The 72,089-nt window shown below is 41.8% G+C and overlaps 1 protein-coding gene and 1 long non-coding RNA gene across 3 annotated transcripts; both read left to right on the top strand.

The window, feature by feature from the left end:
• Positions 1-22,783: 22,783 nt before the first annotated feature.
• Positions 22,784-23,707, top strand: LOC147896830 (uncharacterized). Of its 2 annotated transcripts, XR_015541827.1 has the most exons (4): positions 22,784-22,841; positions 22,890-22,983; positions 23,134-23,197; positions 23,330-23,707. It is a non-coding gene; the product is annotated as an uncharacterized LOC147896830 (long non-coding RNA). The 2 variants fall into 2 exon arrangements; XR_015541826.1 differs by having other exon boundaries at positions 22,817-22,983.
• A 285-nt stretch (positions 23,708-23,992) lies between these two features.
• On the top strand, positions 23,993-43,462 carry PM-ANT (Mitochondrial substrate carrier family protein). Its single transcript, XM_087381803.1, has 2 exons — positions 23,993-24,458; positions 42,346-43,462. The coding sequence occupies exons 1-2, from the start codon at positions 24,081-24,083 to the stop codon at positions 43,030-43,032; spliced, it is 1,065 nt and encodes a 354-aa protein (XP_087237929.1). The 5' UTR covers positions 23,993-24,080; the 3' UTR covers positions 43,033-43,462.
• Positions 43,463-72,089: the final 28,627 nt, after the last annotated feature.

Below are 72,089 nucleotides of genomic sequence, written 5' to 3'. Positions count from 1 at the left end.
GCCTAATGTTGAGATGATGGTCTGCTTCCAATGCACAAAGTGGATCTCTTGCAACCTCTTTCATTACTCTTAAGCCACAACCAATTATGAGAGCACATAAGAAACTAATTGAATGATGCGAGTGTGACTCCTTGAAGCAAATGATTTCTACTGGCTAGCTGCAGGAACATCCACCTTCAGGTGGGGAGTGATTGAGGATGGTTGTGTATCTTTACCCATGCAAAGCATGGGTTTAGTACTCATAAATATTATGTACCTACCTGTTAACGTGCATGGACGGAGCTCTCCTATGTACCCTAATCTACTCTAATGACAACACTAATCTAAGGTGGATGAATCCTAAGAGTGATCATGATCTATAACTCAAGTCAATTAGGTTCCAAGATAGATTAGCTTGGACTCATAAAGAGAATCTTGAGATAGTGCAAAGTGCTTGATTGATATTACTTCAAATGAACCTCCCTTTTATAGGTGAGGGTACTTACATCCATATGCTTGCTCACATGTGGGATATCTCCTCCATGCCATGTGGCAGCTTGCCCTTTACTCATACCTTTGCTCTACATGTGCTCATGGCACCACAACTCTCAACACCTCCCCTTGGTGCCATGATCGTTTGGCTACTAGAAGGTGGTCAGATGTGAGTTACAAGATCAAATCCTCCCTTGGATGCTTATATGGCTACTCTCAGGTGGTCAAGCTTGACTTATAAAATATAGGCAAGGTTGGCAAGGTTTTTGTTTCTCAATACATTCCATTGATGTCACCTTTTGGCTCATGGCTTGATGACGATGCTGTGTAGTTGACCTGCTGGTTCTTCAATCTACAATCTTCTTCCTTATGTGCCAGCTTCTTGCAATGGTGACACTTTGGTTTGTTCTTCAGTCTGCAGTCACTTTGATAGTGACCCATCCTTCCGCAATGGTAGCACTTCATTGATGTTTTACTGAATAGTGTGTGTTCTTCATTATAGTTGTTGCATGTTGATGTTGATGCCTTTAACTCTCTTTCTTTTTCAAGAAGAGAGGATACAAATTCCTCAAACTTTGGATGTGGCAAATTCTTCAAAGTGGTTGTCAGTGCACTGTACTCTGTAGGCATGCTTTTAAGGAGAATTGCAAGTGCATCTTTCTCCCCTACTTTTTCATTTATGCCTTCTATTTGGGTCATAATGCTTTTGATTTTGTTGATAAATTGTGCCATGGATTCATTGAAGCCCATGTGCATACCATAGAATTCAATCTTAAGATGGATTTCTTGGTTTTTGGCTTTTGCACCAAACACTGTGTTCAACTCATCCCATGCATCCTTAGCATGATCCTTGGAGTTTATATGATGAATTATGTTTGGACCCAAGTGCAATACAATGAGTGATAGTGCTGCTTTGTCTTTTTCCTTCCACGCATCATTTTGTGTTGTGGGTCTGTCTTCTTTTACAGTCTTCCAAAGCTTTTGATGCATCAAGAGATACCTCATTTGTGTAGACCAGGTATGAAATCCTTCCCCGGTGAATTTCTCAACAGTTGGGGTGCGTATTGCCATTGCAAAGTTCTTACCAGTTGACGATACTTTCAAATTTGGCAGTGTCTAATTGCATACAAAAAATTTGAGTTGATAGGCATGTAGAGCTCAAAAAACCGATTATTTTTCCTTTTTGGAGCATGTGCAAATTCCTCCTAGATTGCAAGTTACGCCGTGTCGAAGATTCTATGGAGAAGAGGGGGCATGATAAGGTGGCACAGGGAGCATTCACATGTTGCAGATACACTGTGCTTAGCAGGGGCTATGTGCTTAGGTAGCACTATGCCACATGGCAATCTCTTAACTGAACTGAATTAACCCATGTCAAAGCAAACTTAACCATGCTGAATCTTTACCACAATTACTTGACCCTAACCATGGTGAACCTGAACCTTTACCACAGTGGTAAATCTAACCATCTTATCTGCCACGTGGCATTTCCACATGGTTTAAGGTTTGGAACCTGTGGAAATGTGCAATGCAACTACGACGGGATGTTTGTGGAGTCGCCATCGTGCAGAAGGAATCGATGAAGATAGGGATGATTGGAGGAGGGAATGTGGAATGAGAGAGTGAGGTAGTTGCAAAGAAGACAGATGTCATCCCATGGTCTGCTCCCTATCACGCCTCTGGTTTATTGAAGAGCCTTCCTTCATCCACAGCGCAACAAGGTTTGGATTTTGCAGAGTTGCTGGCCGTAGGTGAGTCGTGGGAGCACAAGTGTTATGGCTCTGTGGAGCTGCCCTTGATTGAACGCTGGAGAGTAGCCTTGGAGCCACTTATCCACAGAGAGCTATGGAACTTGGAGCTGCGTTGTGCCACTATGTAGAGCTCATAGCCGGTTGATAGAGTGGTGGAAGGTCGGTTGTGGAGCCTTTGTTGGTGATGGCATAGTAGACGTTGAAGGTGGAGAGCCAGCCACTACAGAGTTGCTTGTAGACTTCGTAGATGAGCCTCGATGCTTAGTCGTTGCTAAAGGGTCAATGGTGGAGGCACATAGGATCTCATAAGCTTGTAGAAGCTTTTGTTGAAGCTCTCTCACACCTCTCAATGTAGAACATAGTGGAAGAGTGACAGAGGCTAGCAAGCCAACATGAATGGAAATCACTCAAGAACTCTCACAAAGTATTCTCAACTACATCTAAAGCTAATCTAGACTTAGCTAAACCTGCTCTGATACCATGTTAACGCGCATGGACTGAGCTCTCCTATGGACCCTAATCTACTCTAATGACAACACTAATCTAAGGTGGATGAATCCTAAGAGTGATCATGATCTATAACTCAAGTCAATTAGGTTCCAAGATAGATTAGCTTGGACTCATAAAGAGAATCTTGAGATAGTGCAAAGTGCTTGATTGATATTACTTCAAATGAACCTCCCTTTTATAGGTGAGGGTATTGACATCCATATGCTTGCTCACATGTGGGATATCTCCTCCATGCCATGCAGCAGCTTGCCCTTTACTCATACCTTTGCTCTACATGTGCTCATGGCACCACAACTCTCAACACTACCTTGGCTTCTTTTGCTATTACCATTGATCCTTTAGTGACCTTCCACAAATTTCCTATAATTGTGGTTGTGCAACCTTCATAATCCAATGGTCTTGTCGAAATTAAGTGTCTTCTTAAATCAGGAACATGCCTTACCTCATTTAGTGACCATTGGTTTCCATTCTACAACCTTATCAACAACTTGCCCTTTGTAACAACCTTACAAAGCAATGTCGCCCCTACTACTATTGTCAAGGGTTCCAAGGGGGGCCCACCCCTCGAAGCCAAAAATACATGCCACACTGGGTGAAGCGTGTATATTGGTGTCTCTCTCCCTCTTCCTTTGTGCATTTTCTCAATTGTGTATTTTATGCATTCCACTTCTCACATTGTTGCTTAGTTATCACATTGCTCCTAACAATTGGTATTAGAGCATTTGTTAAGCAACACCCATTGACTCATTTGGAAGAAGGCAAGTTCAAAATCGAGACGGTCAATGGCATCTCCTATGTTAACAAAGACAAGCCTCTCAAGCTATTACAAGCTGTTGCAAATCTCCATGATAGCTCATGTGGTTTGATGCACTTGAGGCCCAAATACCATACATCTTTAACTCTTTCCTTATGCAAAATGGCATTCAATAGCATTACAAATAAACTTTCTCCTCTCTCTTCATTTTGCCTATTGGACGATACATAATTGCCCTGCTGCAATCTAGCATTGTTACTTCTTTTTTCTTATAGCAAAACTTTTAATGTGAGCAAAATACCTATATACAGAAAATTCCCTGAACCTCACAAAAAATAGCTACACCCAAGCAAACAATGACCCAAAAGAGAAAGATATTCACTCTCTCAACCTTGTCTCTCTTTTAAAGCCTACATTATTTCCTAAACCATATGACCTTTCTCACCCTTGAATCCCTGATGAAGGTGAAATCCACCACTAATCTCAATGAGCAACATTTGTCCTTCACTTGAGATTATGAAATAATTGATTCCAACTTCAACCCATATCTTTTAATGGAATAAAACCCAAGGCCTTATGCTATATAGTAGAAATATAGTAGAAACATAAGATACAATGAGCCACACAATAACTTGCACTCAGGTTATATATAAATGAAAATAAGAGACAACAATGTATTTCTTTTCCTCCAATGTTCTTTTCTAATGAAAATAAGTGAAAATATATATTTTCTTGCAATCTTCGTACTTGTATACTTCAATATTTGCAACGAATACGATACCCATTTAAGGCATTATATGCTCTCTTAAATGACATATAGCACTTCACTATGTGCAAACAAGGGAAGGAGGAGGGAAGGAGGATAGAGATCATAATGAGAATTTAATACTAGTAGCTTTTTCTACTTGTACCTCAAGATCAACCATATGTTTTGGGGATCTCGTCACAGAAAGAATTTCAAGATACTGCCAAGTTTGCTATCAAGCATAGAGCAATTTCTTAAGATAAAAGAGAAGGTGACATATATTTTCCCATATCCTCAAAAGATCAAGTGAGACTCCTTCCCTCTCTCCCACTATCTTCACATGGTATCAATACCTTGTTCGTGGTAAGGAGCTCAAGAAAGCAAACCAAGTTCGCAGTGTCCTGGTAAGAGGACAAGTGTTGCTTTCCTTTTTCGAGTTTGGGAGCAAATCTCTGCAGGTAGCACAGCCGGAAGTGCAAGAGTGCACTGTCTCAGATTGAGACACCCTTCGCGGTGTGGCGAGAGGGCATTATATGCTACCGTTTTGGAGGCAGAAGTTCTCCACAGGCACTCAGAAAAAGGCCCTGTTTTTGCTGTGCGACCACTACTCGGCTAGTCGGTGAAAAGTTGCCGCAGAAATTGCATCGTATGCCTGTGTGCAGAGATTTTGGGAGTTGCAGATTCATGCTTGTTGCCTGTTGATGCAAAATCGTCACTAGGAAGTGACTGTGTGGTAAAATACCACTTTCGTCAGTTTTGCAGATCTGCCCGTGTGAGGCAAAAGCTGTGTTTTTGCAGTGACAGAATATTTTGCAGTGTTTTGTAATGGCATCTGATTTCCTTTCACAGATTGTCACTGAAAAGCTTGACAAGAATAACTTCCAGGCATGGAAGTTTAGAATGACGAATTTCTTGATGGGAAAAGGCTACTAGGAGTTCATTACAGGAAATGAAGAAGAACCAGTTCTTCCTAATGTTCCCAATCAACAGGAAATGCAGGCATTTAAAGGATGGCATGAGAGAGCCAGAAAAGTTATGTACTGGCTGTCTATCAGTATTTCAGATTCAATGATTGTGCATATTCAGGATGCAAGTACGCCAAAGGTGGCATGGGATACTTTGGCTAAAATGTACAGCACAAATACGCACGCCAGGAAAATGCAACTCAAGCAGGAGCTACATAAAGAGAGAAAATATGAGCATCAATGACTACCACATGAAGGTGAAGAAAATTGCGGATGCACTTGCTTCCATTGGGTCGCCAGTGGATGATGACGATTTAGTTTCTGTGACCTTGAATGGTCTAGGAAAAGATTATGCACAGTTCCGGACATCCATTGCCGTCCGTGAAAAATTTTCTGATTTTGAGGAGTTGATTGCTCTTCTAATTTCTGAAGAGCAGAGAAATGGTAGTGCATCTTCTTTAGCAGGAACTTCAAAAGAAGCTGTCTTCTACTCAAATGCTGGCAGAGGTAGAGGCAGAGGTAGAGGAGGCCGATCTGCAGGCCGTGGTAGAAATCAGAATATACAGCAAATGCAAGAAAACTAGTCCTATGCAGGAGGACCTGGTAACTCTAGAGGCAGGGGGAGCCAAAGAGGTCGTGGTGGATGGCAGAGAGGCCAAAATGCAAACAGCAATGTTGAATGCTACTACTGTGGCAAAATGGGGCATATGGCTAAAGACTGCTACAAAAAGCAGAATGACATTATGAATGGAAAATTGCAGCAAGGCAATTATGCATCCTCTAGTAGGCAGGGTGATGATAGAAATGAGCACTTGTTTATGGTGCAGCATATGACAAATTCTGTGACAAGTGCAGAAGAAAGCAATGATGTGTGGTATGTTGACTCAAGTGCATCAAACCACATGACAGGTCATGCTGAATGGATGCAGGATGCAAGGAAAATGGAAAAACCAGGATTTGTGGAGACTGGTGATGATACTGCACATCCTATTGTGCAGATTGGCAAAATTCCTTTGTCTATGCAGGATGGGAAAAAGAAATACTTGTCTGATGTATTTCATGTCCCGAACATCACCAAGAACCTGGTTTCTGTTGGTCAGATGGTTGAGCAGGGCTTGCAGGTCAGATTTAATCCTCATGGATGCTTTGTTGAGGATATGAAAAATAATGGTCGCTTGATAGCAAAAGGAAAGAAGAAGGGTAGGATGTTTACGTTGGATGCGGACATGCCTGAATTGAGTGCAGCAATGTTTGCACATGGGACCGGTGTAGTTGCAGATATTGATATCTGGCACAAACGCATTGGTCATGTTAATATACAGCGACTTAAATCAATGCAAGCCCAAAATATTGTTGCAGGATTGCCTAAATTCAAGGTTGCAGAAATGCACAAGGTTTGTGAAGCCTGTCAATTTGGGAAACAGGCAAGGAAACCTTTTCCTAGGCATGCTCAAGAGAGTAAAAAGCCATTGGAATTAATCCACTCTGATGTGTGGACTACTAAAGCTGCATCTATTGGTGGCTGTCACTATTTTGTCACATTTATTGATGACTTCAGCAGAAAACTTTGGATGTATTTTATGAAAAAGAAAAGTGAAGTGTTTGGGCACTTCAAAGCTTTCAAAGCTATGGTTGAAAAAGAAACAGGCCTGCAAATAAAATGCCTAAGGTCAGATGGAGAGGGAGAGTACCTCTCAAATGAGTTTGCAAGGTTCTTGCAGGAGCAAGGTATAAAGCAGCAATATTCATGCAGTCATACCCCACAGCAAAATGGAATTGCAGAAAGGAAAAACAGGCATATTGGAGAGGTATCTCGGGCTATGCTAAATGAAAAAGATCTACCAGATTATTATTGGGCTGAAGCAGTTGCTACAGCAGTATATATAATGAACAGGACTCCCACTGCAGCAATACATGGCATGACGCCAGAAGAGATGTATACTGGTAGGAAACCAGATATTTCTCATTTGAAAATTTTTGGTTGCATTGCCTATGTCCATGTGCCAGATGAGTTGAGGTCCAAGTTGGATCCAAAAGCTGAGAAGTGCATCTTTATTGGTTATTCTCCGCAGCAGAAAGGGTATAGATGCTATAACCCTTCTACTCGTAAGTTTACAGTGAGCAGAGATGTGTTTGATGAGATGAGCAACTGGTATAAACCAGTAAATGTGATGATTGATGTAGATGCACAACATGGTAATGCTGCACAGAATTCACAGCAGCAATCACAAAATATCAGTGGACCTGCAGTGTCGTCTAGCAGTGGTTCACATACTTCGCCATGGACAGGCAGATTGAGATCAGGAGAATCTCCTCAAAGCAATGCAGATAGTGGTACACAGGTATCACGAAAAGGAAAAGAGAAGGTAGATCAGCCCATGTTTGATGTGAATGCAGGTCACTCTTATGTGGATGGTGAATCCAGTGGCTCAGAGCAGAGCATTGATGATGAGTTGGGTATTCCTTCTGTTGTTACACCTGGAGTAAGGAAGACCAGGGATGTTTTGAGAGCACCTGGAAGTGAGCCTATTTTGCGCAGGTCTACCAGGGTTAGGTATCCTGTGGATAGGCTGAAATATGATGGATTTACAACCATTCACTATGCCTATATGGTCAAAGTGATACAGGAACCAGAACCCACTTCTTTTGAGCAAGCCATGGGAAATGAAAAATGGGAGAAAGCCATGGATGAAGAAATGGATGCCTTGGATGCTAATGCTACATGGGAATTGGTGCCTTTGCCTAAAGGCAAGAATGCAATTGGCTGTAAGTGGGTTTATAAGATCAAGCACAATGCAGATGGTTCTGTGAATAGATACAAGGCAAGATTAGTTGTCAAGGGGTATGCACAGACATATGGCATTGATTATGAAGAAACTTTCAGCTCGGTTGCAAGGATGGCAACCGTAAGAGCAGTCATTGCTATGGCTGCATCAAAGGGATGGTCTTTACATCAGATGGATGTAAAGAATGCCTTCTTGCATGGTGATTTGCAAGAAGAGGTCTTTATGGAGCAGCCAACAGGTTATGTTCATGCTATTCATCCTGAGTTTGTTTGCAGGTTGAAGAAAGCCTTGTATGGCTTGAAGCAAGCACCTAGAGCATGGTCTGACAAGATAGGATAGTATTTGTCACTATTGGCTTTCAGATTTCCAAGGCAAATTTCTCACTCTATGTGAGAAAAACAGAGAAAGGGATTATGCTGCTTGTCATTTATGTTGATGATTTGATCATCACAGGTGATAGTGATGAAGATATCCTTCATGTGAAAATGCTATTGAAGCAGAAGTTTGAGATGAAGGATTTGGGAGAGCTGCGTTATTTCTTGGGCATTGAGGTGATTAGATCACCAAGTGGGATACAACTCTTACAGAGGCAGTATGGATTGGACATGCTGTCTAAATATGGGATGACAGGCTGTAAGCCTATTTCAGTTCCTTTGGAGCAGAATGTGAAGCTGAGCGCAGATGCAGGTGAGCTTCTAGAAGACCCTACTATGTACAGACGCATAGTAGGAAGTTTGATTTACATGACTATTACTAGGCCAGATTTGAGCTATGCTGTTGGGTTGGTAAGTCAGTTTATGCAGGCTCCAAGGAAACCGCATTTGGATGCGGCTAGACGCATGCTCAGGTATGTGAAGTCCACATTGCAGTATGGACTATTTTATGAGGCTGGGGTTCAGATACAGTTGCATGGATACACTGATGCTGATTGGGCTGGTAGTATTTCTGATAGACGATGTACCAGTGGATATGTGTTCTCTTTTGGGAGTGCTGCAGTCACTTGGAGCAGCAAGAAATAGCCTACAGTTGCCTTGTCGAGCACAGAGGCTGAGTACAGGGGTGCAGCAATGGCTGCATGTGAGGTAGCATGGTTGCATAAGCTACTCTATGATATGCATCAGTCATTTATTGTGACAACATGAGCAGCATACACTTGGCAAAGAACCCAGTCTTTCATGCTAGAACAAAGCACATTGAGGTGCATTATCACTATGTGCGGGAGAAGGTTTTACTAGGTCTTATTGATCTAGTTTATGTCAGCACAGAGGATCAGGTAGCTGACATATTCACGAAAGCATTGGGCGTAGAGAAGCTGCGCAAGTTGAGAGACCTGCTTGGTGTGCAGGAATTGGGATTGAGCTCGAGGGGGAGTGTTGAGATATCGAGCTCCACTCGCGATATGCCAGGGTGACCGTTGTGTATTTATGTCACCAACTTGTTAGCTGGAGATGCGGTTGATACACCGCCCACGAATAATAGCTGGATGACAGCTATCCTTATCTACTCTAGTTTGTGGCTCAGTTAGTATGCCACCTTAGTTAGTTGAGTTTGGTTTGAGACCCACATATAGGGTTCTTCTATTTTCTTTGTACTAGAGTTCTTTTGGCTTTTACAACTAAGAAGAGGAAAATTGTTTTCAGCCTCCACCTTTGTGTGTATTCCCCCATTGTGATTGTGAGAAAGCCTCAAGTGAGGCTCCTTCCCTCTCTCCCACTATCTTCACAATGTATCTATTTTAGGATAACACCAACGCGATGGTTTGCTTCTATTATTACGTGGGTCAATGTTTGCTTGGGTACAGCTAATCGCTACACCAAAAATTAATAGCCACCAATGCGGTGGTTTGCTTTGATTATTACGAGGATATTAACTTAACTGCCACCAGCGCGGTGGTTGGTCGCCAACACGGTGGTTGGTTGCACACTAGGAGTATAACTACCACCAGTGCGGTGGTTTTCTTCTATTATTATTATTACAAGACAAGATGAATGAATTGTACATTCATTTAGGAATTGTGAATTAGTTATGGGATTTCATATTTCTCAATGTATGCGCAGTTGTTTATATATATATATACACACATACATATACATATAATAATATATGTATATGTATATTTATGCAATATTATAATATTTCCAAAGTGATTGATGTTGCCTCAGCTATGTGACTAGATAGTGTCCTTCGAGAGGCCAAGACCATAATGTGAGATGAAAGATTTCAATTAGAAAACTATTGTGAGCTAAAAGATTTCAATTAACAGTCAAATGATGAGAGGTGGACATGTCAGGTTGTATGAAAGAAGAATGAGAAGGCCAGGCTCAATGAACTCTCTCCCTATTTAAGTGCAGTATAGACACAACTAAGAGCCCATTATAGAATCGAGCCTCAAAACCCTGTACACCGATCCACCTACTTTAAATCTATGGCATACCCAAAAGACTTTGGAATGCTCATGTTCTATCTAAGAACAATGTTGGATGACCTCCTCACAGAAACAGACCTAGAGAGGAGGGAGAAAAATAGCTACAAGGAGGACATGCTTTGCAATTGGCTGCATGACTTGGAGTCTCGGCAAAGATGGTGAATATTAATTTCCCTAGCTATCATTTTTCCTACTTTGTTAAGGTACTTGTTAAGCTCATGATGTAGGTTTCTTATTGCAGGACATGATGGTGGCGCGAAGTTGTATAGAGCACCAATACCAGGATGAAGAGGACCCCAAGTGAAAGGAGGAGTTAGTATGGATGTACAAGTTGGTATAGGCAAGAAAGACATTGGTGGTCTGAGTATGGAATGAGGTCTGTGATATTTCATTAAATTGGCCTAGGAGTGGCCTAAAGAGCTATGAGATGCTTCCTATAAGAGGTTGATAAGATAGTTGGGAGTCTGGAATTTCCTTGAGCCACAAAATGTCATGGTATTTTTGAAGTATTTTTGAAAAAGAAAAAATCTTGCAGGCATTTCTTGGACTTATGGACTTTCTTCAACTGCCATCATCCATGATCTATGGTACTTGATTTTGTGTCGACCTTCTTCCATGTTAATACTTAAATGTTTTAAGTAGCTTGGTGGCTGATATCTCACAGCTAACGATAACAAGTCTAAAGGGGACTATTTTTGTATAGCACTGTGCAATGAATTTTAGGATAGCATAGCAGTAGTGCATGATTAGTGGTTGCCAACGTGGTGGTTGGTTGCACACTAGGATATTAACAGCCGTCAGCATAGTGTTTTGCTTCTATTATTACAATATGAATGGATTTGTGGATTTGTGGATTCATTATGCGATTTAATAAAACCAGTGCAGTGGTTGTTTGGGATATACTAAAAACAAGCATGGGATTTATCTTGGGATTTACAAAAACAAGTGGCGTGGTTAGTTTGGGATTTACTAAAAGAAGCGTAGTCTCAAATACATTTTCCATTTTCTAAGATAACTGAAATATTGTTTCCTTGCAATGAGACTACATTTTCTTAGTACTATCTTAGTCATCCTTGTCCACTGCTCCAAGATACGCCAAGGTCTACTCATGCATGTCTAAATCCAACTTGAAGACACTCTTGCCCTTCTTTCATTGTGGCATAGGTTACATCTCGAACTTAATAGCTCTTACTAGATGAGAGCGCACAAATATTTGTGGACTCTTATGTATCAGCTCATAATTGCGGCCTCTCTTGGATGTTTTTTTGTACCAAAAAGCTCTGACTACTAGATCCCACTTCTCATAGGTTGTCCCCCTATTATCCTTAAATGCTTCCTCAACCTTGTCTTTAGGTTTTGTGCACTGCAACAGAAAGTATGGGTCATCTTCCTCATTCTCCCCAGAGGCAGCGACAAGTGCAAAGTTATCCCCCTCTTCTAGATAGTCAGTGAGGTCATCGAAACTCTCCTCAAAGTGTGGCGAGTCATTGTTTATCACTCCATCTAAATGTAGAGGGAAAACTTGCACTTGCTCCCATGTCTTAACAGTTGCAATGTTCCCACAATCGTCATGATCCCCTATGATGCACACACTGCAAAAATAAGAAAGTTTTCTTATTTTAATCAGTTGGTTGTTTGAAAATTCCCATATGTTGTGCAGACCACGAACTCCTTTAATTTTCTCACAATCATACTAGCTTCTCCTTTGCACTTTATCCACTTTCACTTCATGGAACACTCAATGTACTACATTATTCTTAAGGCTTTGTGTACTATATGTTGAATGCCTGCCTATGGAGAGGTTGGTTGTTGTAAGCCATGTTATAGCATCATAGGCATCATTGAGTTTTTCTTGAGGGCATGTTAATTGGTGTTTAAATAGAGCTTGCTTAATAACAACACCACATCCATCATGTTCACCCTTCCCATGACTAGACCCAAAGAAATTCCATATCATGTCTAGACCAGTCAAGGCTTTGAATATTGAGACAAAGTCGAAGCCATGAGCTGATTTAAATTGAGAGGCAGTACCATCTGACCACACCCAATGTTGTTTTATATTTTTTGCATGGGGATTTTCCTTTTTCAGCCATTCCCAATGCAGTAGAAAAGCATGCTACACAAGGTGCCATGTTCCCTATCATCTGAAATATAGAAATGGTATGTTCGTTGCATTAATCTCAACTCCTGTGAGTCAGCAAAAGTAGATTGGCATCAGTCATCGTAGAAGAATCAAGCAAATGACTATATGTGATATGCACAAGAATTGTTATCTGCTTGTTGTACCAATGAGCACTTTGTATCTCATCTTGTTCTTGAAATCAATAATTTTCAACAAAATCTATGATAGAGACACTAGTGTCATGGGGAAAATTGATAAGGCACGTCTTGAACTACTTATCTTGCCAGCTAGCCATGAAATTGTCAAGCACATATTTTGGGATGGATTGAACCATGTGACCTATAAGCTCCCTCGGCTAAGTGCTCTTATGCAATAGTGGCAATCTCTTTTTATCGGATCCTTCAACATTGACATATGTGGCCTCTCTTATATTATTGGAACACATGGACATGAGCCCACCTCTTTATATGACTCACTCTTCCTATTTTCTAAAAACCCCATAATATCCCATACACAAATAACTCTCACCCCATACCAAGGTATTTATCATTCATACACATGGTATTTACAATGATCCATTCCACTCATCCTCTCAATCCCATACAATATCTTAGAAAATAGAAATAAGTGAGAGCCGCTAGGCTATCACTTGATACTCAAACTCTTATCAAACATAGAGAAAACAATACCCATGCCAAATAAAAAATATCAATTTTTGGCATCACAGTAGTCCCCAAGGAAGTGTCCCATGGGGGGACTCCTGGATATTTGGCACTCGGCTTTGCACTGATAGGTTTGGCACTCAAGGGGTGAAATATATCAATTGGCAAGACTGTTAGGTTGCTTCCCATGCATCAATCCATACACGCACCAATTGGCCAATGCATCCATGCTTGGGATTCAAACATGGTATTATATTGATACACAACCCTGCTATTGAGTTTGATTCACTTTTTATAGGGGGCTGTCAAAGATTCTTAATATAATTAACATATGTCTCTACCTCCATAAAAGCATTCCCAAGAAATTGTTCCACGAATTAGAGAGGTTGGGTGCAGTATGAGGCAATTGCGAAATGGTCAGGGGCAGATTATTGATTAAGTGATGTGCAATAACACCTCTTTTTCTATAAAAGCGCACTATTGTTTAAATCCATACTCAAATTTTTTTCATCAAAGGCACCGGTGGCCCATCCAAATGCCATCACTTCGCAAAGGGGTTCACAATTGTCATTCGAAAAGTCCTACTGGAACAATATTGCATGGGCGGGCATATCAACCCAACTCCTACCAGAGCTTTGATTTATTCCAAAGGTACCTAAGTGTAACCATCATGAAGATCTACTCTAGTCCCAAAATGTGACCTCTCTCTGATCAAAGCTTCGAGCGGACTACGTTTCTCTGTTATGATTTGGAGTGGGGATGTATGTGTGCTAACATCAAAGAGCCTCATGTGTACATCCACAACTAAGACACGAGATCCAATAGGAGCAATGCTTGGGCAGTAGACTGGTCTTATTTTTTAGCATCTGCCTCGCCCAAGTGCGAGTGACCTTCACTTCATTGAGCTCTGTTGCAATTATATGGGAACTTTTGTGGCATGCTTAAATTGTGAGTTGTAGGTGGCACTTACACTTGGAGGCTGGAGCCAAAGCTTGTCCGCTGAGACCCATACCATCCCCTTCATTGTCTGGATCTTTTCTCCTAGAGGGTGGATTCAAATTTTATAGAGGGCTTAAATCCGCTTCAACTTGGAGACCCTTTGCATAGCACTTCATTTTCTACTTGGTTTTATTACAACTAAGTTTGTACTCCACTTAGCACCTTAATGCACTTCCTAGTGCGCCCTTAGCTTACTTTGAGAGGCTATGGTGCCCAATGCCCATGGCCTCATTATACTAGTGCAACACTAGAATGGGGCCAGGTTAGAGTTGTTCATGCTCATTCCATAAACTAGATGACCTTAATGTTTGTCTCCTTCTCTATATATGTTACGACTGTAACTAGGTGACGTTACTATTTGTCTCCTCTCTATCTTTTACAACCTCAAATTTTTCATTATACCAATTCTTCATCTCCCTTATGTAGTGTGCATGCTATGGGTGCTAGAGCCTATGGAGGTACCAATGTGAGCGCCACATGATGTGAGGAGGTGGAGGTTATGAGTAGGATTCTACAATAATTTCGTCCGAGTCATCTATTGTAGAGCCTACTCCAATCATTGTACTCGAACCACCTATTTCTCGTATGGACATTTCTCTCTCTACTCCTATCTAGGACTCAGTTGATCCAATTGGCATGTTGGTGAGCAGTAGCTCCGCAGCTGTTGGACCTTTTAGAGGCGAGGGGGGGCTGGCCAACCCACTACTCCTAACTCGAGCCAGTGTCAAATTATACACAAGTGTGGCCCAAGCTTGTAATGAACTTAGTGAGCCACTCAAACACCTTTGAGCTGCTTATCAAAGTTATCTCTAAAGATTTCCATCCATCCAATCTACACTTTGTCCTCATAAGCTGTCAGGACTTTAGCTCCTCATAAGCTGTCAGGACTTTAGCTACAACTTCCTTGGAACATACCCAAGATTCTTCTTCAATCCAAAGAATTTTATTAGGAACGTGAAGAAGGGCTATTTATCTATGTCCCTTTCTTTGTTGATGAGATATCCCTATGACTAGTGAAAGGAATTCTCCTCAAACTACTTGTCACAATGGGCTGTGGTCATTGGGCTGTGGTCACCTATTGCTCCTTTTTAGAGTGGTCGATGGGCATCAATGCTAGCATAAAATCATTAGCATATAGCCATGTATCCAGGTGAATCTGTTGACCTTGAACACTAATGCTTTGTGTGACATCCTCATTAAAGTTGAGGAGCTCTTATGCCACCTTGAGACTCCACATGTTGAACGATGGCAAATTTGCCATGTCCATCTTCACTGTTGGTATTTCCAAGCGCTTAATAGGGAAGGGACCTTGCAGTTTTGTAAAGCCACTTTTTACTCTTTTGTGGCTGTGTCCCCTCTCCTAAAGCAAAAGAATCCATAACTCTGACGGAGGTTATAAAGGCAATGATAACAAAGATGAAAGGATAGGTGAGTTTGCAAGGATGGCAACGAGAAAGAAAGTGAGATTACACAGAGACAAAGTAGTGTGAAGTGTTGCATGAGCTAGTGGCTAGTTGTGCTAATGATTCACTGCAAGTTCTAGTGTCCCATGTATGCCTCATCCGAAACCCACTCACTATAGTTCTCATGATTAGAGTTTAAGAGTCTCAATGCCATGTGGCACTCTAAGCCATTGTGGACTATCTACTGTGAACAAACTCGATGTGGCACTTTGGTATGGCTTGAGTCAGTTGGCTTTGCTCCCATTGTATGGCTTCACTCAGCTTGACTTTTGTATGGCTTGACTCGGCTCCCATTGATCACCTTGACAATCACCTTTCCTTCCAGCATCATCTAGTTCAACAGTCGATTATCATGAACCTTCATCAATTTGTATGGACCATCCCATACAAATTTGAAACTAGGCTTCAACCTACCATCCCTTGCATTGTATATCTAGGCTTCAAATTTTTGGGCACAATATATCTATCATGCCAAGTTTCCCCCTCCTTTGAATTACTTTGCTATGTCCACAGAGCTCATAAGCGTAACTGATTCAATTTATTGAGATGCTCGAATTAGTGATGAACTACCTTAGGTTCACGAAGGTAATGTTCTGCAGCCACATGTAGACTCAGAATGAGGAATTCCATTAGCATATTAGATAACAATCCAAAGGCCATGTGAAAGGGAGTGAGATTGTAAGTGACTTTATGAAGAGTCCTATAAGCTCATAATGCTGCATGTAATTTGGTATCCCAATTAATGCAATCATAACTGTGCTAATTTTGTAAGAAACCAACTTGAGGGTTTTATTTGTGGACTCAGCATGTCCATTACATTGTGGATACTAAGTAGTAGCCACCCAATGTACAATCATGAATTCTTTGGTCAAGATTTCAAAGCCTTCATTCATAAAATGTGTGCCTTGATCATTGGCAAACTCTATAGGACAGCCATATCTACGGATAATATTTTCAAAAATGAATTTTGCTATAGTTCAGGCTAAAGCTTCTGCATCATCCTATTTAGCAGCATAATTAGTAGCTACAATGACGTGTTCTAATTTTTTATTATTATGAAAGGACCAAATGAAATTGAGGCCCCATCACTAAAGAGCTTCCCAAGGCTCACTCAGTTGTTGCAAAGGCATATGCTCAAGGGGAAGCATCCTCCCAGTGCACTAACAAGTGTCACACTTAATAGTATGGACATGTGCATCCCAAAATAGAGTGCTCCACCATAACCCTACTTGCAACACTTTGCTGGCTATGAGGTCACCTAGAAAATGACCTCTTGTAAGACATTTATGAGCTTTGGAATTGTTGCATATGTGTTATGAGTACTTTCTGTGTTACAATTCAATTCCACTTTTGAAGTCTTTTCCTTATGAACATGGTGGCCATTTGTGAATTGTTATCTTAAGGAGGAAATGGTGATGATGTTTCAATTGATATGCACATGAGGCCATTGCCATATGCATACATACATCATGAAACACTACTCATTCATATCACTAAGAAAATATGTGTGATTATGTCTATGAGTGCTTAGTCAAGCAAAGGGCTTATAAAATAATTCGATTTTTGCATGTTCATATAATCCCACGGGATAAGTTGAATAATTACTAGCAAGATTTGGATCACATGCACCTCTAACCCTAGCTAGTAACAAGTTCTTGCTATGATTGATTGAACTAATATTTTGGATTCGTTTTATAAAGATGCAAGCTATTTGTTAGAAAAGGTATATCACACAAGGACACTTGTGCATGCATATTCAAAGAGACAAATACCATGCAACTCATGTTTACATAGATCACATTAAACTCTACAAATTTTAATATATTTAAGCGCTCAATTTTTCAAACATGTTTAGAGAAAATAATGATTACCAATAGAACAAAGAGAGAGTTCTTAAAGGGGTCCATGACGTGGTTTGGGGACATGTTTGATTAGGTGGGAATGGATCCATGATGCGGTTGGACTAAGAGAGGTTAACATTTAGCACATCGAGTCAAGGGCATACATTGAATATTAGGTTAACATTTAACACATCGAGTCAAGGGCATACATTGAGAGGAGCTTGAGAGGGGTTTGTAACTTAGATGAGAGTGAGGCTAGAGTGAGCTAGCTTGTGGGATAGGTACAAATGTTGAATCGCATGAAGGGGTCAATGATGGGGTTTGGACTAAGAAACAGAGACTTCTAAAATATGAGGTTAACATTTAACACATTGAGATAAAGGCATACATCGAGAGGATTTTGATAGAGGGGGTTTGGAACTTAGATGAGAGTGAGTGAGTGGACTTGTGGTATGGGCATGAATTTTGAATGGTTCTACATCATAATTATTGGTGATGCATTGGCCATTAACATACGGTGTTGGGCATGCCTTCCTATGTTTGGGACCTTGAATTGAATTGTATGGCTTCAAGGGCTTCTATTTGATATCCTCACTTGCATTTAATTTGTGAAATAAATTTCAAATTGTTTAAATAAGTTTAATAAAATCTGAAGGAACTTAATGCATGGGTCTTTCAATCAGATGCTACACAAGTTATGCTTATAACTAACAACCTATATTGCTTTTTCATGGACATGATTCTATTTTGAGCTATTAACTTTTTCTTTAGATAAATTTTACTATATATGCATATGTAATCTGAATTCCTCCATCCAAAGGGCCTTAATATATACCTCTTTCTAAATAGACAACTTTAAGTATACCACTTTTTGCAAAATTTACACTCAAGTTGCTTGTCAATATCTTGAAGTTATCTTTATTCTAATCCTAGCAATGATCCCAACATGTGACTTGATTATTCTTGAGATTTTAGAATAAAGATTTTGGATGGAGATTTAGCACCTGGGAGGCATTCAATTACGTATCGCATTTCCATGAAAGGAATAAAAAATAGTACAACTTGCCATTTTGCAAAAGTATAGTGCTCAAAATGAGGCACTCATGAGTGCTTTCTCTATGTGCCCATAAAGACTTGTACAAATTACTAAAAACTCACTTGTTCCAAAAAAAAGAAGAAGTGAAGATCACGAGCTTAGACCTATGTGTGGAACTATTTAATGAATAACATTAGGATCACATTGTCTACATGTTGTGGATGTCTAGTCATGATGCTAGCTATCATTTTCATAATACATACATTGATATCTCCTGTAAAACTCTCTCTCTCTCTCTCTCTCTCTCTCTCTCTCACACACACACACACACACAAACACACACACACACACACACACACACATAGTGTGTGTGTGTGTGTGTGTGAGCGCATGTATGCGTGTGCGTGTGCATGCATGCATGCGTGTGTGTGTGTATGTGTGTGTGTGTGTGTGTGTGTGTGTGTGAGTGTGTGTGTGTGAGAGAGAGAGAGAGCGCACGTGCATGTGTGTGTGAGTGTGTGTGCATGTGCATGTGCACGTGTGTGTGTGTGTGTTTACATATATACCCCTTCCCCAGGTTTCTTCTAATCACATGATACACATGAGGATTTTTTAATTTTTTGGAAATACTTAATATACTTAACGTATTTATTACTAATTATTGTTTTGAAAACTATAGTTTTCAATATTCTTTTGACATGATGTAGGCTTTTAATGTGTAATGTTGTATAAGGAAAAGATGTCATCGCCCTTGTTAAATATTTAAAATAAGCTCTCTTTGGGAAAGGACAATGGGGGTCTATCAAGGGAAGGGAAAAGCAAGTGGGGCATGCTCATAAAGATATGCTCATGCACTTGAATCTTATATAGAAAAAGGTTTCCATTTTTCCATATTATAAGAAAAGAGCCCTTCTAAAAAATGCCTTCCTTTAGTCTAAGGGAGCATGCAAACCATTTGAAATACTCTTGTGGAATACCAAATGTATTAATGATGAAAGTGAATTTTCTCCCTCTCATGGTAGTAACTCCTTGGAGTATTCCGAAAGAGGAAACACTAAAGGAGGAAGAAATCATTTTGATTACTAGATACATGAACTAGGTCTCTTTTTAAAGGAAGTTACATAAACATATGAGAATATTCTTATGGGCACTCAATATTTGGCATTTGTAGTGTGTGGGTGTGTGTATGTGTGTGTGTCATAGCTTTTTATAAACTATTAGGATAGCATAAGGTTATCCATATTACGAGGGCTCATCGAGGTTGGTGGATGTGAAGATTGATAGAATCAATTGCATTGCATAGAACAATTAAGGATCCATTAGAAAACTTCTACATATGCCATGGTAAAAGGCTAAGTTTTCTCAACTAGCACTTAGATATTAGCCAACTTCTACATATGCCACGATAAAAGGCTAAGTAGTACTATATGTGCCATGAGGAAAGGGAAAAAGTCACATGGAGGAATAAAAGATCTCTTAGCCAACTTCTACATATGCCATGATAAAAGGCTAAGGTTTCTCAAGTAGTACTAAATATGCCATGATAAAAGGCTAAGGTTTCTCAAGCAGTACTATATGTGCCATGAGGAAAGGGAAAAAGTCACATGGAGGAATAAAAGATCTCTTAGCCAAAAATGCCATGGGACTAAAAGGAGAAAAACAAGATCTCTCAATCACTTCTATATGTGCCATGAGGAAGATGTAAAATATGAAATTATATTCCCAATCTATTGCCCCATCACACTCTATTTACCATAAAAAGGATAGTTGTTCCAATCCTATCACACACAATTGCAATGCATTGATATTAGTGTTGTTTGCTTAGAACACTTGCGTAATACCTCACTTTGACCCATTACAATGCTACATCAATTATGAATAAAACTTCTCAGTCTTTCTACAAATTGTCAACATCAAACACAAAAGCAAGGAGATATGGTTGTAATAATAGAAAGAACATGCACCCGTTGCTTTTATTTGAAAATGTGAAAGGCACTTTGTAAGCATAGGCATTTAGTCACAACCTTTAAAAGAACAAATCCATGTATGTATTTATGTTTCCTAGGAGGACACAAGGTAAATCTCTTGAGTATTCTCTAAAATAATTTCTTGTTCAATTAACATACCCTTTCTTTCTCACAATGGTCTTCATTCATGGTTTACTTTAGTGGAATTCTAGTGATAAAGGTTCATTTCCCCTCCTCAACCTAGAGAACATGCTAACGTACAATGGTAAAAGGTTGTAGACAGCCCCATATTTCATGACCTCACGTTCAACCACTAGGGTTTAAAGGCCCTAGTGCAAGATGGAAAAAGTGTGTCTTGCCTGACTTTATTTCCATTTAACTAGCTTTCTCATTCTAAACTAGTTGATTTAGAATGGGTTCACAAAGGGAATTTCGAACCCATCCTATTCTTATTCTAAACTAGACCATGTGCTATGGCCTAGGTCCTAACCTTATGTTAGTATTAGAGTCTGGTAGGGGGGATGTTTTGCTCAATTGCTATGGTATATGTTTTGCTCAATTGCTGTGGTATATGTATGCACATGAGGTAGGCTTAGCTTGTTTTCCCAATGCGGTAATGACTTGGCCATTGATGGGTTTGTCCTTGAAACATGATAATTTAAATGCAACATTTACACATATTCTTGTGCCCATGATGAGCTTGTGAATTATGGTCTTACATGGTATTTTAGAAGACACAAAATGTCCATTATTCAAGGGGATTGGGTGGAATATGTGTGTGGCGTAGGGATTATCACCCCTATGTGATTAAACTTAGTGAACATTTGGGAGTGGGCCAAAGCAAAGGGCTAGAAGCAAAGGACTAGAGCCCAATAACTTTTGTAGCAACGGGTTAGAGCTCGGGTTAGAGCTTGCATGGCGATGTGGGAAATAAGTCTAAACCTATTGGTAGTGGAGTTGGACATCAAATGCAATTTCGAGTGCACTTGCACTTGGAAGTTTAAAACATCTGCTTGTTATTGTGCTTGCTCTTGCATTTTGCAATTGGGATTGGATAGTTATATATATATATATATATATATATATATACATACATATACATATAGATCTGGAAGACAATAGGGAGAGATCCTACGAAGCAATGCCTTGGAAACCTTTGGCTTCTTTATTGAATGATGAAGGCTACTGGGATATCGACCACCAAAGACCAAATGATTTCTTGGTTAACTAAAGGGAGAGCATAACTTGAGCATGGATGACGTAAACCTAGTTGTATACCCCAAGAGACAATCCTTAAAGTTGTTTGGAACCCCACATAGAAGCTTGCTTGATGGATGGCTGATTGGGTTCTACAAGAGTCGAGATCTCACAAAACAGGACAGGACTAGAGAGGATGGCACAATCCCATACTTGAAGAAGGGAGAGAGGAGGCTAAATTTGCTCTACAAGGTCATATGGGGTAAAAATTCTTATTCTTGCTCCTCCTAGAAGGACATTCCCGCGGTGATAAACACAACGATGTAGATTTTTCAGCCTTCAAAGTCGGCACCTGTGTAACGTTTTGTAAGCTCCGTGAAATTTCTGACGATTGGAGCTACATTCGAGGACGGATTGTGAATTGCGATTGGATGAAAATTAAGGAATGCAATCTTCACGCTTATTTCTTTCCCATTTCGCGATGTTAGCGGGACGTTCTATCCTCACGGCGAAAACCATGCAAAGACTAAAAATAGGGTGAGAAGAAAAGTTGGGAGGTACATGGGAATGCCCTCTTAAGGACACTAGCTTTCGAGGGAGGCTCTGCATTAAAGGGGGCAGTCCCGCCAATGGCTCTGCAACCAACCACACTAGCTTCAGAAGAGGATTCGGGGAGTTCTTAGGGGAATCCCCTTGGATGGACCCAGTTTTCAAAGGGGGCAGAGTATTTGTTGCTTGCAGTGTGGAGGGGCGTAGAGGGACCAGTTGTATCTACACCTGCTAGGAACCGGTTCCAGCAATGGGTGGAAGCTTTGTAAGGGATGATCTTTAAGGTTTGGAGGCCGTCTGACAAGCTTCCTGCAAAGAGGCTCCTGCATGCATGGTAGAATTGTTGTGCATTTGTTAGCACTGCCTTGTAGGCAGCGCTCTAGTTACACTTTTGTTAAAAAGTGTCCCACACACTTTGTTGCCAAGTGGCCCCCATCTCTCTCTCTTACACACTTTCTTTTTTTAAGAACACACACACACACACACTCTCTCTCTCTCTCTCTCTCTCTCTCTTTGACTCTCACACACACACACACATAACTCTCTCTCTCACACACACACACATATAGACTTTGCAAATTTTGCAAGCGGTTGCATGGTCCATTCATCTTGACAATCATTTGCATTTGGAAGAACTTAAAGGGAGTGCTCACGAGTACTCGTACTCGTACTCACTTGTTATTGTTAGTGCAACAATTTGTGGGTGGACAAATTGGAGTGCTCTTGATTACCCATGAAGGGTATAAACTTCTTGGGTTTGATGTGGTTCTTGTAGGAATGAGTATGGAATTTGTAAGGATTCTTGGGATCAAAGAGACAAATTTGCAGGCTTGTTAGATCTGTGTATGTGAAGCTCTTGTAATTCTTCTTGGCCTTGTGTTTGTGTGCAGAAATTTGGAAGGCCTCCATCTTCTTCTTGCTTTGCAGATGTGATTGAAAGGGGAAGAGAATCGTGTAAGGTGTGCTTGCTTTGCTTGTGTTGCAGATTTTCATTGCTTTTGCTTGTGTTGCAGATTTGAAAAGGAAAGAGAAGAGAACCTTTGTAAGCTCTGCAATTTGTTCTGATGGTAAACTCTTGCTTTACAGATTTGAAGCAGAGGTAGAGGCGAAAGAGAAATCTGTGTAAAAGTTCTACGATTCTGTGCAGAAGTAGAGGCGAAAGAGATTTCTGTGTAAAAGTTCTACGATTTTTTGTTCTGTGAATTCCCGTCTTCTTGCTGTTTTCGAAGCTTTGGAAGCCCTCAATCTTCATCGGGAGACGTGCACCAGACTCTCTCTCCAAAGCTCGAGCTCCATCGCACCACAGCCTGCCATTTTTCTTCCTCACAGATTGTACAGAACCGCAAGCAATCCCTGCTTTCGGTTGCTCTTTAGCGGTTCCGCATTTCCTTTCTTCTGTAAATTCCGAGTCGCCTTTCAACTGGATCTCTCTTAGGTGCTGTCGCCTGCAGATCGGCACACCAAACCTTCAGGTAGAGCTCTTGCTGACGCTTCCAAAGCTCCTCTTACGTTGTCCCCTCTTCTTCCCTGCGTGTAAAGTCGGTTCCCTGCGTGTAAAGTCGGTTTACTTCCTTAGTTCCGTATCGCCGCCTTTTGAGTCTATTTTCCGCATGCTCAGCCGAGCTCCGCGCTTTTAAAACCGCTTCCGCTTGATGCCTTTTTCTCTCGCGTCTCTGAATTTTGTTGAGGGCTGATCTCCTAGACGGCGCTATAGAGAGAGAGAGAGAGAGCATTCTGACGCACGTTTCTGCGATCTTCCCCGCAGGAAAATTTCACCTGTGAGAAAGATGGACGAACAGATTTTTAGTCGCTGTTATGACGCTGAACTTGTGTATTGATGGTCAAACCCATGCCTGCCCCTCCTCCTGACTATCCTGCGGAGGACCCGAGGTTCAAACGAGATCCAAAAGCTGGTGGAGAGTCTCCAAGTTGGCGAAAAGAAGCATGGACAAACTTTCCCAGGGATCTGCTTGCAGGGGCGGTGATGGGCGGAGTTGCTCATACCATTGTTGCACCTATAGAGAGGGCCAAGCTGCTCCTCCAAACGCAAGAAAGCAATATCGCAATAACAGGCGGTTACCAGAAGCGCTACAAAGGAATGCTAGACTGCATAATAAGAATTGGAAGAGAAGAGGGGGTTCTTTCTCTCTGGAGAGGCAATGGCAGCAGCGTTCTGCGGTATTATCCGTCTGTAGCTCTTAATTTTTCGTGCAAGGTCAGTTTCTAAATCCTTTTGTTAAGGTGCCTCAAAAACTTTTTTAAGTTTGTGCAGTAAGGACAGCTCAATCATTTGCCGATCTTGGCTTTCATTTCAAAAATTAAAAGGGCAGAAGTGCACATATTTCGTTGTCCTCGGATCGTTTTGTCTATGCGTCAGGGCCTGTAGATATATCTCCAGGCTTTGATGAAACGTGCGGAGAACCTTTGTCGATTGCTTTTTCTTTATGCATTCATTCAAACGTTTTGCAACATTTAGAAGCTTTGCACTTAATACTAGACCCTGTGACTTCGCCATTATAAGCCCCCCATCCCACACCTCCTGACCAAAACAATGAGCACCTGTGTTCGCTTCTGCTTCAGCTTTTTCGCGTGCAGCTTTTTCACCTGTGACTTCGCCATTATATGCCCCCCATCCCACACCTCCTGACCAAAACAATGAGCACCTGTGTACGCTTCTGCTTCAGCTTTTCCGCGTGCAGCTTTTCACCTGTAAAAGCACTATTGAGCCAATCGTGCTTTTACAGGTGCACGGTGTTTAAATTCTTTAAAATTCATGTCTTGGCATGCACACACACATAAATACTCTGATGTGCCTTAAAGAAGATACATGTGAACTTCTGAGAGTAGTAGGAACATGGCAAGGAAAGTTTCACATGTTGGAAATGAGGTGCTTGGTTTTTTACTTATGAAGGTGCTGGTGGATTTGCTACTACCTATGCCCGAGTCTATCACAATGGTTAAGCCATTTCTCATTAAGTTTCTTCCTGACATGATCTGGAAATAGGGGATCTTTTGTGGGTAGAGGATCAATACTGTCTGAAATTGTTTCTACTGAAATCTTCATGGTTGGCTTGGTATGCAGTTGTCTTCTTTTCAGTAAAGCAAAACAACAATTCTAGCCCTTAGCTGATGCCGCACGCACGCACACACACACATGCACAGAGAGAGAGAGAGAGAGAGAGAGAGAGAGAGATGTCTTCAGGAGGCCTCACGGGCCTATAGGACAGAGTACAACCAAAAAGAGTAGCTACTAACATCTCCGAGTATCAGAGAGTCGGGGGAGTGCACATGGCAGCTCCTGTTGAGTGCATAAAGCAGCTCCAAATTTATTATAAGTTCTATCAGAGGATGACCTTCACTACATCAGTTTAAGACTGAGAGTCTTTAGGCTTAGATTTAAATTCCCTAATCAGTGCTTGTCCTTACCTATAGACTGCCCATTTGCCTGCTTTCCTGGCTTCCTTCACTTAAGTAAGTTTAATGGCTCTTCCTTTGAGTTGGGTTGGAGTGATCTCCTCAGATATCCAAATCTTTGTGCCTTTCAGCTTGTGGGTTTGTTTGAGAATCCTTGTCCTTGCTGCCTTGTCGTTGAAAAAGAGTCGTGTATGTGTTACGTTTTGCTTGGCATTCCAAATATCGTCTTGATCCCATTCAACTTGTGGTAGTTTCTCTTTGAGGTGATTGATTCTGTCTTCTGTGAACTCCTGCCCATCAAACCAACTATCCGACAATCCCCCCACACCCCCCACATGTAAAAATCAATTTGTTATTTGCTCTAGCTTCCTGCTCAGGTCAACTTTATTCACTTTGTTATTCACTTTATTCAATTTGTAGGATTGGATATATTCTAGCCTTACAAAGATATTGACATCGGGCAATCATCTCTCGTTTCATTGACCTCACCTGAGTAGTGATCATTTCCTGAACCTTTGAAACAGCTGTGGTGCTGGGGGGTATGTTTTGCATTTGTATAGTACCTCTTTGATGACTTCTTGCTTTCCAATGTTCTTTCCATAGCTGCAAGTCAAAGCTTGTGCTCTCAGATTTCATGTTGCAGACAGTAAAATCTGCTCCTGCAAATCTGAATTAGTCTTGTCTTTGATATGTCTACGTAGGGGGTGGTGTCGGGGCAGCTGCAACGACTGAGTAGGACAGACCACTGGAGTGACAGTAGCGCTCGCCAGACGACCGGCTACCTCTCGGAGACTACGGACCACTGATCATGCTAAGCGCTGAAGCGTTCCATTACTGATTTCCTTTCTTGATGGCACCAGTGCTCACCAGATCTAGAGCCATCACCAGCCGAGATCATCTTGTCTATCCTTAGCTGACCGGTGGGGTCAGATCCTATCACTGGAATGGCTAGCTGATTGGATACGTATGTCCAGGGATCTCTCTGCCTTTTGTCCCTTGCATTTGGCTTCTCTCCCGCAGAGTGACAAATTGTGGTATATTTATTTTCTCGTCCCAGACAATAGCCTTGGGTATACTCTTTTTTTTGCTTCTCTTTGGCTCTTGATTTGATCTTCTTCCCTTGTCTCTTTTTGGCCCGCCGTTTGCAGGTCTTAGTGAAGGACTCCAACCAAAGAGAAAATTATTTTGAGTTCCCTTTTGCGGGATAACTCGCACATGCACTGTTCCACGTCGCCCGATCTGCCTCTCGCTTGTGCATGCATGTGAGACATTTCCAGCAACAAAACCCCCACTAGTGCTCCGTACCTGAGAGAACATCCTGTCCTGACAGAAAAACTACAGGGCAGGCCAATTGAACCTGGTTCAATCTTGCTCTCTCCTTTTTGTTCTTTCGCTCATTTTATAGAAGAAAATTTTAGTTTGTGAGATTGGATGTAATCTAGGCTTATGAAGCTTATATATACCCACTTTCTACTGCTTATATAGTGTGGCCAAAACAGCGCAAACTAAAAAACAAAGAAAGAAAGAAAGAAAGAAACTTTATTAAAGTCATCGAAAGACCTAAGGGTCTATGAGACGGAAAAACCTAGATACAATGAGCTGAATGGGTGGAGCCTTTGAGCGGGCATCTGCACCCAAGACAAGCATAAACACTAGTACAAAGTGTCTGAGCCAATGGAGAGGACGAGTTGCGTTGTGGTGTCATTGTGGGGGTCCTCTATATGTTGGCAGAGGAGCCAAGTCCACAAGAGGCTCCGCTGGTGTATGGGGCTAGGCAACATAAAACCCATGATAGAGCATTGAAGTCATTCGGTATGTGTGGTCCACTATGTTCTCCTAGCCATGGCCTTGCGTTGTAGAAGTGCCACTGTAACACGTGCCTCTTGATAGATAGATGGGGAGAGAGAGAGAGATTCTGGAGTGAGGAGACTAACTGCACACACACACTTAGATGAGGAGAGAGAGATAGATTCTGGAGTGAGGAGACTAACTGCACACACACACTTGTGGGGATAATCACAATGAGTGAGTGGTACCTCCCCAAGCACACACTTTTATATTATGGTAGTAACCCTTAAGTACAGCTAAGTACAAATGTGTACTTAGCTTACTTAAGTGTCCTGCACTAAATTACAACATAAAGTACTATTTACATAGGGTGGCCAGTGCCTTTACCCCAACAACCTCCCACTTAAAGGCAGTGTGCCCTCAAGGAGAGAAAGAATATTGGCCTCAACCAATACCCATAAGAGATCTGCAGTGTGCAAACCTCTCTGCAGCTAACCCTTTGGTTAACAGATCTGCCGGATTGTCATCTGTATGCACCTTAACAAGCTGAATTTGCTTGTTCTCAAGCACCTCCCTGATGAAGTGATATTTCACATCTATGTGCTTCGTCTTTGCATGAAAGACAGGATTACGTGTGCCAACTGTATGGCACTCTGACTGTCACAATGCAACAATGGAATCTCCAATGGATAACCCAAATCTGCCACTAACCGAGATAGCCATATAGCCTCCTTGCATGCCTCAGTGGCTGCAATATATTCAGCTTCTGTGGTAGACAAAGCAATGCATTGCTGCATTCTAGATACCCACGACACTGCACCTCCAGTGAAAGTGAAAACATATCCGGTAGTAGACTTCCGGGTATCAGGGTGACCGGCATAATCAGAGTCTGTATAACCTTGCACTTTTGCATCTTGACTGCCGAAACATATACACAAATCTTGTGTACCCTTCAGGTATTGCATGACACCTTTCACTGCATTCCAATGCTTCTTGCCGGGGTTTGCCATGTATCTACTAACCACTCCCACTGCAAACGCAATATCGGGCCTGGTTGCAACCATAGCATACATGAGACTGCCACACGCTGATGCATACGGGATCTTTGACATTTCAGCTCTCTCAGCATCTGTCTGAGGGCTGTCCAAAGCACTGATTTTCACATAAGGAGGCAATGGAGTACCAATACTCTTCCCCCCTTCCATGTGAAATCTCTGCAAGACCTTGCCAATGTATTCCTTCTGAGACAAGTATAGCAACCGCTTTTCCCTATCCCGAAGTATCCGCATGCCCAGTATATGGTTGGCATCACCAAGATCCTTCATATCAAAGGTTTGGTGCAATCTTTTCTTCAAGGCATTGATCTCCTTATGAGATTTTCCAGCAATCAACATATCATCCACATACAAAATGAGGATCAGTAAACTGCCATCTGAAGCTTTCTTGGTATACAAGCAGTGATCAATGTCACTTGTCCTATAACCTTGGATTCGCAAGAATGTATCAAACTTATGATACCATTCTCTGGGTGCCTGCTTAAGACCATAAAGACTTTTCTTCAGTCTGCACACAAGCTTCTCTTTTCCCTTTACTGTAAAACCTTCTGGCTGCTGCATAAAAATCTCTTCATGTAAATCACCATGAAGAAATGCCGTCTTGACATCCATTTGGACCAAGTCCATATCTGCATGTGCAACCAATGCTAATACAGTTCTGAGTGTTGTCATCTTAACGACAGGAGAGAATATCTCATCAAAGTCAACACCATATTCCTGCTTGAACCCCTTGGCAACCAGTCTGGCTTTATGCCTTGGCTTTTCACCAGGTGTGACCTTAAGTCGATAAACCCATTTGCATGGCAGTACCTTCTTACCAGTAGGCAAGGATACCAATTCCCAAGTGCCATTCTTGTGAAGGCTGTCCATTTCAGCCTTCATAGCAAGATCCCATTGAACCTTGTCTGCCCTCTGCCTAGCCTCTCTGTAGCATGAAGGCTCTCCACAATCAGTGAGCATCAAATAATCAATGCCTGGAACAAATCTTTCTTGCTGCCGCGTCGGTCTGGTTGACCTTCTAACCCAATGACCATCGTCTTGAGCTGGCTGTCCAGCCTGTTCATCACCCAGATAAGGTGGCTGTCCCATGTCTCCTGGCTGCCTTTGCATGTCAGGAAGATCACCTAACTGTGCCTCATCCATTGGGATGTCTTCTGCCATACCTGGCTGTCCATTAGGACCTGCTGCAGCATCATTTAATGGCTGGTTATGCTGCTGTTGTGGCTGATTTATAGCCTGTTCGTGTTGCCCATGATGCCTGTGATCATCAATAGTTACTTTTAAAGGTCCCTGCTGTACAACAGGTTCCTTGAACATGATGGTTTCATCAAACACGACATCATTGCTGCGTATAAGTTTTCTGTTCTTGGGATCCCAAATCCTGTAGCCCATCTCACCTTTGTCACCGTAACCTAGGAATATGCATTTAAGAGACTTTGGAACCAGTTTAGTTCTGTCTTCCCTGCGTACATGCACATACGCGACACAACCAAAGACCCGTAGGTGTTTGTAAGACGGAGGCTTACCCGTCCATGCCTGTTCAGGCACGCCGCCACATAGTCTCTTGTTTGGTGACCTATTAATAAGGCGCACAGCTGTCTTTGCAGCTTCAGCCCAAAATGTGTGGGGCAGTGCAGCATGTGACAACATGGATCTGACTTTCTCTTGAATGGTCCTGAACATTTTTTCAGCGGTACCATTCTGTGGAGGATCATATGGTGCAGACAACACCCTTTGAATACCTTTTGCCTCACAGAATTCTTGAAACTCTTTGGACAAATACTCTCCACCATTGTCAGATCGTAAAGCTTTCAGTTTATTGCCTGTCTCATTTTCGACCATTGCAACAAACTTAGTGAAAGCCTTGAACGTATCACTCTTCTTTTTGAGAGTGTAAACCCACACTTTGCGGGTGGCGTCATCTATGAATGACAGTATGTACTTAGAACCTCCTAAAGAGAGTGTAGGCATCTCACACACATCTGTATGTACAAGCTCCAAGAGCTGTAATTTCTGATCTGACCTTCTCTTATGAGGTATTTGTACTTGACGACCGTAGAGACAAAATTCACATTTCTTTAAATCTGAAAATTTTAGACTCGGCAAGTAACCAAAATGAGCCAATTGCTCCATTCCCTTAATACTCATATGGCCAAGCCGGCTATGCCACAATGAAATCTTTGGCAGCTCGGCGGCATTTACATCGGAATGCGGACAATGTCCAGCATGAAGTGAATACAAAGTATCAACCTTAGGACCCCTGGCAATAGCCATTGCCCCTTTGCTGATTTTCCATTTCTGACTGCCAAAGGTGGTCTGATAACCATCGTCATCCAATAAACCTGTGGAAATCAAGTTCTTCTTCACTTCAGGGACATGCCTGACTCCTTTGAGCATTAACTGTTGACCATTTTCAAGAACAAGCCTAACATCACCTATGCCAATGATTATCACCAAGAAAGACAACTCCCTTCTGCCCTCCTGCATATCTGACAAACAGATCTCTGTAGGGTGTAACATGAAAGGAAGCACTTGAATCTATAATCCAGGAAAGCATATCTGATCCATCACCAGCATGAAGTGTATGAGCCTCCAGTGAAGAGGTGAAACATATCTCACGTCCACTGTCACTGTCACTAACATAAGTAACATGCAGCTCCTCTTTTTCCTTGCCCTTAGACTTGCCTTGAGTCTTGCCTTCTTTGGCTCTCAGGTCGTTCTTCTTTTGAAAACACTTTTTCTCAATATGTCCCTTTTTGCCGCAATAGTTGCATACAAGATCACTTTTAGAGCGGGACTTGCTCCTCTCTCTTTCTTTGTAGTTTCCACGTGTCTTGGACCTGCTGCGTGCATTCAAAGCATTCGACTTCCCAACAGCATTGTTCTTTCTATTCATCTCTTCCTGTAGAAGAGCACTCTCCACATCTGCAAATAACAGAATGGCATTTGAGTTGCTGGTAGAAGTCCTGAATGTGTCCCATGACTCAGGTAGAGAACATAGGATGAGTGTAGCTTTCAGCTCATCATCAAGCTTCAACCCCTGGTTGATCACCTGGCTGAATATGCTGTTAAACTCAATAATATGAGTGGACATAGGTGTCCCCTCCTTCATTTGAAGACCAACAAGCTTTTTCAGCCAGTAAGCTTTTCCCGTGGCACTTTTCTTGGCATAAGTATCCTCAAGACGTTTCCACATCTTCCACGCAGTAGGTTCATCCCTGATGCCTACAACCAGTGAATCAACAACTGTAAGCATAATGGTCGACATGGCCAAGTTGTCCATCTTCTCCCACTGCTCATCAGTAACGTTGGAGGGCTTAACACCCTTCTCCTTTATAGGCTTGTACTGGTCCTTCTGCATCAACACATTGTAGCATTGTGTCCTCCATATGTCGTAGTTTTTAGCTCCTTCGAGCTTCTTTATCTGGAACAAGGACGACACGTCACTGCCGGAACTCATGGTAAAGAAAGTAGAGTTTGTTCCTCAATGGAACCGCCTGACTCCCTGTAGTCGTGCAATTAAGCACTAGTCACTCCAAGAAAATTTCCCCGCAGCGGAAGTACGATCAAAAGTGAATTTGGTACTGTTTCAGTGGCACAAAACCAACTGAATATTTTTCTCCCACTTGCTGCAGAAACAGTACAGCAAACTGTTCCTGTCTTTTTCGCTGGCGAAAGTGCGGTACGGCTGCGTCAAATCGCTCCAGAAAAATCCCAGAACTGATATAATAAAAAAACACTCACAAGGCATGTGACTGCATGTGGTTTGACCTGCATCCAATGGCATACACTGCATGTGTCTAAACAGATCTGACCATGCATATACCCAGTGCCAACACTGTGTACAATCACTGGCCAAGTGATAAGACCTGTCTCAACACTGTTTGCGGCATAATGCCTCAGTGCGTCTAAGCCCTGCCCCAAGTAGAACACCTGGCTCATATGCCAATGGCGAAAAACAGTGCTGTCCCGTGGACAACGAATAAACAGTAAAGAATTTCTCCTCAATGTATGAGCCCAGTGAGACTCAAAGATCCTCCTCGATGTGCGGGAAAGCACAAAAAATAAAAAAAAATGTGCTGTCGAAGTGCAAGAAAGTACAGCACTCTTACCCTGTGTACCTTTGCACGGTGCCCTGCCTATTAGAGGCTGAAGAGAAAAAAGGGAAGGGCTGGTATGGCGTATGGCTGAAGGAGGCGATGGCCTGGCCGACTTGGTGTCGGCCCTGGTGGCCGACGACTGGGAGTTGTAATCGAGGACGAGGGAGGGTGGAAAGGCGTATAGCTGAAGGATGGCGACGGCCTGGCCGACTTGGTGTCGGCCCTGGTGGCCGACGACTATCGGCCTTGCAGCCGTGCTCGCTGGGCCGCGCGCTGCAGCTCGCCCACGCCTCTCTCGCTCGGCCTTGCAGCTCGCCCACGCCTCTCCCGCTCAGCCTTGCAGCTCGCCCATGCCTCTCCCGCTCAGCCTTGCAGCGTTGACCCGCTCTCTATTCGCGCTGTCTACGCGTATGCCGCCCGCCTTAGCTCGCGCACTGTTCACGTGCCTTTGCCATCGCGATGAGAGAGAATGAGCTCCCTGTTCCAGCCCGTTGGCTGAGAGAGAGAGAACCCGCAATGCGTCCCTGTTCCAGCCCGTTGGCTGAGAGAGAGAGAGAACCCGCAATGCCCGTGAGGACCGCAATGCCCGTGAGGATGAGAGGAGGGGAGAGAGCCCGTTGGCTCTGATACCAGCTGATAGATAGATGGGGAGAGAGAGATAGATTCTGGAGTGAGGAGACTAACTGCACACACACACTTGTGGGGATAATCACAATGAGTGAGTGGTACCTCCCCAAGCACACACTTTTATATTATGGTAGTAACCCTTAAGTACAGCTAAGTACAAATGTGTACTTAGCATACTTAAGTGTCCTACACTAAAGTACAACATAAAGTACTATTTACATAGGGTGGCCAGTGCCTTTACCCCAACACCTCTGGTCTGGTGAACATTGAGGAAAGATCCTCAAGCATGATGTGTGGATTGACACGCCGATAGGTCCGTTGTATCTTTTGCTCTCCTAGCCTTGGCTACTCATCTACTTGGGGCCTGTTGGTCAATGCTATCTGACTAGAAAAACACTCTGGGTGGCAGGTGGCTAAGCACCCTGTGTCATCTATGTGTCGTGAGTAGGTGGTTCTATGTCGTACGGCCTCATGAATGAAAGTCGCCAAATGTTCCTGATTCAGGTGAGAAGACACTGGAGATGGGTTCGAATCCTTGAAGGGACATTGGTAACAACCTCAGATCTCATAGTACACAGGCCATTTGAAAGCAAAATTCTCCTTTGACTCAATCTCATGTAGATCACATAGAGTATCTCATAGTACACAAGGCATCTAAAGCAAAATGCTCCTCTGACTCAATCTCCTGTAGATCATATAGAGTGCAAATGTGGTCCTCTCTAGGTATGCCCTTAGCCCATCGTCTCAAGGTGTGGCCAGCGTGAGGAAACATGAATTGCCCGATTAAAATTCTCAAAGAGTGGGGGAGGTGGATCTGTGTATAGCTTGTGGATAGATGTAGCCCTTCTTTGATATCCGTAAGCAATGATCAGAAGTTGAGCTCGTCAGAGGCTAACTAAATTCTGAATGTGAATAGCTGTATGAGATCCTCTTTTTCATTTGGGCAACGTTTGTGGCCGACCTCAAAGCCTGTTTTCTCCCACCCCAATATCTGCTTAACCTAGAGGATGAGTTCGCTCATCTCTCCTAGAATGATTTGCGTGTGTTGACATACAGTAACAAGGTCATCACACTGGCACAACAGTTGGGCGTGACGGAGAGCACCAAGATGAAGCAATTCATTCGAGGATTGGACACGAACAAAAGGCTGCAAAAGCACCTACTTTGTCCATCACTAATGTATTGGCTCTTCTAGCTTCGCCTCCATCCTCAGCTACGAATGCCGTCTTCCCTGCTTTGAACGCCGTTCCCACGGTGGTCTTTCAAGGTAAGAAGGAGGACGACTTCTTAGATAAAAAGAAGGCGCTCATTCGAGCGTATGGCATAGCTAACGGGGATCAGTTTATTGTCCTGTTCAATATGGGGAGTTCTGAAGATGCCATCTCCCCTCAGCTTGCCAAGATAGTGGGGTCCACCTTGGTGCCTCACGAGCTTGTAGTGGACGGGTTCACGCCCGGCTTGCGCACACACATCACGCATAAGGCCATCCAGTTTACTTTTTCAGTTCAGAAGGCCATGTTTACGCGGGATTTTATATTGACTCCTTTGATGGGGTGCGACATGATCCTTGGGATTCGGTGGTTCCGTGAGCATGTTCCGACGCCTAATTGGCGGCAAGACACCTTCATGATTGTGGAAGGTTTACCGGAGCCCGCCGTGATACGCGGTGATCTGAGCATACCAGGGATTCCATTAATCTCTCATATTCAAGCAGGTCGCGCCGCCCGCAAGGGTGCCATGTGTGCACTTGTCTATGTCCAGTGCCAGATCACTACAGTTCAAGCCGCTCCTCTAATGGGGCAAACAATGGTGGATCTACTCCAAGAGTTCAAAGACATCATGCTCCGGGACGATCTGCCACCCCAGCTACCTCCCAACCGACCGGAAGACCATCGCATCGATCTACTTCCGGACTCGACACCTCCAAGTAAGTTCCCTTATCGACTTTCAAAGTCTATGGAGGGGGAGTCAGAGCAGCAATTGTCTCAATTACTGTGCGTAGGGTTTATTAGACCTTCTTCTTCGCCTTTTGTTACACCCATTCTGTTTGTGGCAAAGAAGGATAAGTCCGCACGACTATGTGTCGACTACAGACCACTCAACAAGCTTATGGTAAGCAACAAGTTTCTTATGCCTCGCATCGAGTACATCTTGGAAAGACTCAATGGTGCAAGATTTTTTTCAAAGATTGACCTCAAGAGTGGCTACCATCAAGTCCGGATTTTTGAAGCTAACATCCCGAAGACAGCTTTCCGAACTGAGCGAGCTGATTACGAGTTCGTCGTCATGCCCTTTGGTATGAAGAATGCACCGCCAACATTCAACAAGATGATGTCCTCGGTATTCGCAGAGTGTATTGGGAAGTGCCCGTTCATCTTTCTCGATGATATCCTTATCTTTTCCGCGACAGCCGAGCAGCTTATTAAGGATGTGCGATGTGCCCTACAGTTATTACGTGATAACCAGCTATATCTCAATACAAAGAAAAGTGAATTCGGATTGTTGGAAATTCAGTATTTGGGCTACATCATTAGCTCTCAAGGGATTCGATTGGACCCTGAGAAGATCCAAGCTATCACAAGTTGGGCTATCCCCATGATGGCCCAGGAGATCCGATCCTTTGTGGGTTTGTGTCAAGCATACAGCTCGCACATGGAGGGTTTCTCAACATACGCAGCCCGTCTTACAGATTTACTCAAGGGGGTAAAGACATGCAGACAAAAAGTTCAAGTCTTAGGCAAAGCTTTGCAGGCCTTTTACGACTTGCAACGGTTGGCCACGACAGCACTAGTTATGAAGATCGCCTTTTGGGATGATCCATTTCTGGTAATCACAGACGTTAGCAATGTCGCCATAGGGGCAGTTTTACAGCAAGAAGATAGGCCCATGGCATATTATAGCAGAAAGCTTAACGATGCCGAAAAGAACTATTCATTGTATGATAGAGAGCTCCTCGGTGTCATCCAGGCATTAAAACATTGGAAGCCTTTCCTATACGGACGGACTTTCACGGTGAAGACAGATCACCAAGCCCTTAAGTGGCTTCAAACAATGCCTAGTACGCAATGGAGTGATCGGCAGCAGAGGTGGAGTCATATATTCTAGCAATTTGGAAGAATGATCGAGTACGTTCCCGGCAAAAACAACCCTGTTGCAGATGCTCTTAGTCGGAAAGGTTCCATCCAGACCATTGAGCAGGCCATTGTGCTCGAAATCAAAGGAAAGAATCTTGATAGCATGAAGGCACAGTACGCGGAGTTGGCAGAGTTTGGCACGCAGTTCCAGTTAGCCACGACGCTTGCTCCAGGCCATTACTCATTAGAGGACGGTTGGCTTTTCTATAAGAAAAGGTTTTGTGTACTCAAAGACAAACGACAGTTGCTTCTTCATGATGCCCATGAAGCCCTTACCGGTGGTCATAGAGGTATCAACGGGACTTTGGAGAAGTTGGAGCGCTATTTCTATTGGCCAAAGATGCGGAAGGATATATACGGCTATGTGCAGAATTGTCAAATATGCCAAAAGGTCAAGGCTTCCCACAAGAAAGCGGCAGGCTTACGTATGCCATTGCCAATCGCGGACGGTCCTTTCCAGAACATAGGTATGGATTTCGCGGGACCACTTCCAGCATCCGCAGGTACTCGTAATACTCAATGTCTTACTATTGTTTGTCACTTTAGTAAATATTGTATGCTCATTCCCTGCAAACAAACGGCCAGCGCTGAAAATGTAGCTCGTTTGTTTATCAAGTATTGGTATCCCATTGGAGGGTTGCCAAAGACCATAACATCCGACAGGGACTCCAAGTTTACGTCCAACTTTTGGCAAGCCTTGTTTGATAATTTTGGTACTAAGTTGCAGATGTCCAACGCTTTTCATCCACAATTGAACGGCGAGATGGAAAAGTATAATGGTATGGCATTTGATATTTTGAAATCATATTGTCATGATGCTCAGGGAAAGTGGGAGCAGTTTCTTCCACTTGTGCAGGCCATTCTGAACGATACCTATTCTTCGAGTATTGGTCGCACACCTTATGAAGCGGCGTTTGGACGGCGATTTACCTAACTCCTCACCCGGATGGTGTCTCCATCTCTTGAAGCCAACAAAACCACCGAATCCATGGCAGAGATTACGGAGTCCGTGAAAAGCCGCATCGCCAAAGCTCAAGCATCGTATATATGCCAAGCTAATAAATCCAAACGAGATGTCCAGTATAAAGAGGGTCAATGGGTGTATTTACGCATTATCAAGCAACGATTGAAGCAGGTGGGCAAGCGATGCCCTAAGCTGTCCTTCAGGAGCTTCGGATCATTCCCTATTATTCAAAAGATCAACGATGCCTCAATGAAGTTATGTCTACCAGACAGTTGGACTATGCACAACGTGTTCCATGTAGCTTGGTTGAAGCCATATTTTGGACCTCCTCTTTCAGAGATTTCTGACGAGCAACAACCTGAAGTTCTTGATGAAGCCAAAATTTTGCAACCAGAACAGATCCTTCTTCATAAATTCAAGCATGGGTTAGGACGCATGATCCGAGAGTTTTACACCAAGTTTCGTGATCCAGGTACCCATGAAGCAGTGTGGTTGGACGAAGATTTTTTCCAGGAGTTTCCCCATATATTGGCGGACTACTTGGAAGCAATGAACCTACCGCCAAGTTAAGGAGGGAATGTCACATGCACCCCTGCACTCGGGTGCAAGGTGACACACTGGCTACATCGACAAGTGCATTATAGTTCCCAGATAGGAGATTTTGTCGTATGCTGTGACCCCTTTGTGAGCCCTTGTCCAGGGACAGTCAGGCACAAGCTACGTAGGTCAGTCTCTCAGCCTTAGGTCAAGTCAATAGTCAGTTCTTGTTCACTAGTACCCACTGGAGAACAGTAGCTTAAGGTCTTAGCCTAGGTTAGGAGTCCCTTTAGGGTCCCCAAAGGCTGGACAAGTAAGCAGGGAAGGCAGCCTGCAAAGGCTGGCCAAAAACTCCCCTGGCAAATGAGCCAGGGAGGGCTTTTTATAGGCTGGTTGTAGGCCAGCCAGTCTGTAAAACAGACTGAGTCGGTCTGTTTACAGACTGGGTTGGCTCAGTCCAGCCCTATAAAAGGGCCCCTTGGCTGCCCTGTTTTCTCATTCAGTTTGCTCCTGCCTTTAGTCCTCCTACAGCTCCACTTCAGCCTGCTGTGCAGCCCCTGAGATCCTCAGATCTGGCCCTGCTCCAGCCTCAGTCCCTTGGCCATCAGTTCAGCCTGATCTGAAGGTGACCACGCAGCACAACAGTTGGAGGTTTGGACCAGCAAACGGAGAGAGGTTTGGACACTGTTTCCTCAGCTTTCTCAGCTCTCTTTTACAGTTTACACAGCTCACTCTCAGCTCTATATTTCAGTCATCTCGCAGTTCTCTCATAGGATCTATCACTTCTAGTTTTTTCACTCTCTCACTCACGCAGTAACCCTGCATTCCGGTAGACAGCACAAGCCTCTTCCTTGCCTTGCAGAAGCGTCCTACATCGTCAGTGTGGACAGCATCAAGGTCTCGGTATTGGTCGGCGTTGCCTCTTAGGTCCTTGGGTCTGCTATACGTGTGCACAGTGAGCTCTTCAGAAGCGCGTTCTGTACTCTCTCGAAGAGTGTTCTTTGTATTTCTCAGTTCTCCAAGTATAAAGCAAATTCTCCCGTGATTGGGGGAGGGGGCCCTCAGTGGGTACAGGGACCCAATCGGTTGTCGACTCTACTCTCTCTACCCTCATCTCCTTTCTCTCTCTATGGTAAACAACGCTCATTCCTCGCTAAAGGTTTAAAGAAGGTCTTGCTGTGAATTACACGATCAGATAACCGTTGCATGTTACATCTGGTCGGGGTAGGACAGGAAGCTGGATAGGGATCCGAAACCGTCTTTGAAAAGGCAGTGATACCGACCTCTCATCTCGTAGTACACAGGGCATCTAGAAGCGAAATGCTCCTCTGACTCGATCTCTAAAGAATCACACGAGGTGCAGATGTGACCCTTCCTGGGTATGCTCTCCGTATTGACGGAGCTGGTGTGATGAGACATGGAACTTCCTGATCTGCTTGAGAGGTTCCTGACTGTAAGTGTGGGTGGATGCTGAGGCTCACAAGGTCCCTCCATACAATTGGCGAGCTTTGTTCTAGAGATATTCTGTACGAAATGCATATAATGTGGTATGCACAGTTCTGCAAATTGTTGCTCTAAGAGTTCTACGATCCTTACCTCTTGTTGTATTGACACATGGGTGGTTTCTTCCAAGGAAATTTGGTAGGAAGGACATATAACGTGGTATGTCCTCAGGTTCACAGGTGAGCAAATTGCTGCTCTAAGAATTCTTCTGTCCTTACCTTATGCTATACTAACACATTGGTGGTGTCTGTGAATAGATGTTCTAATCCCTTATGTGGGGAATGGACAGATGGAGGAGTTGTTTGGACAATGAGGTGTCAAAAGAATTAAGTGAGAGGCTTATAGGAGTGTTCATTTAGAAAACTATCGCAGAAAGTATGAGATTCAGCCAAAAGGTCTAGTTGCTACATTTGACCCTAGAAACTGGTCTAAACTGGCTGGAGCCGTTATTGAGCATAGAAGCTGGTATGAAGACTGAAGAGCTATTCAGCTTGAAAGCTCATCCAATAATTGGCTGAAGACTTGGCAGCTACCGAGTTACAAACTGGGCTGAAGGTAGAGCTTCTATTGAATGAAGCTAGAGCTTTAAGTGTAAGATAGGGTATCATTTGGCATCTTTGTAATTTTACATCTTTGTAGGAAGCGGTACATAATTTTGTAGGAAGATAGTGTTAAGTGTAATTTTACATCTTTGTAGGAAGCGGTACATAAGTTTAAGGGGTCCATTTAGTTTTTTATGTTTTAAATAAGAGAGAGAGAGAGAGAGAGAGAGAGAGAGAGAGAGAGAGAGAGAGAGTTTAATCCTGTTTTTGGAAGATTTTGTTTCTTGATTTGCGTGTTTATTTTTGCTTAGTCACCTTCTTTATTTCTTGTTTTCTTTCTCTTTTGTTTATTTGACATATTTTAGTAAGCACAAGAGACTCCGCGGGTCTTTAGAAACCCAGTATAGTTGCTTATGCTTAAGGACATAAGTTTGCTTGCTAAGTATGTGGACTTTAGAACAACAAAAAATCTGAATTTGTATGATTGGATATATTCTAGTCTTACAAAGGTATATATATATCATCTGGCTGCAAACTGAATAGCAGATGAAGCATGTATTGGGCTACAAATAAGCTGCAGACTGAGCTGTAATTGAACTTGAGATAGAGCATGAGCTGGCTGAAACTGGAAAATTAGCTGAGCTGCAAATGAGCAGTGCAATGACTGAGCAGTGATAGAACATTCACTGGCTGAAGATCATTAAATGAGCGTTAGGTAGAGCACGTTGGCAAAGTTGGCTCTTATTGGAGCTGCTTGTGCTATACATGTAGTGGATATTTATGACAGTGGCCTAGAGGTGCAGGTTGCAATGCATCTCATTGCACAAATAAATGGGCGGCTAAGAGTTCAATGCCTGTTCATCCCCCTCCGCATGCAATGCCGAGGTTACTATGGTTGTCTGAGACATTAAGAGGCGTGTGCAATGTGCATTAGGGGCGAACTTTAAAAGCTTGTATTTTTTAGGTGTATTAGGCGTGTTCCATCTATACAGTTTTCACTTTTCTAGATAATGAATATCATAAAACACACAGCTTTGAGGACACATATCCAAAAGGCACCAAGTTTTGACTAGCATGTTTGATCACCTCCAAGTAGCTGACGTCATGATTCTTTTTTTGTGTGTGTGTGTGTGGATAGGATCATCTGATTTCTTACAATTGCCTTTGCCCATCCGACTGCACTTTTACTCTAATTGCACACAATAAACTTTCATCCTCTTATACAGATTGCAATGTGCTCAGTGCTCACAGCCTCTCGCAATTTGTCTTTTGTTGCTGACCATGCTCTATACTTGCTATGGACCAAGGCAGGTCTTATTCCCATGTGAATTGTTTTTATGTAGTTGCTGCTTCACATGTTTTTGCACTCTCTTACCGAGAGTCTATCTGCATTTCTTGCCGAGAGTCTTTCTTTGCTTTTACTTCTAGCTCGTTCCTTCCTCATCGTCCGCGAACTCATGTTGCTCCATTGTTTGTAGGCTAGTGAGGAGTCTTTCCATTCTCTAATCCTATGTCTTCATGATCTGTCCTACATGACAGTTGTAAGCCAAAATATCTCTGGACGAAAACTGCTGTTGCGTCTCTCTCTTACAGCTGCTATGGAATTAATCGCCACTTCTCTGCACTGCCATAAAATCTATGCGTATGACTGATCATGGGCTCAGCTGCAGGCTCAAATGTGACTGCTTTCAGTTAGTCACCATTCCAGGGGAATTTTGGATGACCTCTGGCCTGACAGTGGGAAGAATCAGCAGATCTCTGCCATGTCAGCAGAGCAGTTTCTGAGCAGCACCTGGATTCTGCCAAGAGATTCCCGAATCTAATGGTACGGCATCAGATTATGCTTAAATACTGATGAGTTGATTTGTTTTGTAAGCAGGTTTTGTTCAAATTTTTAGTTTTCATTTCTGCTTTCTTTTTAAAACCATCTCTCATTGATCTCTCCCCCTCTGTTATTTTCTTCCTTTTTTTAAAAAAAATTCTCACTTTGTGAAATTGGGAATCTTCTAGCCTTATGAAGGTATATTTGGATTCTGACCAGGTTATCTAGAGGCTAGGTTCGCACTGTCCCTACGTTTCACTTGAGTAGCTCTATTAACTTTCTTGGGGTTGGGGGATGTGGCCTCTGTATATGTTTTATTTCAATTTCAATTATTTTCCTGCCATTGCATGGACATGGTCTGAATTTGTGGTTTAAAGAAGCAGAAGTTAAATCATTTTGTGGTGAGATACACGCCTCTGACAGGCTTCTATTTAGTCCCTAGCTACCGCCTATATCATTGAAAGGAGGAGATGTATCTTACTTATTAGACAATGTTGAAACAAGAACTAAAACTAAGAAGATCAGATATTTCTTCAGACTAGTGTCCTTTTTTAGGGATTTAATGTCTTATTCAAATGTCTCAATGCAATTGCGTACTGATGTATGGATTTTGCAGGATTTATACAGGGCCTTGCTTTCTTCCGGTCAGAAAAGCGATGACATTCTCACCACAGCATTCCACAATTTTCTTGCAGGAGGGGCAGCTGGTTGCACAGCTCTAGTAGCTGTCTATCCCCTCGATATTGCTCATACCCGGCTAGCGGCAGATATGGGGAGAGCTGAAACTCGCCAGTTCAATGGTCTACTACATTTTATAAGTACTATTTATCGGAAAGATGGTATACGTGGTCTATACAGAGGTCTGCCTGCATCTATTCAGGGGATGATAGTCCATCGTAGTGTCTACTTTGGAGGTTTTGACACTGCCAAAGATATAATGTCAAGGAAGTCTGGCAAAATTCCTTTTTGGAAAAGATGGCTGACAGCTCAAGCAGTGACGACTTCAGCAGGTTTGATATCTTATCCCTTTGATACAGTTCGCCGCCGTATGATGATGCAAGCAGGTTTGGAGCAGCAAATGTATGCCAACACTTTGGACTGCTGGAGAAAAATCTATCAAACGGAGGGTGTACGCTCCTTTTACCGTGGTGCTGTGTCAAATATGGTCCGAGGAACCGGAGCAGCATTGATATTGGTTCTGTATGATGAAATAAAGCACCTCGTGGATTGGACAGTCCCAAATGCTTTTGATCACAGTCCAGTGAGGCTTGATGATGTCTCTGCACTTAATCAGTCAGAGTGAACAGGGGATGCTGCAGATTCTCCATAGCATGATTTTCGTCCTCACACGAGCATAGAATATCTCCATACATGATGGACATACCTCTGTAGACATAATGTCAACTGTATAAAAACGGGTTTCCACATACTTCTGTGTGTGCACTGTGTGTGGCATTCCTGCTACGACAAATTTTTGGGTACCTCTGGCCTTGTCAAGTATTAAAGGCACTAGTTTTTCAGCAGCACCTTCTATTGAAGGAAACACCAGGGCTGGGAAGCCTTGAAATATTTTAGCCGGCTCCTTGTGTAACTTCTGCTCTCTTTCCTTGAAGAGGCTATATCCTTTGTTGGACTTTGTTTTATATCTTTGTGGCAAAGCACTGTAGAATCACTAGGGTTCTTTTTGTAAGAAATTGGGCTCTTTGCACAACAGAGTTTGTGGAATTACCTGCATAACAAAATCAAGGCTTGCTTTATTGAATCACAAACATCACCTTTTTAGAGTCAAATAAGGTTGAATGATCTCGTGTACTGATAGATGTGTGCCCCGACAAATGGATAATGAGTGAATTAACTTCGAAGGCATTGATAACCTAGCTAAGTGGATTTGGGGCCTTATCCTTTCATCACCTCCTATACTTATGTCTCATTGTTATTGGCATTGCGTCCTTTAGACTTGACCATATGGGAAACATATGGTATTCTTTCTACCTATGTGTTTACATTTGTTCAAGCTAAACCATTAGTGGTGTTGTTATGGGTCCCACTTCCATTTAAAAACCCCTTAAAACTTCTAAAACAGTTTAATGATTTTGACTTGAGACTCCTTTATCACCAAGAACAATCTATGCTTTTTATGCAATCGTATGGAAGCTAATGTTCATGGGTGAAATCTGGCCTCCATTGCAAGTGTGCATTTGTTTTCTTTGTTTTCAAATATCATGCGCCTTTTAGTGCAAGTGCATATGAATATCCTTAGATGTAGGATAGACATCCGATTTTTTGTTCGTTCATACCTTTTTGTCTGTCCATGGTTACGAATATGACTTGTTCACAAAGTAAGAGTTCGGGATGAATAAAGAATTGCCACCACAAGACTTTTGTAGATGAATCCCTCCATCCAGGTTGGGATCTAAGAGAGGGCATCCAAAAAGGACATATAACGAGCTTCATGTGAAGTTTAACTTATACAGATATCACTGCCTATAAATATTAGAGGAGGGCTCCATTGACCCACCAGGCTACACACGAATCCACCTCCCCCACTCGTTGAGGATTTGATTAGGCACATCTGTGTTTCCTCATTGCAGATTGAGACCAGACGGATTGAGGGCATACCTAGAGAGGCTCGCACCTGCACCCTAAGTGATCTACAAGAGATTGAGTCATAGGAGCACCTTGACTCTAGATGCCTTGTGTACTAAGAGATCCAAGGTCATCACTACTGTCTTTTTAGAGATGGATTCGGACCCCTATCCCGCCTCTTGGTTCATCCAAATCAAAGACGTTTGGTGATCTTTATTCATGAGGTTGTACAACACGACTAGTTGCTCCACACGACGATAACATTAGGGGGCTAAGCTAGACTCCACTAAGAGCGTTGACCACCATGTTTTTTTAGTCTCATAGTATGGCCAAGGAGATGGTGAAGCTTAGGTTCAGAGTGAGACAATATACCCGCTTGCATGTCAATGCATAAATGAGGCTTGCGGATCTTTGCTCCATGTTTGCCAAACCAAGGGGACAGTCGATGGCAGTGAGAATGGCACTCATTTGATAGAGAGCTACTACTAGGAGGCCATAGTGGATCATAGTAGACCACACGATTTGACCAACACCATCGCTCCATCACAAGTTCATACCCCCGCACAACAACAATTGCTGTCGGAGCTTCTCTTTGCCAAGACCTCCTATCCATTCTTAGCTGTCCAGTGGACTTGGTTCCTCAGACGACATACAAAGGACCACCACAGTGATTACCACACTACAAATCTTTCTTCCTCCCCATGGGTGTAGATGCCCGCTTAGTGGGTCCACCCATTCAACTCATTATATTTGGTGTTTTCCAGTCTCATAGACCCTTACATCTTTCGAAGACTTCAACAAACTCTCTCTCTCTCTCTCTCTCTCTCTCAACTTCCCACCACAGCCCCCTCAGCTCCCTCTCTCTCTTAGCTCCTTAGCCACCTCAGCTCTCTAAGGACCCCTCTGCTCACACTCCTCCGCCTGGCCTCTATAGCCTGCAACAACCAAGCTCCTCACGATAGTCACACCAGCCCTTCGCGGTAGCGCGCACTAGTCCACCACGAGTTCGAAATACAAAGACAAGGGAGGTTCCCTTCTACCAGGCAGTTCTAAAAAACGACTTCCTAATTCTTGACCGAGACCCTCTCAAATCCGCTAACTCCTATTAGACCATCTCCTTGGTGACCTAGTGACTGTCCTTGCCATTCGAAAACCCATCGCTTGGAGAAGTCTGTTGATTGGGCTAACCATGATGCCTAGTAATTCGGTACTTGGGTCGGGTCCTCGCTAACCAGGGATCAACACTTCGCATCGGCCCCTCTTAAGGGTTAGCTCTAGCATAGGGACACTCAATTTTACATAGGCCATTATGGAGATACAAACTGAAGGTGTGTGTGAATTCGTCGACTCCAGTTAGTAAGTCTTCATACTCATCTATTGTAGCCCTATCAACATCCACCCCCTATGTAAAGACACAAGAAGAGGATCATGTTAGACCCACAAGAGCAAATATATTATTCACAGCAAGAAATCAAAGAGCTCAAACTCCAGCTTACAACCCTTGGGAGGAAAGTGCAAGATATGGAGAGTAATAGAAACCAAGAAGATAATACACAAATGCAATGCATCTCCACTAGCATGAGCCCTTGTCCTCACATTTATGTACATGATCGCCAGTCAAGTGAGCTCAATCAATAAAAGTCAATAGAGCATATCTCTATTTGGAAGTCAAAGAGCAAGAAACCAAAGTACGCATAAGATGATCTTGCGCATTGGGTAACTAAAAAATGGATGCCTTCATGATGATGAGGAGAAAGACATGGATGAGATAATCATATGTCTTAAGAAGGAAGTACCACAAGTTGAATGGGATGAAAAATATCCAATATCCATCAAAATGGCACACAAGCACAAGTCTACTTCAAAGGGAGGGTAGCAAGAGTTAAGATCCTCAAACAAACGCATAAGATGGTACAAAGTTTTGGATATCTAAGAAGCTCACTTCAATCTAGCTCAAACAAAGAAACTGTGACCTCCCCAACATAAAGGTAGTACACAAGGCAAGGAAATGGGCAGTTTACCTAGATGGGCAAGCATTGATTAGGGACTTCAAATCCAAACTCAAGGGCTCTCAATCTTAAACTAATGTTACAAAGGCCAGCTTTTGATAGTACTAGAATCTAGCTATGCCCTATAATAACTTGAAAGGAACTGGCCTTGTGCACTCCCCTAATTCTCTGGCTATCCAGATTTAGTAAGCCACTTTTGGTTTTTGTACTTTGTCTCATAGACCCGTAAGGTCTTCCGTGGATGTTAAACCTTTCTTTCTCCCTCCTTGCCCCTCCCACCTCAACTATCTCCCCTTCCCCGCCTCAGCTCCCCGCCTCAACCCTAGTTTGTTTAGGTCATTTTCGGCCATTGTTTGCTACCACTATTCCGACAGTTTTTGTTTGTCATTGCGCAACTCAAAGTTCCAAGCCTTTAGCTTCATCTCAGGCTAAGTAATGCCACCTAGCAATTTTCACCTCGCTTCACATCATGTTCTTATTTTAGCTCCTTTTCGGTGGCGCCTTTCAATTTCTCAGCTCTCTTCCTTAATTAAAGTCCAAAGCTCAAAGGTCCTAGCCCTCACCCTGGGTTGGGTGGAACCCCTGGCCTAACTTGGGGGGGTTAGTAACAACATTGGGCTACTCAGTTTATGCAGGCCAAATACTTGATCACAGATCACACACAGATTAGAAATGAAGAGCAAAATTGGCATTGGAGCATTAGTTGTAGCCTTCTAATGTCTGCTTGGGATTTGAGGACCCCAACCAACAAGCCAATCGGCAACCCAAGTAGCAAAAGGAGAGCTTTGATAGCTATGGCAACTCAACAAGGTTTCTGCCACTTTTGACGACTAAGAACACGCTCCTTTTGAGAGTCCAAGAAGTGGAGAGAGAATTCTCATGCACTTTGACGAGGCTAATCAGCCACAGCTTATCAGCCATAGCTTAAAGGTAGAAAAGCTAGATGGGCTGAGATAATGCAAGAGTTTGATATACAATTGACATATAGGAAAGGAAAGTTCAATGTGGTAGCAGACTCTCTTAGCCGAATGCCAATTGTTAATGAATTGAGTTTTACTCAATTTTAGAATGATTTCCTAGAGTCCTTAAAGGGGAAATGTGAGTTTGATCCTCACTTCTTTGAAATATGGAAAGCAATTAAAAATAGGGATCCAACTAATCGAGAGGTTTTCACTGAGGAGTCGCATGGAAATGGCGACACAACATAGGTTGGTGATAAAGGACTCAAGTGGAAAAAATATACTATTGAAGACGGCTACCTGCTCTACAAGGGTAGAGTATGTGTCTCAGATGATAATGACATTAGGCGCCAAATCCTTTTTGAATGTTGTGATAGTCCGAGTGTTGGACACCCGGGAATTCAAAAGACATATGTGCTTCTGAAAAGACAATTCTTTTGGCCTAGAATAGGTAAGGATGTCTAAGATTATGTATTGAAGTGCCAAAAATGCTAGGTCAATAAGGCTAAACGCCTTAAGGTAGGAGGTCTCCTACATCCATTGGAGATTCCATCTGGCAAATGGGAAAGCATCTCCACGGAGTTTATTGTGGGATTACCTAGGACACAGAGGGGGCACAACTCTGTGTGGGTAATTGTGAATCGGTTGACCAAGATGGCTCATTTTATTCCTGTCAGTGATGTTAAAACTCCAAAATTAGCTAGGCTATTTGTGGAGCATATCTATAGACTGTATGGGCTACCAGCCAGTATTGTTAGCAACCAGGATAGCAAATTTAATAGCCATTTTTGGAGGGCTTTGTTTAAGAGGTTGGAAACTTCATTGAATATGAGCACTGCAGATCATCTACAGAGTGATGGTCAAACTGAAAGGGTCAATCAGATCATTGAGGATATGCTTCGAGCATATGTAAGTAAACGGCAAACTAATTAGGAACAGTATTTGCCCATATTAGAATTTGCATATAACAGTGCCAAACATTCAGCTACAGAGGTTTTAGTCCATTCATGATGATGTATGGATTTCAACCAAGAGCCCCAATGACAGTGGGACTCAAAAAAGAGAAGGTTCAAGTGGCCAAAGACTTTCTTGAAGATTTACACTTAAGTTAGCTAAAGATAGCATAAGAAGAGCTCAAGATAGAGCACGAAGTTATGCAAACCCGCACCATAGAAAGTTGGAGTTTGAAGTAAATGAGAAAGTCTACCTTAAGGTACTTGAATCTTCAGAATCTCTAAAGCCAGGTAAATGTCCGAAGTTGTCTCCTAGGTATTGTGGACCATTCACAATACTTAAGAGAATTGGAGAACTTGCTTACAAATTAGCCTTACCTGAGTGATGTAGAGTACGTCCAGTTTTTCATGTTAGTAGGCTAAAAAGAAAATTAGGAGATGATGATAATCTGATTGGAAATGAAGTCCTAGTTGAACTCATTGAACCCCCATTTTTACCACATGAACCAGAAAGAATTTTAGATAGACAAGAAAAAAGAACGCGACATACTATATGGCAAGAATATTTGGTTAAGTGGAAAGATAGATTTGAAGAGAGTTCAACATGGGAAAGGGTAAGCAGTCTCTAGAGGAGGTTTCCCAATTTTTTTTTCGAGGACATAAACTATTCTTAAGGAGAAGGGAATGTTACATCAGCCATAATCCCGATTGTGGTTAGGCGAGATCAGAGGGCTTGACGATGCTTGCATATCATGAGGCCTAGAGGGTTTGGGTATAGGGTCACGCCTAGGCCTAGACATTAGTTAAGAGGTGCAAAGGGGAGCCCATGAGAGGCCTAGAAGGGTAAGGTCCCTTGTGGGATACATGGCACCAAAAGAGGAGGCCACTTTGCAAGAATTGGGCTTGGGGGAGGTTTCGAGAGAGAGATCTCCAGGGTGATGAAAAAAGAAAGGATACTCATGAGATGAAGATCACTGGAAACCGTGGCTGGGAGGAATGAGCAGACAGAGCCCTCTTGTTCAAGAAATGTAACATGAAAGATGACTAACTTCATGAGAAAGACATAGATGATATAGCATGTCTTAAGAAGGAAGTACCATAAGTTGAATGGGATGAAAATGATATATGTAAAATCAATCCAAAATGGCACACAAGCACAAGTCCACTTCAAAGGGAGGGTACTAGAGTTAAGATTCTTACACAAACTACACAAACACATAAGGCAAATGGTATAAATATTTTGATATGTGAGGAGCTCACTCCAATCTAGCTCAAACAAAGGAATAGTGAACTCACAAAAGTAAAGAAAATGCACAAAGTAGAAAAATGGGCAGTTGATCGGATGGGCAAGCATTAATTACAGACTTCAAATCCAAACCCAAAGACTCTCTATCTTAAACTAATGCTACAAAGGCCACCTTATAATAGAACTAGAATGTAGCTGTACCCTATAATAACTCGAAAGGAGCTAGTCTTGTTCACTCCCTTGATTCTCTAGTTATCCAAACGGATTAAGTCACTTTTTGGTGTTGTACTTTGTCTCATATACATGTGAGGTCTTCTACAGGTGTTAATAGCTCTCTCTCTCTCTCTCTCTCTCTCTCTCTCTCTCTCTCTCTCTCTCTCTCTCTCATGTTGCATTAATTCTCTTGTTGTTTTTTATTCGTACAAATACATAAAGTAAATGCTTTTAAATCATATATTTTACCATGGAATAGATAATAAAAAACCACACAGTTTTGCTTTTAATAGCTCCTCAATCCGAGCTACAGATCTCAAGTTATGGCCATGGGGATCTCCATGGACATAACGTTTGATCTACAACTCGGATCAAGAGCTATAAAAAGAAAAAATGTGTAACTTTTCATGATCTACTCACTGAAGTTATTTTACTTTAATAAAATATTTGAATTTATAATAATATATTTAATATTACAATTACTATGGTATTTATTTGGTAATATATTTACTAAGGTGTTTACTATAGACTTATACAAATGATGTACTACCTAGTTATCGACATTGACGGTTTATAACTTTATTTCATAGAATTTATTCATAAAAAAGTTATTTGCATAAGAATAAATTTTAATTTACTCACATAAGATATAAACTAGTATTTATTACAATTACAACACAAACAATTTGCTCATATTCTTTTTCACAAAAGAAAGAACATTTCTTTTGTGAAAGAATGCAACACAAACAATCACATTTCATACAAATAACTCAAACTAATGCAAACAAATACACAATTTACAATTTACACAAGAGATGAAGATCTCAAACAAGAGATCTTAAGAACTCTAACAAACAAAAACAAAAAAATGATTTACACATGAGATTCTAAGAAATTCAACAAACAAAAACACAAAAGCAATTTACATAAGAGATCTTAAGAACTCAAAATCAAGAGATCTTAAGGACTCTAACAAACAACAACACGAAAACAATTTACACAAGAGATCCTAAGAGCTCTAATAAACAAAAACATAAGAACAATTTACACAAGTGATCTTAAGAACTCAAAAAAGACGTGCTAAGAACTCTAACAAAAAAAAACACAAAAAAATATTACACAAGAGATCCTAAGAACTCTAACAAACAAAACGCAGAAACAATTTACACAAGAGATCTTAAGAGCTTTAAAAAAACTCCTAAGAACTCACACAAACAAAACCACAAATTTTGTCTTATTTTAGACCTTAGAGATTGGTTGAGCAATCTAAGAGGCCTTCCTTGTTTTCTTTTCCTTCTTTGATCTCTATTGCTCAGCTAGAAAACCAAGCGCAAGATGAGCAAAGTGCAAACAACTGTTGGCCTATATAGGAGAAATTATTTGTACTATTAGCTTTATTTGTACTAATACCTATTCGTATGAAAATTGACTTATGATGTGGCAAATTGTGAAAAAAATGTGACGTGGTAGCAAATTCTTGCCTGTTTTTTCCCCCAAATGAATTAGTTGTCCAAAATTCACGAATTTCTTTAAATCACAAATTCCACTTAGCCCCCCCGCAAACTTTTGTAGAAGATTGTTGGCGCAATATATATTTCTAACCCGATTCTGATTGATGGTACAAATTATATTTCCAATTTGAACAGCACCACTACTCTTTGAAAATGGAGAAGACATATTTTGTGCATGTATCTGCAACAAGCAAGTCTCGAAATCTTCAATACATGAATGTTCCCTTGCATGATCCTTCCTTTTCAAACAATGTCACTATTGTACTATCATTTTTAGGACATTATGACTAAGTGAGTGGTTAATGAGAATTATCTTTGCATTGTTAAACATCACTACACAACATGGTTGCACAATGTTGATCATCTATGGAATAAGAAAAAAAAGGAAACATTTATTTCTATCAAAAATATTTTTTATGTCTCGTTACTAATGATCAGCTCTTGTTGGGAGGCAAACTACAATGTAATGGAATCCATGACAAGAAAGGTTAGTGGAACAAATGCACAAAGGCGAGATCACAAGAGAGTTCCCAAAATAATAGATCATATGTCTACATAGTTTCATTAAGAGGATGGGATTTTTCTTCTCATTTCATCACAGGCAAACTACTTGCCATGCAATAAGTGACAACACTTGCCAATCAATTATGGGACTAACTAGTTCAAATGTAATAATTGAGCTAAAAATTCCTATAGTGCCCAATCATCTAACTTGAAAGCGAGGGTAATTGGTTGGCCTAAAGAAACACTAACAAGGTTGCCAAACGAATATGCAGTCATAAGAATCAAATTATAATAAACCTCATAATAGGATATCCAAAGACTATATTCAAGGGGAAGTTTATGATTAGGATTTTATTGTGTTGCAAAGGATAAGAATGTTTCAACTACTAATTATTAACATCCATTTTTAAATGTGGACATACGTGGAAGTAACTCCAACAATGACACACTAATTTTATGGTCTTACTTTCACTCCTTCCCTCCTTGAAAAATGCCATGAGTATAACCCCTTGGTGAAGAGATTACCTAAAATCTTAACCATGGAATAGTGTTGTGAACATTAAGCTACCACATTTTGAATAGGATCATGAGCATTATCATAATGCAGCTCATTTTTGTTAATTTTTGGAAGCACCCATTGTTACTAATGAAAATACATCCTTAATCATCATTGTAGAGAATGGTATTTGTGCTTGGAAGACCACCACATGTTTTTCTAGAGAAATGTTCTTTGGAGATATAATAGAGGTCACAACTATAAAATAGCCATAGCAACTAAATTCAAGTAGCAACAATCAACTTTCAAAAGCCACCTATGCTTATACAAAAGCATTTTAAAATGACTCACTATAGCAATGTCTCAATAGTTCCCCCAAATTGTGTCTCTAGGTGACATGGATGGGGACTAGAAGCCCTTCTATTGCTAGGATGTTTCGTTTTGAATCTCTACTAATGCATATAGCAATGCAATTTCTCCATCCATTAAAAGCCTTAGTTTGTGGGCTCAGGATTCAAAACTCTCACTCCAAGATTTCCTCTTTTCCATCTCTCACATGCACTCTAAGCTTCCATTTGACAACACCATTCTTGTATCTCCTCCATATCCCACCTCTACTTCAATCTCATACACTGCTTCAAGTGCTCATATGATGGATCTTAATCCCAATCAAGGTCTTTCATAATTTTTATATTCCTTGTTTGCTTGCCACATGCCTTCTTTTTCTAGTTGGAAAATATACAATGAATACTTATTCCAATTAAAAAAGGGGACAAATTAATGAAACAATTGACGAGCTAAGAATCCCGATGTTAAAGAAAATATTAATGTGATTAAGGAAAGGTATGAAAAAATGACCACAAGACAAAGCCCCTCAACTCTACAAGCGCACTTGTCACTATCTCTACTTCAATTCATATTCCCATCTGATGGTTTCTCCCTCTAGTCATGATCATGTCTTTGTGACCTATGTTGACACCCCTATATGTGCATGTGGTGATTATTCCACCATTCAAGACCTTGCTATTTGTCTTAAGGATCCTACACAAGGGTCTTCAAGGTTTTGTATTAATTTCATCGATAATGATAGTAGTGGCACCTCATTGAATAGTATATGCCTCATACTATTACTAATGCTTGTAATTTCTCCTTGGAAAATATACAATGGATACTTTTCTAATTAAAAAAAGGGAGCAATTGATTGAAACAATTGAATGCCTTACAATTTCCTTGCCCCTTCCTTAGAATTGCCTCCCATACAACTATAATTGCAAAGTCTAGAGCAAGCTAAGCATCTACATTTTCAAGAAAAGATTAATGTGATTGAGGCGAGGTATGAAAAATAACCACAAGGCAAAGCCCCTCAACTCTGCAAGTACACTTGTCATTGTTGTTAGTCATATCCTTACTTCTATTCATAGTCCCATTTGATGATGTGTCCCCCTAATGGTGCTAATGACTTTGTGGCCCATGTCAACACCCCTATGTATGCATGTGGTGATGATACCTCTATTCACAACCTTGGTATCTGTCTTAAGGATCCTACACAATTACAAGGGTCTCCAAGATTTTGTATTAATGTCATTGATAGGGTACTAGTAGCACCGTCAAGATTTTTCATAGATTGCATGAGGTGTAGTATCTACTCCGGGATACTTTTTTCTCATCTTTGACCTATCCTTAAACTTCATGGCACTACCTTTGGAGTTTGCAACAACAATATGGTAACAAATCTTCTATCATTGAAGAATCACTTTTCCATTGGGGTCTAGCAGTAATGAAATTGGATTTGAAAACTACAATAAAAGAATAATTATTTTTTTGAGCTCTCAACAACCTTTTAAGTGCTCAATGTTGGTTGCTTCTTCATTCCTTTGCCTCAATGGCCTTCTTACGATGCCATTTCTTTGGGGAATTTTCCAAAATATTAGTCCTACAAGAAAGTAGCCTAGAAGAACACATGCAACACCATCACTTTCAAGAATTAGTCCTACAAAACAATACCTAGAAGAACATATGGTATTAGTATAGGATTTCAAGTTCAAAAATTTGGTTTTGATTTCATATTCTATCTTCAAGAAGTCTTATGAAAAAATTTCTTAGAGATTTTTGTGAAATAATCCAGTAGCAATCTCATTCTAGTGCAAACCCTTCATCAAAATCATGTCTCTTTCACTTCAAGGAATCTCATCTCTCACTGAGAAGTTCTTTGGAAGTAGATTTACCACAGGTTCTCTGTGTCAGGTGGCCCCTCCAAAAACTTGATTGCATCTATGTCCTTTTAAGAGCCTTGAGTTATCAAAGGCTTTGTGTTTCCACTATTCTTGTTAGGAGCAAAGGGGTGACAAGGTGCTAGCCTTCCTAGACTTGGTACTATCTTGATTAGAGATTTTGTGACCATAGCACAAGAGGTACATATGTTCTCTAAGGTAGTACTTTCTGTGGATAAGGTCGATGGTAGCAACATTGTTTTGCATTTTTCTCACTCTGAAGGAGGGTTTGTTTGGTATTTAGAGCCACATATGTGTTTGTTTGAGAGTGGTCTTGTGAGTGATATTGAGTGATGTACAATTGGATTGTGTGAAGGGTATTCAGAGCCATATATGCTTTTGTTTGAGAGTGGTCTTGTGAGAGATATTGAGTGGTGTGCAAATGTGTTAGTGCATCCTATTGTAGCCCTTGTTAAGACTCTTGCATTATCCTAACTGAGTTAAAACTCTTTCCATTGCATAGCCTATCTTGATCAAAGCATCTTATTATCATAGGATATCTCTTCCTTTGCTCAAATCCAAACATAGACCCACATGTTTTGAATTTGACATGTAGAGTCATCCTTGTGGGTGTTATGGGTGTAGTTAAATGGAAGGAGTTCCCCACTTTGATTCACTTAGGTTTCTTAGCCTTGGATAACTTGAGCACTCCTAGATTGATGTCTAAGTTCAATTCTCATTGATGCCATATCTCATCGACCATTGAGACATAGTTCCTTTTTCATAAATTTCCAATAATGTTGTGAGGACTTCTTGCCCTCCATTTGCAACCGTCCATTTGTAGAAGGCGATGATGAAGCTATTGATCCTAGAATGGAAGCTCAAGGAAAACTTTATCCTTGACCCCCAACTCCCAAGCTTAACCCCCCCATGTTGCATAACAACTTTGCCCATTGGTCTCTTGCTTTTAGAGCTTTCCTCTAAGGGAACTCATTTATTGGGAGTGAACACATGCTAGACGATCAAATCCAAACATGGCATGACATGTTCACTGCCAACCAAGTAGTTATTGAAATTGACACTATTGAGTGGGTTTATGAATGCCTGCACTTATCAAGGTTGAGCACTCAAGTTGTATTCCTTAGCTTGTCTACATTATCTATAACTTGGTTTTCCTTCACAGATCTGAAGTAGCATTGTTGTATTTGTGAAGAAAATCCTTTGTTCACACCTTGGCTTTTACTTGTTCTACATGAATTCCAAGAGTTTGGAACCCTCATCCAGTTTCAATTAGTTTGTGTGAGTTGATACTCATTAGCTTGTCTTAGGGCATTCTCCCTAGCTTTACTCATGTCTTTGCAAGGGTGGGAGGGGGTATCTTCAATTCTTTAGAACTTTCTGGCTACTTTAGATGATTGCTTGCTTGCTTGTCCTTTGGATTTTCTCGCTCCTTTGGATGATTGCTTGCTTGTCCTTAATGTCTACTCCATTATGGGCATAAATTATTGCAACAAGTAGAGTGTGCAGAGCTTTCTCAACTTAGACAAAAAGCTTTCCTTTAGGGTCCCTTAATGTCTCTCTTGTCACTACATGGCTTCTCAAAAGCAAGTAAGCAATACTGAGGGAAGTTTGTGTAGAAGCACAATCAACCTCACTAAGATGTCTAGCTTGGTCTCTTGGAACATATGATTATGTCTTGCAGCAGCAGCTGAGTTTCTTGAAATCCCCTAAGTTGACTCTTTTGGCTCTCTTGTCATGTCACATGCATCTTCTCCTTGTGACATCTATTGAGCCCAAAGGAGACACTAGGGTTGCATGAAGTGGTCACGCATCTATGGTTACAATTGCATGAAATGAACACAAGCATAAACTTTATTCTGCATGCATATAGTCAAAAACAAAATTCAATCCAAAAGAGTGGATTCTTTTACATTTCACATTTTATAAATTATCGCATGATTATGTTTGAAGTTTTAAAGAATGCTCAAAATACAAATGAATGATGTTTCAAGATTTAAAGAATGCATAATTTCCCAATGCATGATATTTTAAATTTTGGATGATAAGTGATGCATGAGATGATAAAACATGTCACATGTCACATGTTGTCATGTTATGTCACATAACACATAGTATGATGCACAATACATCACATGCTTTGATGCAATGTCATATGTAACACCGTATTAGTACTTTTGGGAAAATCCCAATTCCCACTTTTTTTCAAAACCCAAAAATTGATGGTATTTTGTTTCATTTGGAAGGGAAGGAGATCAAAATTTCTCAAGATAAAGGCGGAGTTAATGTACACCTTTGATTTTCAAATTACCAATGTTGAATCATAATTTCAAATATCTTTGGGAGTATGCCAACAACAACATGACAATGGCTATATATTAAAACTTGTACTCACAGAATGACTCCTCTCTTGCATGGATATCTCTCATGGATTGTACAACAATATACTCAAACATATATCTCATGGATTGAACATCAATATACAATAATACCTCTCACAGATTTTACAACAATATACCCAAACATATCAGTATCCAACATCTTGTTTGTCTTCAATCCAAGGTGGTGCATCCCAATCATAAAGATATGTAACGTTCCTCATATCCTTACAATTAATAGAGCTATTGAAGTATCCAGCCACGTTCCCATAAAACACATATCTCATGATGAGTTGCATATCCTTACATCCGTCCTACCTTTACAATTAATAGAGCTATTCATGCATCCAACTACATTCCCATACAACACATCCCCCATGATGTATTGCCTATCCTCTCTTTGTGTAACTTTTGGATCTTCAAGGAGGCCATAGGTCCTTAACCTTGGGAAGTAAGAGAAAAGAGTAATCCAAGTACCATAATCATACTTTGGTCCATTGTACACCAAAAATTCTTTGTTTGCTTCTACATCTATATGTACAAACAAGCCATAACCCTCTCTAGAAATTGACGATCTCCTCACTTCAATTTGAACACCTTTTAACTCAAATATGAGTCAAATATAGAATCAATTTGTATGGGGAGCTTGTACTCCCATAAGCCATTCACCTTAGGGTAAAATTCAAGAATTGATTCATTCTTCACTTCTTCCAATGGCAAGTCATCAAACCCTTTGCATAAAAGAAAAAGGACGAAGAGTTATTGAAAAATTGGCAAAAATGAGAACTAAAGGAAATTAAGAAAAATACATATCACAAATGAGAAATTATGAGCAATTACCATTCTCAAATATTTATTGTACCTTTAATCCAAGTAGTACTTGTATATTTAATATTCTCAAATATTAATTGCATATTTAATCCAAGCGGTGCTTGTATATTTGTTAAGTATTCTTTTGCACTGGTATACGGGCAAAGGTAACCCAAGTTTAGGACATACAAACAAGCTCGCATATCACTCAAAGAATTTGGCCACTTTATTCTTTTCAAGAGCTCTCGTTTAGATAAATCCAAGGTGGTTCATCCTGGTTCAATCTCTTACTCTTGAAATTTTGTTGATTATTCCTTGTTTAGATCACAAGCATTTCCACTTTTATTCTATGGTGGGCGATCCCAAAATCACTTGAACTGGTCAAAGTAAATACTAGGTTTGGATCAGATTCCTCCAAGAACTCTTTGATATACTTAGCAGTAAACTCCTTTCATTACAAAATAACTTCTTTGAAATGCATATATTGATGATGATGATTGATATGCATTGGTTCGTTGCCATAATGATCAAGCTTGATAACATTCCTCATATCTAACACTTCTATCAAAATCAAAGGAGATAAAGCAGAAGTTCATTATTCAATATGGTGTTAGTCTAGCTATCATAAAAGAATCTCGATATACACAATCTTCTCTGGGATTTACACATCCCTTAAATAGACAATCATTAATAAACAAGTTGTCTCTAGGAGTGAATTCATTATCATTTTCCCAAATAGCAAGCAAGGGCCTAAACATGCATTAAACATGAGTTTGTTTAGTCTATAGAATTTATATAAAAGTTCTATGTAGCATTGCTCTTGGCCCATAATTTTTTGGATGGAAAGTACTTTTGTGCAACCTTCTCAAGCAATCTTATCATCTTAAACACATTGTTACTTAACACATTTGACCATATGCCCAAATGGAAGTGCTCAAACAATGTATCCAAAAATTGAAAACATCCATTCTGAAGTAAGATGCCCTATGTCTTCCCATCTTGTATACATCAATATTTACCGATGCAAGGCAAGTATTAGTAATATCTTTGTTGTCATAGATAGTGAATGATGCAAGGGTTCCATTGACTGGACAAGTTTTCCTCTGTGTGGTATTTCTAGATTCAATGGATTTTCATGTGCCATGGCATGCAAAATTTCATGGAGATTGGGTTCAATAAATATAGTCTAGGCTTACATTTACAAAAGTGAGCTTAAATCCAATTAGAGCCCCTCTTCTCCTACTTTTTTCGAGACAAGATCTTGCTTCTAGCTCTCTCCTTTGTCTCCATCACATTAGTTGATGTTTTTTGAAGGCAAGTCATCTTGATTCAAATTATGTGACGGGATTTTCCCAAGAATCTCTCCACTACTACTTGGAAAAGACAAGAAATCAAGTGATCAAGATTCTCAAACGTGGAGTCTCAAGCAACCTGAGCTCTACCTCTAATTTTAGATCTTTAATCTTCCATGGAGAGTAACCCTTGTGTGATTAGACCTCACATCCAAGAAGAGGAGTAGAAAAGAGGTAGTAGCCATCCTGTAATCCTAAGGAGAGTTTGTTGGATACAAACTTAGGGTAGAAAGATCATCTTTTATTTGGCGGTTTTCTCCACATCCAAATCATTTGATAGATGTTTTGTATGTAGTTGGTCTACCTTGATTGGCATTCACTAGGGTTTCACCCAATTGGATTCGAGGATATTGTCAATTAAGTGCAATGTGGGCCAAATGTTTTTTCTTCAATTAACACTTAAATTTTGTGTCTAAAATTATGTTTAAGATTATTTATTATGCCATATTTTCAGCAACCACCTCATTCTGCTGCTCATTGGCTGCTGCTACATGGTTCTTCATAGCCTTTCTTACTCGTCGCCTCTCTGTGTCTACTTCCTCCACATATTTTCTTCTTCGAGTAGCCAAGCTTATAAGTTTTGTTTCCATCCATCTGCCTCTCTCCTATTGGTCCCTTGCCTCACTACCGTTGCAATTTTTCTACGTACTCCTGGCTTCCTTGATGAATTGTCAATGTTTGCTTATCACCAAACTCACTCCCCTCATCCTATGTGTAGGGTTTGTGGAGTTAAACATACATGCGCCAAACCTCAATAGCTTAATGAAGCAAACCTAGATGTACCCCTTAGGATCATTTGCATTGAGAACCAAAGTAGTGCAACCCAAAGAGTGGTGTCCCAAGTAGTACTTGTGGTAACAATGAGGAAAAACAAAATAGCTCTATAAATACCACCTCTAATTCAAAAAAAAAAGACTCCAATAGATAACTAGGCATTGCCCATGCAGAACAAAGGAAAGACGGAGCACATCAACACCCAATGCAAAGAAAAAACTAAAATAACAAGGCTTACCCCAATGCAGCAACAAAGAGAGCTAGGTATTAAGCATTAAGGAAATGGGTAAAAGGGAACTAGCTCAATTTGAGGTAGAAAAAAAAGTATAAGTTGATGCCAAAGATATAGTGCTACTAATCAAACCCCCACTCAATCCAAGGGCAACAGAACCTCATATACCATAGCACCAATTAGAGGGAACTACCTTATCCAATTTAATTAGTTACCTCATCTCACGATCCCAATTGGAACCCTACTAAGAAACGACCCCCATGTAGTAGAAATTTTCAATGGATGGATTGAATATGATAGGGGAAGTGAGAGAGGGAGAGAGAGAGGAGTGCACACGATAGAGCTACCTGTACATTAAGTGTATTGAACATGAACATGAATATATACATGTGAACCCCTTAGGGTTAGGATTAGGGTTTGCCCCTATGCCCTATGTAGATAGTACAATTTACACCATCCTTAACACCCCCTCTTAAATTGCACTGGGTAAGTAGAGGGTGCATGTACGAAACCTGTTTATGGATTTCGTTTGGTGCATATGATAGCATCCAAAATTGAAAAGAAATCAGAGTAGTATGTGCGTATGTGAGCACAGTGACTACGTGGTGGAAGCATGTACAATGAGTACAACTTATGTGATCTTGTACATATCGTGCATTTCCCCCTCTTAAGTTGTGGGTTATCCTTCGCCTTTGGGAATAAAACCCAGAAGATAGGCCGAAAGGAAGAGGAAGGAAATATGCATAAAGTCAAGTCCACCTGGATCAAAGAATGGTCGATTGAAAGATGTTTGCATGTATGGTTGCATGCTGAACATGTCAAGGCTGAACATGTCATAAGTCACCATGGACTGTGCTGTTGCTCTGAAGAAGAGGCATCCATATGTGAAGCTAGTTGATGTAGCTATGGCGATGTGATCCGGTAGGTTGTGACATACAAGAATGTCACCAACCCAAAAGAACTGATAGCAATGTCGGATGTATGCTGCAATAGTGTAATCGTTGTCGAATGATGTGTGGTCGAAGAAGACCACATAGTCGGTGAGGACAGAGTGATCCAAGGGCTGAAATTTTGGGGCCGAAGGTGCAGGTATGATATGCTGCTTACAAATGACAAGGTATGGCAACCTGTCAAACCTGTATGCTCAACTGTAACGAGTTGGAGGTCATTTGATGTGTGCATGGCTAAACTTCTATCGACATGGGATGTAGCATCAGGCTTGTCTAGAAGGAGATGATAGTATAAAGGCCTAAAAGCCTGAAATACAACTGAGAATGCATAAGATGTCCCTGACGCATATGCGGTACCAAATGCTGATGTAGCGATCGATCTGTAGTGGATTCAACCACTGATCTACATCAAGTAACGATTGTATACTACAGCCATAAGTGCATGATGAAACAATGAGTCTCCCTAGGTTGCGCTATGGCTGAATCTAATGATGTCTACTACACTGGGGCAGGACCGCACTAATGCATAGGTATCCTCGTGCTGAGGAATGATCTGCTGATTGGAGGTGGTGATAACTGGATCCAAGGGTGGTGCAATGCGGCATGACTGAGCCGATGCTGAAATGTCCTGAAGATTGATGTGCTGATTTGAACTATTGAAGGGAAATGAGCCCAAGGTATGCTCGGTGTTAGAGGTGAATGCATCAGTGATGGATGCTGGAATGGAATCATCTGAAGAGCTAGATGCACTATGGCATATATCTCCACATGCAGCTAGAGATGTGAGTGCCTCGTACTGAGGACTTACCTGCTGAATAACTGTATGATCATAAGTGAACACCTATTGAGTATCTGCATCCGTGACAAAATATGGAGTCGAATCCATGCATAAGAGTGATGGTTGTGCATCACTGGAATCAGATTGTGCTAATGTGGATGAGACTGCCTCGTACTATTAAATGTGCCTCGTGTTGAGGGCTTACTGAGAATTGTGCCTCGTGGTGAGGGCTTACCAATGAATGTGCATAATCAGAATGTGTGAGCTTATCCATGCTAATATCTAAAGCATCTGTGTTTGATCTGTCAAGGCCAATGAGGCTCGAGTCGGCATCATACACTGGTACATACTGATGGAGAGGAGGTCGTATTAGAGAGTAACAAAGAAAGGGAAAACACCGAAATTGTGGGTGCTAACTCACCCAGATCAAGGTAAGCTCTTATTATGTATGTATGGTACAAAGGGGTATATACTAGGCCATTGGCCTTTACCCCAACAACCTCCCACTTAAAGGCCAATGCACCTTTAAGGGAGAAGATGGGCATCCTAATGTCATCCAACACCCATCAATACTCTGCAATGTGCAAACCGCTCTAAGGAAAGACTCTTTGTAAGAAGATTTGCAGGGTTCTCATTTGTGTGAACCTTGACAAGCTGGATGCGCTTGTCCTCAATCACCTCTCTGATGAAGTGATACTTCACATCAACATGCTTTGTCTTCACATGGAAGACAGGATTCTGTGCCAACTGGATGGCACTCTGACTATCACAGTGCAAAACTGGAACCTCTCCTGCAATGCTTAAGTCTCCCACCAGACGAGTAAGCCATATAGCTTCCTTGCATGCCTCAGTGGCTGCAACATAATCTGCCTCAGTGGTAGACAAAGCCGTACATGGCTGCAAACGAGAGACCCATGAAACTGCACCTCCAGTGAATGAGAAAACATATCTTGTAGTAGACCTCCTGGTGTCTACATTCCCTGCAAAATCAGCATCTGCATATCCAGTAACAGATGTGTCCTTCCTCCCAAAGAAAATGCACATGTTCTTTGTACCATTCAAGTATCTCATGATACCTTTCACTCCCTCCCAATGCTTCTTACCTGGATTTGCCATATACCTGCTAACAACTCCCACTGCAAAAGCAATATTTGGACGTGTAGCAACCATGGCATACATCAAGTTTCCTACTGCAGATGCATAAGTGCAGATGCATAAGGTATCTTTGCCATTTCAACCCGCTCCTCATCTGACTTAGGGCTGTTCGCTTGGCTGAGTTTCACATATGGAGGCAACGGAGTACTTATGGACTTCCCCCTCTCCATGTTGAAATGCTCAAGTACCTTGCTAATGTACTCTTTCTGTGACAAATGAAGGAGTTTCTTGTTCCTATCCCAAACAATCCTCATGCCAAGCATGTGACTGGCATTACCCAAATCCTTCATATCAAAGGTCTCATGCAACCTTTTCTTCAAGGCATCCACATCCAAACTAGATTTCCAGCAATAAGCATGTCATCAACATATAAAATCAAAATAAGAAGGCTACCATCTGATGCCTTCTTTGTGTAGAGGCAATGATCTATCTCACTCCGTGTGTACCCTTGGGATCGCATAAATGCATCATGGTGGCTTGCCTGACCAAACCTCTTCTGGCACTTTCCCATCTAGTGCCTTACTAGGCAATCTATTGATAAGATGTATTGTTGTCTTGATAGACTCAGCCCAAAAGCCATGAGCTAGACCGGCATTAGAAAGCATGCTTATATTCCTTTCTTGAATAGTTCTATTCATCTTCTCAGCAACCCCATTCTGAGAAGGATTCTCAGTAGTCGTCAACTACCGCTTGATGCCACGTAGCTCACAAAAATTCTTAAATGCATGAGAGGTATACTCTCCTCCATTATCATTGCGCAAGCATTTGAGCTTCTTGCCCGACTAATTTTCACTAAGAACTTTTGAAATGCATCAAAGACATCACTCTTCTTCCGGAGAGGATAGACCCACACTTTCCGTGTAGCATCATCAATGAAAGTAGCAAAGTAAGAAGCACCAACCAATGAGACAGTAGGCATAGGTCCACACACATCACTGTGAACCAACTCCAATGGTTCAAGCCTCTACTTGCCCAAATATTTTTTATGTGAAGACCGTGTTTGCTTCCCATACATGCAATGCTCACACATGCTAAAATCTGAAAAATTAAACACGAGAACATACTGCAAACCAAAAAGTATCTTCATTCCTGTCATGCTCATGTGTCCCAACCAACAATGCCACAAAGAGACAGATGGCTGCTCGGTCACATTGATTACATTATCTCTTATGCCTGACACATACAACCTTCCATGCTTGGAACCTCTAGCAATCACAAGTGACCCTTTGCTAATTTTCCATGTATTGTTGCCAAAAACACATGATAGCCATCATCATCAAGCTGTCCCATACTTATCAAGCTCTTTTTCAGATTTGGAACATGCCTAACATTCTTGAGTACAAATGTAGAACCATTAGGAAGAGACAAGTGGATATCTCCCACTCCAACAATATCACATGGATAATCATTTCCAAGTCTCACGGTTCCTTTCCTTCCTGCATCATAAATGGTAAACCACTCCCTATGTGGAATGACATGGAAAGATGCTCCTGAGTCTAGTATCCAATTCTGTGACAATGCATCATCACTAGTCACAAGAAAAGCATGCTCAAACATAGAGGCATAAAGAATGTCGCCCTCATCACTATTGTTACTTATGGCATTCACTTCCTCTATATTAATTATGGATTTCTCTTCCTTCTTGGGCTGCACATTAGCTTTGCCTTTGCCTTTATCGTTCTTGCATTTGTAGCAATCCTTTTTGAAATGGCCTTTCTTTCCACAATAGAAGCATTTCAAATCCTTTTTGGCATGGGATTTTCCTCTAGATTTGCGTCTAGACTTGCTTGTATTTCTGTCGTGGTATTTCCCCCTGGAATATGACCTCCCTCTCACATTGAGAGCACTTGAACTTTTAGATCTAGCATTGTTCTTTCTATTTACCTCCTTAGTGAGAAGGCTACTCTCAACATCACTGCTTGTCAGGCCTCCTGCACGGGCTGAATTGCTTATAGCAGTCCTAAAAGTGTTCCAACTTTCAAGAAGGCTGACCAATAAGAACATTGCCTTAACTGAGTCATCAAAGGCAATTTTCTGAGCTGAAAGTTGACTGAAAATTGTGTTAAACTCATTTAAATGGCTAGACATTGAAGTCCCTTCTTCCATGCGAAGATCTATGAGTTTCTTCAGCCAATACACTTGACAAGCGGCACTCAGCTTCTCATAAAGATCATGCAACTTTGTCCACACACCATAGGCACCACCTGCAGTATCTTTCACATTGAAATAGACCGATTTTGAAAGTGTGAGCATGTGAGCATGATTGTGGAGTGTGCAAGCTCATCCAATTCCTTCCACTCTTCATAATCTTCCCAATCCTCTGGCTTTATGCCTTTGCATTTTATAGGCTTTACTTGCTTCTTCTGCACCAGAACATTGTAGATTTGCTCCTTCTAATAGGAGAAGTTTGTGCCATCCAACTTCTCAATGTTAAACAATGCATTCTCTGATGCCGAAGCCATCACAATGGATGACAGAACAACCATGATACACTGCACCAATGTACTAAACTCAAGCCCAAAAAATATCAACTGCAATGACAACAGCCACACTGTCACTCTCACAAATACATGTTCTGCTGTAAGTGACCTCAGGGCATCCCAAAACTAGCCAATAGCTTTTGCACGGTAGCTCCGATGCAAAAAGTATAAACATAAGAAATGTAGCTTGTAGGAAACTCTACAACTTCTCAGTTTATAGCAGGTCCAAAATCCTTACTGATTTTTAAAAATTTTTTGTTGAAAACAGCCGCTTGCTCACTTTGTACTGCTGTCACAAGCTGCAGACTGCAACTCTTTGCTGTTTTGCAGGTCTGATAACTTTTGACAGATAATCCAGATCAGAAAACTTTCAAAAGCAAAGTTGTAGCCCTTGAAATAGTCTACAACTTTTCTGTTCAACTCAGATTCTGAATCCTGACAGTTTGAGAGATATTCTCTTCTGAACGTGACTTGTAGAGCATAAACCATGCATTGACTGTTGCATCAAGAGCATAAACCACTTTCTGTAATTGCATACCAGAGAATAAAAAATGCCTTGCAAGTGCCCCCAAAATTCATTTACTGCATGTACTTGGCCTCACTGCATATGAGCATCCATTTAGGCATCAAATATATGCATTTGCCACTCACCAAGCATCCAACTTAGTGCCCCAAAAGTGCCTGCACAAGTCAAAAATTGCTTTTGTTGCTCTAAAAGTTGCATTAGCTCCCAAATATGATAGGCAATGATGTAGTATTCACATCCAAGATTTGTGGTGCTTCCACACGCTATAGGTGACCTTCTAAAATGACAAAGCAAGGCTTCCTGCAACAATTCCAGCCACTGTAGATGGCAATGTAGCGACTATGGCTTGTTCCCAAATGAACTTCTAGCTCCGTGGAAGGCTAGAATATATAGAAAACAATTTGTAGAGCCTAATAGAGCTCAATTTGGAGCTTCCAATGTTGAAAAAGAACACTTTTACTATACCGGACTGTCAAAAAACTGCTTGAAGAAATTTCCAGCCTGCTAGTGTGTGCTTAAAACTACCATTTATAACTCCTCCAAGCTTGCTACAATGCTCTGAATTGTCGATCAGGTGCCCAACTAGTATCCAAAGTTTGGGAAAATCTCAAACAAGCTACCAGATGCAGGAAAGAAGCCCGCAACCATGTGTACCTGAGATTTTTCGATTGCAGTTCTGTAGGAACAGCTTGTAGCATAGATAACTCACAGAACACAACTCATTACAGCCTGGTTTTGGATCATTCTAGGCTGGAGTTACTACAAAAACTCTTCCTGTAGCAAGGCAAGCTGAAGAATATCTTGTTTGCAGTAGAAAAGCTTGAGAAGTCCTTGTGTACAGCTCAATTTTGTCGCTTGAGAGTTGAGAAGCAGTTCAACAAGCTTGTGGGAAGATAGAACAAGATCCCGAGAGCTTTTCTAAAGCTTCTATAGTGAAAAACGAGCTGTTCTTGAAGAGGAGAAACTGTCCTATGGTTCGCATTACTCTTCAAGAAAACTGCTACATAACAAAGATGAAGCTGCAGCTCACGAACGAAAACTCCACAAGTTTGTGGATGAGATCTCCACCAGTGCACGGAAGTCTCTTGCAATCCTTGGCAATCTCCGTGGTGGCGATGTCCTCACCGACCTCGTTTTGCAAATGCCTCTCCCCCGGAGATCACCAAGTACATCGAAGGCAAAGAATGCTTTGCACCACCTAGTGCATTCTCTTCTCCATCTCCAGGATCTCCATACACCGTGAGCTCTGATACCAGTTGATGGAGAGGAGGTCTTATCGGAGAGCAACAAAGAAAGGGAGAACACCGAAATTGTGGGTGCTAAAGCTCTTATTATGTATGTATGGTACAAAGGGATATATACTAGGCCATTGGCCTTTACCCCAACACATACCCTGTGGCAATAAATGGTCAAAGAAGGTTCTCTTTCCACTCACAGATCTCGTCCAAAGTCATGACTGGTGTATCATCAACGGTGTGAAGAGCTCCATGCTGCAGTCTGCTGCTCTGTGCAAGAGGCTCACCCGTGTACCACAACGAGAGTGTCTACCCATGAGAACACTCTATGTATGAGCTGCCACTAGGGGGCTTATGCTAAACGGTCAAAACCAAGTCGTGTGAGAACGTATTTGTGCCAAGGATCAAGCCTGTAAAATGAAGATGACAATTGAGTGTCAGGCGTAGCCAAGAGGCTATACAAGGCTGATGTGTATGTGCAGGAACCAATGCCAAAAATTGTCAACAAATGTGACTGTACATGGGTGGCATATGTGCATGCAAGAAGAATGCAACCATTTAGAATTCAGGAGGAAGATCACTACCAAGTATCACAATGAGTGATGAACTACCGAATGCTAGGTATACTGAACTGGTGTCAGATGTGTGAATGTGTACACTGATAGAACCGATGGGACTGATGCCGTTGGGAACTAATCGGGTAATGTGGCAATGGCTTACTTAGCTTGGTGGAGTTAGATCTCCTCTATGGCAGTGCTAGTCTATAACTAGACTACATGTCAAAGCACGAAATGCAGCAAATGAATTTTATCTTAATTCATTTTATGTGCTGGGTACACTGCAAAGGATCAGGAGGTGGTTTTGATGATGAGGATTTGATGATGTTGGCCTGTGGAAAATTTAGATGGCAGATCTGAGATGCTCAGCACGTAGATGGGAGCTGGCGAGCATTTTTGCTTTTTGGATCACCTCCAAATTCCCCCTGGCCAAACTTGATCCCTAGAGGGTGATCAAAAATTGATGATGTGGCATGGAGGGTGAGGTGGCAGAGGCTGAAGTCACATGCTAAAGCAAAGTGTGCTTGTGAGGCACTGTGTGCTGATGTGGCACATGGTGACATGGCACTACTAACTGGGCCGGCTGACTGTGCTATTGACTGGGCACTGCCACATGTCAAGTGACTTGGCAGGCTTATTGGACCTGTTGAGGTGGTAGATGACTGTATTGGGCACTGTGCTGACACGCATGCCTATGTGGATGTTGATGTGGCCCATGGTGATGTGATGCCATTGTGGCATTGCCTACATGGCATGGTCGAGTATGACGTGGCGCTTAGGGATCAGGCTGCCATGTGGCAACTCTTGGGCTACTTACCAGACCTCGAGTAACCAGAGCCTAACCATGATTTAGATGCAATCTGCCACATGGCAGTTGTGGAGAGCACTGGGCTTTCTTAACGGAATGACGGAATACCGAGCAGTTGTCACGATAGGCTGAAGTGTCGCGCGCTAACCTGGTGAGACTGCTGGAGAGTGTCATGTCGTGTAGACGGCTTGCTGTGGTTGGACGTGAGCTTGAAGTGCTTTGAGGCTGCTGGCGTAACGTGGGAAGGTGGAGACGGCTAAGGTTGTTGCCTGGGAGCGTGCCTGAGAGCTCGTTGTACTCGCGCTTGTCTGTGAATGTCCGTATAGCCCTTGTGAGGCTACTCGCCGTGAAGCCATTTTCAGATGCTGGCGGGCACCAGTGGGGAGCCTGGAAGCTGGAGTCGATGGCCCTAAAGTCTAAGGCGCTAGAGAAGCGCATCAGCTTGCTGTGAGTCGTTGGTATCATTTGGCCGCTAGAGCCCTGAGAGTGTCGATGGACTTGCAGGAGGAGCCATTGGGCTCGCTTGTATTGAAGAGCTGGCGTTGTAGGCTACTGTGGAGCCGTTCAACCGTGTAGGAGGCTAAGGAGTCACGCTTGATGTTCCGTGGCTGATGCTTTGCTGTAGGTCATTGGCGTAGGAGCTTGTGGAACCGGAGGGTGTCGTCACTGGCTGTAGAAGAGCTGCCCATCTTGGCGGCTATGGTGTCGAGGATTCATCCCGCTGTCTGTGGTGCAGCAACTGGTGTCGCCATTGAAGTCCCATTTTGTCTCGATTGGTCGTTGCATGAGGGTGTACTTTGCTCGTTGAGAGTCGCTTTTGGACGATGGCGCTGCCCTTGCTTGCTTAAAGCAAGTCGGACTGTTGATGCTGTGTTGTCTAGGTCAGCCATAGTAGCAGCTCGTGCCTCTGTGCTGATGAAGCAAATCGTTCACGCCTTGTTTGGAGTAGTTGCTCATTGAGAAGCCGAGGGCCGTGAAGAATTCGTTGAGGGAGCTGTGGGTCTGCCTTCTTGGAATGGACTCTTTGATGAAGGAGGATATTGGAGTAGGACCTGAGATTACTCAGCCCTCCTCTTAGAAGTCGTAGAGACAAAGTCTCATCTGCTTCACAGATTTCTTTCTCGTGACACTGAGGGAAACCTTACAAGTTTCCAGAACCGCTCATGCAGAAAACAGAATGAACATGAATCTCTCAAGAATGGACAGAATCACTCAAGATGAGATATCTCAAGCTCTAGGAAGCCGATTCCTAATCTTTCTAAAGCAAATCGAAGGTGGAGAAGAGCTCTATGATAAGAGCTGAAGATGGAATGAAGACGCCTCAGACAGAGGACTTACGCCTTGACTAAGCAAGGGCTGGTGTGCCTTGATGGAACAAGGTCTTGGACACTCTCTCAATGGAAATTCTCTCTCAAAGAATCCAAGAATGCCTCGCACACGGAGGGCTTAGTGCCTTGACAGAATGCAAGGGCTTGGGAGCACTTGGTGCTCTAATACCATGATAGCAAAAGTGAGAGAGGGAGAGAGAGCGGAGTGCACACGATATAGCTACCTATACACTAAGTGTATTACACCATCCTTAACAGAATATGCATAAGGGGAAGTTGTCATCAATGCATAATCCACTTTGAATAGCATTACATTTTAATTGTATGTAAATCTTTGTGGTGGCTTTCTTCCCCTTGTTGACCTTTTGTGTTCTTTAGTCCTTCATGTGTTTGTTCTTGCTCTTCTTTATTTTTAGTATCTAACTCCATGTATTTTGTACTTCTTAATACAATTATCTCTCGGTGTATTTGATTCTCATTGTAGCAAACAATAATGCACTTTCTTGATTTGACATCAAGTTTCCTCCCATGATCATCATGTATCGAGAAAAGGCTAACTAAAAATTCAGAGGTTACTAATCTACCCTATAAAGGCTTCATAAGGTGTAACACCTTAAATGAGGTTAGCTGGTAGCCTATACAACAAGTAGTTGGCAATGCTTATTGCTTCTCTCAGTACTGATTTCATAAGTGTTTTTCATTTAAGAGGGCTTTAGCACATTCAGCCAATTTCTATTCTTTCTTTCTACGATTGCATTTTGTTAAGGTGTGTTTGCAGATGTGAGTTGTCTTCTTATTCCAGGATCTTTGAACTCACCTCCTCTGAGTACCCCAAAATTTTTTCTCATCTGGTTTTTAACCTTAAATTCTTTGGATCTCTTTCAAACATAGACCTCATTGTATCTGTTGTAGTCATCAACAAAAGTCAAGGAACAAAGCTCCATTGATCCTTTTGGTTTGTGCACAAAGATCGGGAGTTGTAAGGGTGAGAAGGAGCTGTAGGGTTTAGGAAAAATTTTCAAGGATTAGAAAGAATACATGGTTCAAGAGTGTAGAACTTGTCTCCTTCATGGATCAAGGGGGTTCAAGGATTAAGAAGTCTAAGCTATGGTTTCATGAGGTGTAAGAGTGGAGTGGGAAGGAACAAGGGAGAGGAGGAGGGGGGAAAGAAGAGTTGTGAGTGGAGCAGGAGGAGGAATTGGAAGGAGGACGAGGATGAGGAAGAGGAAGAGGACGAGGACGAGGGAGAAAAGGAGGATTTGGGAATGATGGAGGAGTTATCCTCTCTACCTCCTTGCTCGTCTAACACATAGCTCTCACCTGTAGGTCACCCCTCGCTCTCAACATTATTGCCACTTCTATGTAGTTCTTTCTGCTTCACCCCCCTTTGCTTCTTTTTTTGACTCTATTGCCCTCATCCTTGCCCTTTTGTTGCGGGTTCTTTCCTCCTTTCTAGTACACGGGACATTAAGCTAAGGCAAAAGGTACAAGGGGTGGGATGGAGGCTAGAAAGTGGAAGCCCAAATAGCGAGACTCAGAGTTCGCTCCAATAGCGAGACTTCATGCTCCTCTTTCTCCCTAGTCCCCTTTCCCTCCCTCCCTCACTCCCAACTCCTCCATTTCCAACTCCTCCTCATCCTCCCAAATACTCATTCGCTTTTCCTCCTCCTCCTCCTCCACTCCCATAAGTCAAGGACCCCATCATCTACTACAATTGAGGTTTCCAAAGTCAGAGGGGACTCAAGCATCGTGCTAAAACATTCCCCAATGGAGGGGAGAATGGGTTGATACTCCTTCATGAGCCTTGAGAAGCGGAGCATCACTGAAAAGCTTGGCATGTGATGTGTGGAGTCCATATCATCAAGTGCGAGCCAAAGAAGATGGGGCTTTGCTCCACCAAAGCTTGGGTGGTGTTGAGGGAGCTCAATTAAAGAAGTAAAACTTCTCTCCCATAGTTATTGACACCTTGGATGTGTCATCCTCTAGGGCCAAGCTCACCTAGATCCAATCACAAACGTGACTTCTTGTGGGTGTGGCTAGCCAAACAATGCCCACCATAGCCCCATCCTAAAAGGATTGACTTACTGTCTCCAACCTACTGCTTGTCTTCTTGGGAAAGCACAATTCGAGTGAAATGGGAGTCGAGGGAGCTGCCATGAGAGCCCATTTTGCTAGGCCAAAGAAAGGTCACCACCTGCAAAGCAAGCCCCAAAAAGAAAAACCAAAGAGCTACTATTGCTATTGAGGAAAAGGAGGAGGGACAGGGAGAGAAAAATTAGAGAAAGGGTTAAA

This window comes from Dipteris shenzhenensis, chromosome 11 (assembly GCF_047967505.1).
Source record: "Dipteris shenzhenensis isolate YYH24624 ecotype China chromosome 11, Dip_SZ_1.0, whole genome shotgun sequence".
NCBI lineage: Eukaryota > Viridiplantae > Streptophyta > Polypodiopsida > Gleicheniales > Dipteridaceae > Dipteris > Dipteris shenzhenensis.
This window is presented reverse-complemented; position numbering and strand designations above follow the sequence as displayed.

Bases quoted from the DNA above. Each gene is read 5' to 3' on its own strand.
- PM-ANT (XM_087381803.1), top strand. From the start codon at position 24,081: ATGGTCAAACCCATGCCTGCCCCTCCTCCTGACTATCCTGCGGAGGAC. The intron at 24,459-42,345 runs GTCAGTTTCTAA...TGGATTTTGCAG, and splicing joins CTCTTAATTTTTCGTGCAAG to GATTTATACAGGGCCTTGCT.